The sequence below is a fragment of the Gymnoscopelus microlampas genome (genome assembly GCF_963454915.1).
Source record: "Gymnoscopelus microlampas genome assembly, chromosome: 24".
NCBI classification, from domain to species: Eukaryota; Metazoa; Chordata; class Actinopteri; order Myctophiformes; family Myctophidae; genus Gymnoscopelus; species Gymnoscopelus microlampas.
This window is the reverse complement of record NC_139961.1, coordinates 36,431,017-36,503,105: the sequence shown is the minus strand read 5'-3', so window position 1 is coordinate 36,503,105 and position 72,089 is coordinate 36,431,017. Positions and strand designations below refer to the sequence as shown.

General features: G+C 41.5%; 2 protein-coding genes across 4 annotated transcripts; one reads left to right on the top strand and one right to left on the bottom strand.

Annotated features, from left to right (window-relative positions):
* Positions 1 to 19,404: 19,404 nt before the first annotated feature.
* On the bottom strand, positions 19,405 to 54,181 carry rpgrb (retinitis pigmentosa GTPase regulator b). Of its 2 annotated transcripts, XM_084051644.1 has the most exons (17): positions 54,062 to 54,181; positions 50,647 to 50,754; positions 50,116 to 50,208; positions 46,907 to 46,969; positions 46,541 to 46,699; positions 45,488 to 45,637; positions 43,405 to 43,563; positions 40,107 to 40,262; positions 36,903 to 37,027; positions 36,086 to 36,271; positions 34,695 to 34,890; positions 32,423 to 32,505; positions 31,648 to 31,707; positions 24,153 to 24,344; positions 21,970 to 22,018; positions 21,713 to 21,831; positions 19,405 to 20,773 (listed from the first exon to the last, which is right to left on the bottom strand). In XM_084051644.1, the coding sequence occupies exons 1-17, from the start codon at positions 54,090 to 54,092 to the stop codon at positions 20,564 to 20,566; spliced, it is 2,139 nt and encodes a 712-aa protein (XP_083907770.1). In that variant the 5' UTR covers positions 54,093 to 54,181; the 3' UTR covers positions 19,405 to 20,563. The 2 variants fall into 2 exon arrangements, with proteins under 2 accessions (XP_083907770.1, XP_083907771.1); XM_084051645.1 differs by lacking the exon at positions 24,153 to 24,344.
* A 1,927-nt stretch (positions 54,182 to 56,108) lies between these two features.
* LOC311040827 (uncharacterized protein) lies at positions 56,109 to 59,969 on the top strand. Of its 2 annotated transcripts, XM_084051185.1 has the most exons (4): positions 56,357 to 56,381; positions 56,744 to 57,148; positions 58,595 to 58,909; positions 59,752 to 59,969. In XM_084051185.1, the coding sequence occupies exons 2-4, from the start codon at positions 56,793 to 56,795 to the stop codon at positions 59,828 to 59,830; spliced, it is 750 nt and encodes a 249-aa protein (XP_083907311.1). In that variant the 5' UTR covers positions 56,357 to 56,381; positions 56,744 to 56,792; the 3' UTR covers positions 59,831 to 59,969. The 2 variants fall into 2 exon arrangements, with proteins under 2 accessions (XP_083907310.1, XP_083907311.1); XM_084051184.1 differs by having other exon boundaries at positions 56,109 to 57,148.
* Positions 59,970 to 72,089: the final 12,120 nt, after the last annotated feature.

Here is a 72,089-nt window from a genome sequence, read left to right as displayed (position 1 = left end):
TCTGACAATGAAATTCTTTCTTAATCACTTTATTTTTGGTGATTGTTCACCTAGTGCAGTGTTTCTCCCAGTCCTTCCTTAAGGGGGTTCCAGGGGGTCAGTTAGGAACCAAATGGATGAATGGATGAACAGGGGTCTTCAACAGGGGGTCCGGGACCCCTAGGGGGTCCTCAGAGTTACTACAGGGGGTCCGCTAAATATCCCTTTTCTGAGGAGAACTTGACTGCGAGGCGTTGTGAGCTTGTAGATCTGCTATTTTTGGCAAAGAGGCGTAGAGGGAAAAAAGAGCAGACCAAGAGAACAAAAAAAGTTAATCTGAAACACAATTTTATACAATATAGAAGAGGGGGTCCCTGCTTAATCTCTCTCTCAGCTAGGGGGTCCTTGGCCTGAAAACGTTGACGGCCCCTGCCCTACGGAACCTCTCCCTCCGCTGTATAGCTCCGAGATGAGCTATATAGCGGAGGGAGAGGTTCCGATTGGATTTATTATACTATACACATTGATTCTTGAATAGGCCTTTGGCATTAGGCATTGTACTACATTGACTAGAGGGTGTATGAAACGAAAGACTGCCAGCCAGGTAGCCTACTTATAACAAGGCGTTAATAAAGTGACCAACATGGCAGAGGAGTATTCTCATTGGGGCCAACGAGGCCATGGCCCGGTCTGTAAAACCCCCAGGGGGAAAAAATCAACATAACAACATTAGCAGCCCCTCACCCTTTAAGTCGCCTTTGTTTTCAAATGGGGCTCATTTGCATTCGGCCGAATTGTTAATGAGTGGCCATTAGGAAACCAGTTTCGCCGTCAAACTGGTTCTCCATTGCGCAGAGACAAGCACCTCTCCATTAAGAAATGCAATAGAAGAAGAACCGTCGTCCTGAAACACCCTGCCCCGCATCTAAACCGGCGGCCTCGGTCTGCGAAAAAAAAAATGGGGCAGTGTGTTTGGGACGAGCGTTCCATTTTCCACCCGGAATGGCTCGGTAATTCTCAATAGACTTATCAGCCGTTGTTGTGCTTACCCCCCCCCCCCCCCCCCCAGATTTAAGAATCTGTCCCGGTCAACGTCAGAACCATAGGCCAGTGCAACATGGATGGAACTCTCTCTTTGTTCTCTGCTCTGCAATGCAGGGGTTAACGAGCATATCATTTGCACTATATTAGCCATACTGGTGAGTGGTGACAGGATAAAAGTGTTGTCTCTTGACAATTTGTTGATCTGTGAGCCCAGGCCACCTGCAATTTACAGAGAATACAGGATAGGTGGGCACTAGGGACATCTGGGCACCCTGATGTAAAATTGGCTATTTTGTCGAAAATTAAAAAAAAATGAAATAAAAAAATGGTCCTAAGTAATGTAGATATGTACGTTATCTCAAACGTCCTTCCTTCAAATTCTTGTTTATGTCCATAAATGATATCGGTACTGGTTTTGTAGAAATTTTATAAATATTAGAGCTCATGTATACCTTATTTTACTTACAAACGTTTTCCAATTTAATGTTTTCTGGTACATATGGTAAGTTATCACTTAGCCTACATATAGTCTTCATCCTTGGTATGAAAACAATGGTGCGTGAATGAAGTATAATTGAAAACTATTTGTTTAGTGACGTTTTTTAGCAGCGTAACAAGGCATTAGAATTGTATCTCAAGAATTACATTTTTTAACATATTCGGTTTAATAACTCACACCCTGTTAATGAATTAAAAAACTTTGTTTATGATAGCAGACATGTGTACAGTAGGTCCTTTGCTTGAAAATATTACATGTAGGTAAAAAAAATGGATGATTAAAAGAATGAAAAGAGAGAAAACTGTACAATAGATATCCAGTCTAGCTAGTTCCTCCTAGGAGGAATGTCGTTATGGATATCTGAAACGTTAGTTTTGACTAGGAAGAACTGAATTATAGATATCCAGTCTAGCTAGTTCCTCCTAGGAGGAATCGTTATGGATATCTGAAACGTTAGTTTTGACAGGAAGAACTGAATTATAGATATCCAGTCTAGCTAGTTCCTCCTAGGAGGAATCGTTATGGATATCTGAAACGTTAGTTTTGACTAGGAAGAACTGAATTATAGATATCCGGTCTAGCTATTAAATGTTAAAACGGCCCCCCCTTTAAATTACATAGTTATGGATATCTAAAATGACATAGTTTTGGATATCTAAAATGGTAGTTTGTCCTAGTAAGAACTGCATTGTAGATATCTGAAAGAGTAGATCCTCCTAGTAAGAATTCTATTGCAGATATCCAGAATGTTGCTTTTAGATATCCAGAATGCAGTTACGGATATCCGAAACTAAAAGCCCAATACACATGAATGGGAAAAGTGACGTCATTCTTCCTAGGAAGAATGACGTTTCGGATATCTCAAATGACAGTTCCTCCTAGGAGTAATTTCATTATGGATATCCGAAACGTTAGTTTTGACTAGGAAGAACTGAATTATAGATATCCAGTCTAGCTAGTTCCTCCTAGGAGGAATCATTATGGATATCTGAAACGTTAGTTTTGACTAGGAAGAACTGAATTATAGATATCCAGTCTAGCTATTAAATGTTAAAACGGCTTGCCATACAATTTCTACTAGTAAGAATGTAGTTATAGATATCTGTAATAAGGATTTTGACTAGTCAAAATGCAGTTTTGACTAGTCTAAATGTAATTACAGATATCTGCAATTACTTTATGACTAGTAAGAATACAGTTTTAACTAGGAGAAATTCTATTTGCGATATCACAAATATAATTCTAGATAGTCAATGGACACTTTTTATATTAAAATGGCGTAATATCTACCTGTCACCAGATATCTGTAATTGTATTGTTCCTAGTCATCCTACTATAATTCTAGTAACCTGACGGTGGGTGGGTGGGTGGATGGAGTCCTGGGTCTCCGATCAAACTGCGCATGCGTCATGTTGCCAGGTTTCGCGAGAGAAACAAGCAACGAGGTCTATGAAAACGAGGCCAAACCAAACGAACCCTATACCACCAACATGCAACCTGATAATAATGTCCAAAGCATGTCTGTGTATGTTTACATCCATTACTGGGATTAATGTTTATTAGCCAAACCAACTTAATATGAGCCGTTAGCGTGATGCTAAGCTAACGGACGTTTGGCGCTAGCATGCGGCTAACGCTAATGCTAACGTCGTCATCGTGACTTAATCAACAATGTAAACGTTTCATCAACAAACTTTATGAACCTTACTGTGGTTAATATTATCAGTGCTACCCAAGTAGTCCATTGAAAAGTATTATTTTGGTGTATTTTGTGTATTGTAACTTGGACACTGTAACTTAATGGTAGCTGGGGCGACGCGTTGTTGGCTCATGGTTCAGAATGCCTCATGGGTATTGTAGTCATTTTCTGCTATTTCGGTTCTACTGTGATAGACTGTGCTACATTACCTGCTGTTTGTGAATCATATATGCTATGAATATATGGTAATACAATGTTTATTTTCCTGTATTTCCAGGTTTATGACCTGTGTCATCTATGACCTGTGTGTCATCTGTGTGTCCAGTACTTTGTACTGTGTTGGTTAAAAATAAAACTACAAAAAGACAAAACACGAGTTGTGACAAAGACGTGTGATTCTCTGATTAATGTTGTTAGTGGTGTAAAATGCCATCAAAAAATATACTCAAGCCTGCTGCAGGGCAACAGAAAATAGCAAGCCTATTTTGCTATTTTATATAGCAAATTTTCATATAAATATATATATATATATATATATAGAACTATAACAACATAGTATTTATATATCCGTTTTTATATTTATATTTTGCTATATTAAAATAGCAAGCCTATATTGGTGCTATTTAATGTACTTATATACTGTTCTATGTTTGCATATAATTTGCACATATTAAAGATTTGGAATTGTGTAGGGTTAGATTTATTACTGAACCTTAACTCCATAAAAGTAAATCTCTAAAAGGATAAGGCACCTGGTTCAGTGGTTCTATAGTGTAAGGAGTCACCCCTTGAAATAATCGCTACACAGGTGATTACAATTGTAAGAATCAAAATGGTTTATTATCCTTAAACTAAGTTTACAATTATTGATGAGCCTATTAACCAACCAGAATGAATTGTCATATACAAAAATAATACTCTACCAGCCGTTACAGTTCAATTCAGAGCTCTGAAGATACACTCCTCTCGAGCTAGTCGAGAAGTTTGCATCTAAAACATATATTACAGATAGGAGCATGGTTCGATTAAATGTTAAAACGGCTTGCCATAGACGGGTGGCAGGCTTGATTTTGGTTGCAGGCATTAGTTTTTTGCTGTGTATTCAAATGTTTTACAACAATGAGGATTTTATTACACATTAGGGTTTAACATTTTCCGGGAAATATCTAATTTTAATTCCCGGGAATTTTCAGACCTTTTCCCGGGCTTCCCGGGAATTCCCGTTAAAGGGTAAAAAAAAAAAAAGTGCCCACTAAAATGCATTTATATACTTAAATAGCCAATTTTACATCGAGGTGCCCTAATGTCCCTATTGTGTCCAGTGTCCACCTATGAACTTGCACTAATAATGACTTAAGTTAATTTTTTAAATCAAATAAATATATATAAATATAATATAGTGCCCTGGCGGAGATCTGCCCTGTTGCGCAGCAGCGGGTGAAGACGATTAACTTAAACGAGGAGCTGCGCTGTGCAGCCAAAACGCACTCAAACAATGTCAAACTCTAGCTGCTGAAATAAACGTTCCATTTGTATCATTATTGACAAGAGAACAGAACATGGATGTTGTTTGCAAAATGATTATTTATTTATTGTCCATCAGAGCGCCGGTGAGGTCACAGCTTATCTCTACTTTTGTAGGATATTGATTTGATAGCCTAAACTTGTAATTTGTTTGCAGTTATTAATTTATATTAGGCTAGGCTACTTGCTGGATATTAAGACTCCATTTTGGGATGTCGGCTGTATGTTGTCAAATGTATTAATCTATATTTTGTTGTTGATCAAATGTCGGGTTTTGTAGTGTGATTTTGATGTGCACATGCATGCGCTGCCGCCCGCTGCCACTGACAATCAATGAGACAGACAGCTGTTGTGCAGTTCACTTGTTGTACTGGGTAGTTAGTAAATGGTAGTTTGAACGTTCTACAATGCAAGTGTAGGTAGGGTAGGCTACATTAATGATGATAAAACAATCGGACCACATCGGTCTAATAGCCTACTTTCGCTCTCTCTCTCTCCCTCTCTCTCTCTCTCGCACGCGCTCTCTCTTGCTCTCTCTCTCTCTTGCTCTCCCGTCTCTCCTCTCTCTCTCTCTATCAAAAGCATTGCTTGGCTTGCGCGCATTTTAAGCTGGAATATAGGCTCGAAATCAAAGGTCACCAGACATGTCAACCCAAGACAGCTCGACCCGGACCGGTCGACCCGCTTTCGACCCGCTTGGACCCGACAACTCGACCCAAATTCGACCCGGACCGCGAGAGAGAGGGGGAGAGAGAGAGAGAGAGAGAGAGAGAGAGAGAGAGACATAATAATAATAATATGTACATTGATTTACCAAACAATTATTATTTGTCTGTCAGGGTGAAACAAGCCCAAAGGCTTTCAAGCAAGCACAGCCATTGAGATAGACACCTCCTTACCTCAAGCCCTATTGTCTTCTTGATGTGATAAGGCTTTCAAGCACAGCCATTAGACACCTCCTTACCTCAGTTCTAAATCCTTACAGTGTGTCTATTATCAATTGGTTCAGCCTGGCGATCCTCAATCTGTGTTGTCTGACAATTATTCTTGCACTCACTTTATTCTCCCCTTTTCAGGTAAAGTGCAAAGTTGCCATGTTATAATAAGTTTCTATGAATGTTTTAGCTTCAAGACTGTATTGGTGTGGGACTGTGTTGGTGTTTTTGTTGCACTCGTTACAAAGCTAATGGAGGCTAATGGAAGCTAAAGGGAGCCACCCAGAGGACGTTTACAGAACATCATAAAGCGACGTTCAGTATACACATTAGCAGCAGCTCAGTCAGTGTTGTCGTATATGAGATGCAAATATTATAATTGGGATTTCATTTATATTGCATATTTCATCTTACTTACATTTTGTTTACAAGGTGAATATGTATGCTACACAGCATATGACCGTATCCTTGTTTAAGGAAGGATCTAAAGGATCTAAAGGATCTGGTATTTCTATTATTGGCATATCTTTTTAATGTTAATAATGAGAGCTATACATTTAAGGAAGGATAGGCTATCATAAATGTTTAGCTTCAGCCTATTTCCTTTTCATCACCTCAAACACTGATGGATGTAAGACTTGTATACATGCTTAATGTCCCTTTAAAGTTAAAACTGTATATAGAATGCAGATATATGCAGAGAAACACAGAGACACTGGCCATCAACAACATCAATCACATTCCTAAGGCTAGCACCCATCATCAGCACCATCATCCATCCCCATAGCTTGATGGATGTAAGACTTGTATACATGCTTAATGTCCCTTTAAAGTTAAAACTGTATATAGAATGCAGCTATATGCAGAGAAACACAGAGACACAGGCCATCAACAACATCAATCACATTCCTAAGGCTATCAGCCATCATCATCAGCACCATCATTGTACATATTTTTCACCCTTCATACCAGTAACCTGTAAACTGATTGTATGACATTCTGTATAGTAGTGTGTATATCTGTCTGTCTCTTATATGTCAACATGATTTGTGTGCATGGGGATCTCATCTTAAACAAGCTAAGTGCTTAATGAGCTATCCAGTTTAGTAGACCTTGTATTGCGAATTTGTACTTCCATGTACTGTTATGTACTGTCATGTACTGTTCTCATGTCTTACTAAATAAAGTACATCTATCAATCAATCAATCAATCATCCATCCATCCCCATAGCAGAGTAAGACCTCTCCTAGGGGTTTTGTGAATAATCACATGAAGTATAAAAGTCTGATATATAAGAAAAGTTATAGTTATAATGGTAATGCCTTTATTGATTGTATGCTGTGCTTTGAATACACTATATTATTTGTACACAGCAAAAAGTGGGGTGTTGTTAAATGTTTTACTCTTTATACCAGAGTTAAACACTAAAGGGATTAGACAAATAACACTTTAAAACACTTTTTTTCAATCATTGAAATTGTTTTGATAGTATGACTGAAATAGTGCACAAAGACTCAGCCTTTTTGTAATATACATTTTATTTCACATTTTTTTGTATATACTACTATTTTTGACCTTTTTTTCAATCATTGAAATTGTTTCACACTGCCCTGTTTTGTCAAATAAAATAACAGTTACTTTAATTCATTTCACCTCTTGTGTTGTGTTTAATGATGGCAACTAGTGTAGATCTGCTACTTTCAAATGATTTTAGAGGAGAGGAGGACAAAACAGACACAATAAGGCATACATTATTATTTCATTTAGAAAAGAAGGTTTACAAAAACACTTCTTTAAAAAAAGTATGCAACTGGGGGAGCATGCTTACAATATTTACTCTTAAATATACTATAAATATACTCAGGACCTCCCTCACCGTCACCTTGTACCTTGTACTCTACTACCCTCTAGGGGTTACACAGAGCTACTACTTCAGACAACCAGACCCGGTCGATTTGGGTCCAGCTGTCTCAAATTCGCGGCTGGTCGAGCTGTCTTGGGTTGACATGTCTGGTGACCAAATCAAACCTACCCACTGTTTATGCAGCGTTTCACTTGATGTTGAATATCAACTAGTCAACTGGTGTCTACCGTATTGACAGCAGAGGAAACGTTGAAATCAGCGTGCGCAGGGCAGACATGGGGCATCACGGCCACTTGTGTTTTAATTTGTTCATTACTGTTACATTCAGTGCGTCACATATTGGTTCACAACGGGACGATGAGACCCTGCCCTGGTCGGCAACGCGGCAATCAACTTGGCTAATTATAATAGTAATTCCTCCGCGCTGTAGATAGGCCTTTCAACTAATTAGTATTCATTTCTAACAAAAAAAAAGAAAAAACGGGATCCCGGGAACCGGAGTCAGTTCCCGGGACGGTAAATAACCTCGGGATTCCCGGGATTCCCGTATCCCGGGAATCCCGGTGTTAAACCCTATTACCCTATTACACACACACACACACACACACACACACACACACACACACACACACACACACACACACACACACACACACACACACACACACACACACACACACACACACACACACACACACACACACACACACACACACACACACACACACACACACACACACACACGATGATTAATTCAAATGTGATATCTAATCTGACATTTGGAACACTAGGGAAATGATAAGTTATTCTAAATAAAACAATATCTTTATTGTATATACTGTATGCTAATAGGTGAATACGTAATGTTATTATGCCAAGAATAAGATAGTTTGGCCACTCATCCACAACAGAGGTTTAAACACACCTGTTTCTCCCAGCTCATACAGGGTGAAGCCATCAATCTGCAGGTATCCCTGGAAGCGCTCCTTGTTCACCCAGGATGACAAGCTCCCGTCCTCATATTCTGCAACACAAAGACACAAAGTCTTACACAGGGACGTGCACAGATAGACTCTAGGTGGTGCTAGAGCACCGGCCCTTTGCCCTCTTGACCAGAAGTGCCCTTTTTTTTTTCTTTTTTTTTTTAGTTTACAGCAGGGGTCTTCAACAGGGGGTCCGGAACCCCTAGAGGATCCTCAGAGTTACTACAGGGGGTCCGCCAAATCTTTATGTGATATGATTTTTCTTTTTACCATAACCACTCGAAATCTAGCATCCCTTTTCTGAGGAGAACTTTAGCCAAAAATAGCAGATCTACAAGCCCACAACGCCTTGCGCTGCGAGACGTTGTGGGCTTGTAGATCGGCTATTCTTGGCAAAGAGGTATAGGTGTAGAGGGAAAAAAGAGCAGACCAAGTAAACAAAAAAAAAGTATAATTTACTTGAGCACCTGCCCCTCAAAATGTCTGTGCACGCCACTGGTCTTACAAAAGATACACACCAGAGCATGTGAGCGGAGCTACGCAATTTTTTTGACGTGAGCGTGGAGCTGGTTTATAAAGAGGTTGGAGCGCTACTCGGAGCGAGGACTGCCTGAAGCTCCAAGCCGCCCCGGGCGGGGGCCGTGCACCGAATGTTTGAGCATGCCCAGTCGCACGGACTCAGAGACACACAGACATACTGCAGTGCACAGCGCACGTCCTTGATCAAGATTTAATTCAAATTTCTACTTTCTTTTTCTTCTCTTTTCTTTACCGTTGAGTGGGGCCCGGTTTGAGCGGAACCTGGAGCGAGAGCTGCGCAAATCAACGCGAGCGACGGGGAGCAGAGCGCGGGGGGGGGGGGGTAACATGAGCGAATAGCGAGTGTGAAACCAGCCCCCTGGAGCGCCGCACGGCATTTCCGGAGCGAGGAGCGCCGCACGGCATTTCCACGCGCTCTGTTCCAACCGAACAGAAGGTCCAATCTGCTCTGTCTGACTTTGAGGACATTAAGCACACGTTTTCGAGTTTTTGGGCCTGAAAGTATAGTAATTGTTTGGGGCCGGGCCGAGCCTTGGGCCAGCCCAGTAGGGCCTAGTTAGGGCCGGGCCTTAATTTTCAGGCCCGTTGAGAACTCTAATAAACACACACACACACACACACACACACACACACACACACACACACACACACACACACACACACACACACACACACACACACACACACACACACACACACACACACACACACACACACACACACACACACACACACACACACCCAGCCAAGGAGGAGGAGTTTATCACAGTTCATGAGCAGGAGGACCCAGCGAAGGGCTGATGGGAGGACCACCATGTAACATCAACTTAACATGACAAGATAAGAGCTCTGGTTAAAGGCTTGTTATGTAACCCCCCCGCCCCAAGTTCACAGCATATAGTTAAGCTTCACCGCTCATCTAAATGCAGCGCCAGCTGCTTGACTTCTGGCTCTCTACATGCAAATCCATGAAACAGAGAAAAGGAGAAATAAAAAAACAGAACACGTCTTGTTACACGGTGAGTGCTGCTGAGTCAGCACAATGTAGGCAGACATTCCACAGAGCTGCTTTCACACAGTGGTTCTGGCTTTATAGACCAGTGGTTCTCAAACATGTCAAGGACCCCCTAATTGACACTTATTACCCCGCGGACCCCCATTTGAAAAGATAAGCCAGGGACCCCAATAAGAGAAGGTTTTTACGGCTCTCTAGCAGTGATTCTCAACCATTTTAATTTCAAGGACCCCCAGTTTGACATGCATTAGCCTGCGGACCCCCATTTAATGGCATTTATATCTCTGGGACCCCAATTCATATCGTAAAATCAATGTTCATTTAACTCTGAGAGTGTTCAAATGGAACCAAATGGACCCGTTAGGGTCCATTTGGTTCCATTTGGACACTCTCAGAGTTACAGACCCATAAGGGTCCATTTGGTTCCTATCCATCATTTAGCTGGGGACCCCCTGGAACCCCCTCAAGTACCCCTGGGGGTCCCCGGACCCCACTTTGAGAACCAATGTTATAGACAACAGGCTGGAGCAGGAGGAGAGAGAGAGCCATACAGGGTTCTTACTCTTTTCAAGATATTGTCATTGTTGGGTAGAAACCTCTTATCTCTCAAGCCTCTGGACTCAGTTTACCACTTAGCTGGTCCTCTCTGACTGAGAGACGCAATAATCATTGGCACCTCTTCACATTTGTAACTCAAATCTTTGCTTCTGGGGGATTCTACAAATGTCTTCTAAATCCTAACAGTTTTTTGAAAAACGTATGTTTCTATATCAGTGGTTCTCAAACTGTTTCATGTCAAGGACCCCCAAAATCATGTGTATTTGGCCGCAGACCCCCATCTCAAAATATGTTTTTCCAGGGACCCCCCATAAGCAAAGATTGGAGTTAAAATGTTGGTAATTCTTTGTTAAATAGCATATCTACAAGCTCATAGCACGGCACTCTATGCCACGCTATGAGCTTGTATATTATCTATTAGCTGTTTTTTGAATAGCCCAAAGAAATGTTAAAATGACACAGATGCTTTTCCCAGTCTTAATGGGTTGATAGACCCTGGCTATGCACAGCCTGTAGAGTTAGAGTGTAGACAATCTATTGTTATGGACAGGGGTGCACATAACTGGTGCGCAGGTGCGCATGCGCACCCAAAATAAATAATGCGGACCACATCAGACGACGTGAGGCGCTTTTGCGTACCAACAGCTGGGACAGGAATTTCCAAGCTTTTATTTTTTAGCAAAACTAAAAAATAAAAGCCTGGAGATAGAGGCTAGGAATTTAGTTCCTGAAGCCACGCCGAAGCACGCGTCCGCCCCATATACAGCCATTAGGAGCAGGGGGAGAGGACGCATGCTGCACGTGATTGTGTGAGTGTCTCGCATCGCATCGCCTCGCTGCGTGCACGCAGCCAGCAGCGGCTGTTAGAGGCACTCGTCACCGATGATGAACGCACCGTAATGGTGCAAAAATATGCCGTGAACGTCCCAATCTGGCGGATAAAAACAGCGCAGCACAGGGCACCAACCTTGGGGGGTTCACCCCGGCGTGAGAGAAAAAGAAACGGAGAAAATCGGCGGAATTTGGAAGCAGAGCGTCCTTTCTTCTCGTGCCCCCCCCCCCCCCCCCCGTTGACAAAACTGTCCGGTGGGCACCGCACCGTGCTGAATCTCCCCCCCGTTGACAAAACGGCACGGGACCATTTATTTTGTGCGCACAAAGTCACATCTCCAGGTGCTCTTCTGAGTACTAGACCTAAAAAGTGCACCCCTGGTTATGGAAAACATAGTAGTGAGAGATCTGACGCTCCTCTTAACAACTTCACCAAAATATGAAATGTGGTCTTTGATGTATATTGCTGTAGAGAGGGGGGGGGGGGTAACCTTCTGATGACAGCAGTCAAATCATGCAAAAGGCTATTTTCTCTTTCATTTTGTTGCATAATTATTATAAAGTGAAAAGTTATGTTTTTGACTGCAGGGTTAAACGTATAAAGCCATTTCAGGATGACTTTGCGTGGGTTCAGAGAACTTGATGAGCACTTTACCAAAAATAAATCATACAGATTATGGAACGAGCAAACACATTATAGCAAGTTGAAGATGAAAGTATGCCAGTATGTCTGTTCAGCAAAAGGAGGCCATTTAACCCATAAAGACCGGGAACGCATCTGTGTCATTTTAACATTTCTATGCCTATTCAAAAATAGCAGATCTACAAGCTCGTAGCGCGGCACCGAGGGCCGCGCTGCGAGCTTGTAGATCTGCTATTTTCAAAAAACTTGAAAACGTGTGCAAATCTTTGAACACGTATATTTTTGTTGAAACATTTTTAACTCAAATCTTTGCTTCTGGGGGTCCCTGGAACAACATATTTTGATGGGGATCGGCGGCCAAAAACATCATTTCGGGGGGTCCTTGGCAAGAAGAAGTTTGAGCACCACTGATAGAGCAACATAAGTTTTTCAGAAAAGTGAAGACATTGAGACATCTGACAGTTACACATGTCCGCTTAAAATCAAAAATATTCAAAGATTTGCACAATTTAATGTTCACGATTTTTCAAAAACTGAAGATCTACAAGCTCGTAGCGCGGCATGAGCTTGTAGATCTGCTATTTTTGAATAGCCAAAGTATTAAATAATGGTTTAAAGTGGTTACACAGATGCGTTCCCGGTCTTAACCCATTAAGACCTGGAACGCATCTGTGTCACTTTTTCTATTTGAGCTAAAACGCATTATTTTACACTTTGGGCTATTCAAAAATAGCAGATCTACAAGCTCATAGCACGGCACCGAGTGCCGCGCTACGAGCTTGTAGATCTGCTATTTTGGAAAACATATCAAAGAGGTAGACTTTATGGAGAGTGTAACTCATTGCATGAATGATTGAAACAAAGAAAAAATAAAATTCAGTGATATTATGTTAATCCTTGTAATATAACGCCCACCTCAACAAAAGGCTAAAGTTTATTTGTTTGTCTTTACTTTACTTGTTTCCTTTCTGTGTAAGTGACAGTGTATTTATTATATTTATTCCTTTGTTTGTTGGATAGTCAGTGGTGAGAAGCGGGCACGGTATGGGGGGGGTGAGGCAGGGATAAGGTCATAACTCTATGAATGACAGCTCAGGCAAGGCGAGAGGCAGATGGCAGTAATGGGCTGATATCGCATGGAGGGAACACCCAGTCCCTAGTGTTTCCTAAAGTGACATATTGTTGCGGCAGAAGAGCCAAGACAGATCCTAGTGTTGCTCTGTAGAAAATGTGTTAGAGGAGAAAGAATGCACTAGGACTAAAAACCATGTCAAGGTGTTTGGCTTCATGCCAGAGACGGTAAAAGACAGAAGCCGGGCAACAAAACGCTATTGAATCAATACGACAGACAACACATACATAAATGCATAAATACCATGAAATGTCACCCGCCTTTTATCTCATCTACACACTCATGAAATGTAAATCAGACCGTCACCAAAGAGCTCTCTGCAGTGTGAGAATTATGCAAACTGACCCTTGTCTAACTTTCCGATAAAACGTATGTCATCAAAGCCACCAGCTGGTTCTACAGAAAGCCTTTGTTATATTATCCAGGAAAGAAAGCAGCTTACCTAGTATAGGCAGAGAGCTGTGTTTTTGCAGCAACAGCATATTGTTCCTACCTTCCAGCCATCTTCACTGCACACGCTGCAGCAACAGCACAGAGTTCCTACCTCAACATGTCTTCTTCCGGATCGGGGTCGTCACAGCAGATCATCTGCTTCTCTGCGTCTTCCTCTGTCACTCAAGCCGCCAGCATGTCCTCAATGTGTCTTCTTCTGGTCAACTTCAGATTCTGGAATGAAAAAGACAAAACAGTTCAGTTGTGTAGGCCTTCACCCTTCAGGGTCACATTTTGGAAGCCTTCACTACCGCGCTTAATCTTCTACAAGCTCACACTTCTGGAATTGTTTGTAATACAACACAAATCTTGTAGCCTTTGGGGTCCCTGTCAGATGGGAGTTCTTGATATGGAAAAGTTTGAAAACAACTGATTGAGTTGGATTTAGTAGTTGTAGTTTAGTTGTATAGTTTAGGCTACAAACCCAATTCTTAAACAATAATGTTAAATATTCAGGCTAAAAAGATGTAATGTTCGTGTCATTCAAACAGTTTGTATTTACCTGCAGCAGAGGGGACAGGTTCCATTCTGAAGTGATCCACCCTGGCATCTCTCACCTGCCTTCTATTTATCTAATAAGCACTGCTCACATCCAGTCTGGAGTGAATGGAACCCAGTTTGATTTCAAACAACACTAATGATGATGATGATTTTGTGTGTGTGTGTGTGTGTGTGTGTGTGTGTGTGTGTGTGTGTGTGTGTGTGTGTGTGTGTGTGTGTGTGTGTGTGTGTGTGTGTGTGTGTGTGTGTGTGTGTGTGATTAGTCAGTAGAAGGGGGGTGTGTGTGTGTGTGTGTGTGTGTGTGTGTGTGTGTGTGTGTGTGTGTGTGTGTGTGTGTGTGTGTGTGTGTGTGTGTGTGTGTGTGTGTGTGTGTTCTTCATGTGATTAGTGGAAGGTTGACCAGGGTTGACTCTCTGTGCTGAGAGTCTGCTCTTTAGACCACTTCACCATCTCTCAACTGTTCATGTCTCTTTGTGATTTTGACTTGTTTTTTTGTATTTTACTTACACCTAGAACCCCTATTCAAACTTTAAAATGTTCATCTTACCGTGAACATGTTTGCCTGAAAACAAATCTTTGAAATGTTTCATAGTTTTAGAAATATACTCCTTTAAAAGTTTTCGCACCTCAAGAAACACTTTCACCTAGAAACTCCATTCACACTTTTTATAATTCCTCTTACCGTGAACACAAATGCTTGAACTTTTTACTTTGAAATGTTATGTCATTTTTGAGATATTCAACTTTTAAAACCTATATCTGAAAACTTTGGCACCTCGCTGTTCCTTCATACTTTAACCTATAAACTTGATTCACAATTTAAAAATTCCACCTTACTGTGGCCATGTACGCTTGCGCTCAATGCATTGTCAATGGCAATGGACATTTAAGTGTAGTTGATTCCTAAATGTTGTTTAAACCAGTGGTTCTCAAACATTTTAAACCAGTGGTTCTCAAACATTTTCATGTCAAGGACCCCAAAATTAATATGTAATTGGCCACGGATCCCCATATGAAAATAATTTGTGCCAGGCACTCCCCATACAAGATGTGTGTATTTAAGTCGTTTCAAATATATTCCACATATTTAACGTTCTTGTCTTTGAAAATAGCAGATCCACAAGCCCACAACGCATTGCTTCGCGCCGCGTTGTGAGCTTGTAGATCGGCTATTTTGAAATAGCTGATCAATTTGCAATGTCTGTGTGAGATCATGCAACTTAGTCGCTTCTTTTGGGCTTGTTGTTTTCGTTGACCTGGTCACTTGTTTATCTTGCAAAATCTGGCAACACTGATTTATGATAGTCAAGACCGGAAATAAATAAAAAAAACTTAAAATGACATTACATTTTTGAGGAAAAGTACTTGTTTCTATATGATGACCCATTGTGTTCATTTGTGCATCAGGATTCACAGGCTCTGCAAGGAGGAATAATGTTCTGACTGTGGTGTCAATGGTGTCTTTCTTTTTCTTTTTTTACGGGGCCAGAGCTCAGCTCTGGACCTGTTTTATTATTCGCTTTATTCTGTCACTTCTTCTTCTGCCACTTTTCACAGTTCTGGCTGAACCGTGCTGTCGCTTTTTACGAAACTCGGCCATATGGTAGATGGTCATGCAAAACGATCAAGAAATAATTCTCACAATCTTTCGTTCAAAGGTGGCGCTATAGCACTCAATTGAAAATGCCAACTTTGAACAGGTACAACTCATGCCCTGTTTGACCTAGAGCCATGAAACTTGGATACACACATGCGTCTCCTCATGCTGAACAACTTTCACCCTCTGACTTTTGACCTCTGACCTTTAGATCTCCCACCATTTTGAATTATATGAAAAACAGTCATTGGCTCCTAACTTCTGCATTTTTTCACTTAGAAAAAATCTGCTCCCATCGTTATGTCGGCAGAGGTCCAAAGTTCATGTTTAAAGAGTTTCATGCAGATTACTCCCAGGAGTCCCAGGAGGAGATAGATTTTAACTATTGCAGTTTTATGAAAATGATTCATCTATGCCTAAAACATACATGCAGACTCACATTTCTTTGAAACTTTGCAGAAATGTACAGGGTCATTCCAAATATCACTGAAACCAATCTTACTCCAATTGGCCAAAGGGGGGCGCTATAGCAATTTTTTTTAAATGCAAACTTTAAACAGGCATAAGTCATGCCTCGTTTGGCCGAAAGTCGTGAAACTTGCTTACACTTGTGCCTTGACTCATGAGGAACACATGTATCGCTTTGACCAGTAAGCTCCGCCCTAGATTGTCCGCAATTTTGAGCAGTTTGAAAAATACTTGTTTTTGGCAGTTCTGGCTTAACCGTGCATACGCTTTTTACGAAACTCGGCCATATGGTAGATGCTCATGAAAAACTACCAAGAAATAATTCTCACACTCATTCGTCAAAGGGTGGCACTATAGCACTCAATTGAAAGTGCCAACTTTGAACAGGTACAACTCATGCCCTGTTTGACCTACAACCATGAAACTTCAATACACACATGCGTCTCTTCATGCCCGACAACTTTCGTGGTCTGACTTTTGACCTCTGACCTTTAGATCGCCCACCATTTTGAATTATATGAAAAACAGCCATTGGCTCATAACTTCTGCATTTTTTCACTTATGGAAAATCCGCCGCTTTTGTTTTGTCGGCAAAGGTCCTAAGTTCATGTGTAAAATGTTTTGTGCAGATTACTCAAAAATCCCAGGAGGAAATAGATTTTAACTATTGCAGTTTTATGAAAATTATTCATCTGCCCGTAAGAGTTTATTATCTTCAACAGACAAAATGAGCCTGGACAAAGCCGTAGCACTATAGGTAGTGTTGCAGCCTCTCAGTCCGAAGGTTGAGAGTTCGATTCCTGTTACGGGCAATAGACGGATTTCATGTTTGTAAACATTGAGAGGATATGACCGCGCAGAGGAGGGGGTAAGCCAACTAAGCCTATAGAGGGCGCCATTACCCGCAGCAGCTCTGGTCAAATGTCCATTCATAAAAGAAATGATCTTCACCGGGTTTAATGAAAGTAGATTAAATTATGCAGTTTGTAATACCTTGTTTACTCAATAAAAATGATTTGTTGGAAGTTGGATCTGTTTGTATATAATAGCAGCATTATGCCTATTATGCCTATAATAGCAGAATTATGGCTAGCTAACTCCCGAATATAACAACAGAGTGAACGGTGCAACAATTCGTTTCCCCCGAGCATGCGCAGATTGCGCATTCTGCTCTGTGATGACGTTGCGCGGAAATCCGTCTATAGGATGTGATGTCCAATAAATCCATTATGTTTCCATCTCTCTCTCAAATCTAAGGGGAGGGGATAAACTGTATCACATACTATATTTGAATGTTACTATTTAGTTTTTGAATGTTACACCACTAATAGTTGCAGTCACGACATAAAAACAAATCACCACACAGTATATCAACAGTATATCAAAATACTTTACTTGTATCACAAAAATCCAAGAAAAATGGACATACAAGAGTTTGGGGATTATCATATCACGATATAAAATTCTTCGTTTACCCTGAAACATACAAATTACATCAAAAAGTGCAAATGCCCAAATGTGCTTAAGGATGTTTCATTAAGCAATAAATTAAATTATTTACATCTCACAGTTTAGAAAAGTAGAGGCTCAACTACAGCCTAGAAGGAAAAAGATGTGCCACACAGATACAAAACAAACCCATAATAAATACAAACATTTTATCCACAGCAACATGGGGATACTAATTATACTAATAATACATGTCATAGTGCAGTGTTGTTCAACCAGCTACCATGGAGGGTCTAGTGCAGGGGTCTTCAACAGAGGGTCCGGGGCCTCAAGGGAGTCCTCAGAGTTACTACAGCAGGGCCGCCAAATATTTGCGGACAGGGATTTTTTTTCACACTAGCGTCCCTATTCTGAGGGGAACATTAGCCGAAAATAGCAGATCTGAGGCGTTGTGAGCTTGTAGATCTGCTATTTTCGGCAAGGTGTAGAGGGAAGAAAGAGTAGACCGAGTACAGAGCCAACAGTCAAGTTTACAAAGTATTGAGGGTTTAAGTGGTTAAATGTCTGAAAACACACATTTAACATGAATACACATGTAGTGGGGGGTCCCTGCTTCATCTCTCTCTCAGCTGGTTACATGTCGCCTTTCCGACGTTAACTAACCCTAACCACACGCGGAAGCCACTCGTCGGAGTAGTGAGATGTCGGAATGCAGACATTACCCCCTCTCAGCTAAGGGGTCCTTGGGATGAAAAACGTTGAAGACCCCTGGTCTAGTGTATTTAGGTTGAGTAATGCTGCGAGTGAGTGTGTGAACTAGGGGTGCAACAGTTAACCGAACGAGTCAGATTGCGATCAGTTCGATCGCTAAAATAGCCGATCTGCAAGTTTGTGACTCATTGTGAGCTTGTAGATTGGCTACTTTCTCGTTATACCATTGTACGGCGAAGTATAAAATAGGGCTTAAGGGGGTTAATCTAATTGATTTAATCAATTAGACAAAAAGTCAATTAGAATTTGTTGATAGAAAAAATATAAAAATATATATAAATGAATACATATATATAAATATGTAATTGATAGAGTAATCGCTTTGAAAATAATCGATAGTTGCAGCCCTAGTTTGAACTGTATGCTGTTGATTTTGCTGGAATCTTGTCATTTAAGTACATATACTTGATTCAAAAGCTGCACAATGTGTCCAAAGAATTAGTGCACTTACAAATGCCCATGTTTACTTATTATGTGGTTTTGTTCAAGGAGGTCATTTAAAAAAAAGAGAGATTTGGAACGAAATAAAGCCTGTGAGAAATGGGAGTATATAGTATATTTTTCATGTCAAGGACCCCCAAAATGATGTATTTGGCCGTGGACCCCCATCTCAAATATTTCGTTCCAGGGACCCTCAGAAGCAAAGATTTAAGTTACAAATGTTCGCTTAAAAATACACATATATTCAAAGGTTCGCACAAATTGTCACAGGTTTTTCAAAAATAGCAGATATACAAGCTTGTAGATCTGCTCTTTTTTAATAGCCCAAGTATAAAAGGTTAAAATGACTGTGATGCTATATTAACACATTTTGCTGGGGACCCCCTGGAACCCCCCCAAGGACCCCTGGGGGTCCCCGGACCTCACTTTGAGAACCAATGGTATATCAGTCAAATCATCAACCACAGTCACATCCCCAACTACACACTGGGCATGATGTGATCGTCAGAGGATATGGGGTTTTAAGTGAGAATCGATTCCTCTCAATTCCTTGGGTTTTGTATTGTGAAAAAGAGGATATATGTTACGGCTTACACATCATTGTGGTAATCCTGAAGGGCTCATCATCGCCTCTTACCGAAACAGAGGGTAAGGTCTCAGTAGGATGATCTTTTGTTAGTGCACACTGCATGCTTGAATTGGGACCCTAAGGCAGTGGTTTTCAACCTTTTTCATGCCAAGGACCCCTAAATTGTTATTACGTTACATTACATTACAGTCATTTAACAGACGCTTTTATCCAAAGCGACTTACAATAAGTGATACATTTGGCCGCGGCCCGGGGACCGGGGACCCGGGGACCACCATTTGAAAATGTTTTGTGCCAGGGACCGCCAGAAGCAAAGATATCAGTTATTTTTTGCTTTAAAAAATATAAATATTCAAAGATATGCACACTTTTTTTTTTTTTTTTAAATAGCAGATCTACAAGCTCGTAGCGCGGCACTCGGTGCCGTGCTATGAGCTTGTATATCTGCTATTTTTGAATAGCCAAAGCTAAGCGGTTAAAATGATTGTGACGCTATGTTAACTAATTTCGCTGGGGACCCGCCGGTACTCCCTCAAGGACCACTGGTGGTCCCCGGACCACTGGTTGAAGACCCCTGCCCTAAGGTCCCAATTCAGGTTCGGGGCATGTCATATTAGGCCAACAGATGCGTCACACGCATCTGTGAAGTATACCATAGGAACATTCGCTCACAGGTGTATTGTTTGGTAGGCTCGCTCCTGCATGGCAGGCGATTGATTGGACATAACCGGAAAGATCGGAGCAGAGGTGAGGGACTCAATAAATAGGTCACTTTGTGAACAGATAGTGGTTGACCTTTGAATAAAAACAATAATAGTGGTTCATCTGAAACAAAGGCACATTGAACGGTTCGTATACGATTACTGCACACGCCAGTGAAACACAGAACTGTTACTGCATGCTCATCCCCCCGCCCCCATGGGAAGATCTTTAGTGTTTTGGAACTGCAGCGTGAGGAAAAGCAGGTTCTTCTTCCAAAAAGGAACGGAAGTGGCGTTTTGTGTGTTATCACAGCAAGGTGCAGGTTTCAGAGCGAGACCGCTGGCGCCTGGCGTTAGAAGGCGGCGTCGGTTGCTCTCCGCCTGCGTTTGCCTCTGGTTTGCTGCTGATGAACCCAGACGGGGTCTCTTCTTCTTGGACGGCCGCGTTCACACCGACGGTGCCCTTCTCGTCGGTCCGCTTGGACCTGGAGGACGACAGCCGCCTGAACGAGAACAGCTGAGGACAACAGTACATAAAAAGGTTAGATAGATATCTCCCACAATTTGGTTTCAAAGATGAAGTGTTGTCGTTGCTGTCGGGCAGAAACCAGCTAACGCCATTTTAAGTCCATAAATCTATTGAACATCCTTTACGTCTGTGTGTTAAATATTTAACCAATGAAAAGTATTTAAAAAGCGCTTCTGACAAAACCAGCTAACTCCATTGGATCCTCAAACTTTCTGCTAAACCAGTTAACTCCAGCAAAGGGGGGGGTGGAGTTCCATTCAGCCGTTCTTATCAATGATGGACAAAACCCCCTAAAACTTCCTAACCTCTAACTCTTGGAGTTAGCTGGTTTCTGCCCGACGACAGCAGAGATATATATTGTATACTTAAAGGTAGGGTAAGTGATATTTTTTGGTTAAAACAAAAAGTATTTTGTTAAAAGGTTAAAATACTATATTCTGATAGTAATCATTGCTATAGAGTGTTTGTTCAGTAACAGGAGTCTCCCCGTCTCTCCAGCTCTTTAATAAACAGAAAATACATTTTTCGGTAGGTGTCAAAATCTCAGCCAATCAGGAAAAAGTACCCATTTTTAAGCTCAATTTGTATAGTGTTCCAGTTCCAATTTTGCCTGATCATTGCTTAGTGTCATCACTTCCAATTTCACTTGTTTAATATATATCCTGATTGAGTTCTCTGTCCTGGTTGGATAAAATTGGAAATGAAACTGAAACGAAAATGCATTTTCTGTTTAATAAAGAGGTGGAGAGACAAGGAGACTCCTAATACTGAACAAACACTCTATAGTACTATCAGAAAATAGAGCTATTTAACAATTATTTTAACCAACGCAAATCACTTACCCTACCTTTAAAAACTTCATAGACACTACTTGAGGCCATAAACGTCAGGTGTGTGCCGATTGAAATTTTGTGAACATCCTCACACCTTTTTGCTTGAACCTGACTGGCTCCTCGATTTGTCATCTGCTGTCCCATTGGCTGGTTTGCTGCTGATGTCCGTGTCGTCCGTATCGATGGTACCGGACCCCTCTGTGATCTCAGACTCTGTAGACATAACCAGACGTGTATACAGTACATGTAATAAGACAGTTAATATAGTAAACTTCACAGAGTGAATCGTTTCTTCCCGACATGCAGCTTCATAAAACGATCGAGAAACGCCTTCGAAAATGCTTTGCTCACCTCTCGGCTCTCCGTCGGGTACAGATTCTTCTTTCAGCTCTTCGGTCTTCTGGAAATATAGGACATTACCCTTTAATTTAACCCATTAAGACCTGGGATGCATCTGTGTCACTTTTTGATTTGAGCTATTTGGCTATTGAAAAATAGTAGATCTACAAGCAGATCTACAAGCTCGTAGCGTGGCACCGAGTGCCGCGCTACGAGCTTGTGGATCTGCTATTTTTGAAAAATCGTGAAAATGTGTGCAAATCTTTGAATATATACAGTATATACATTTGAAGCGAACATTTGTAACTCAAATCTTTGCTTCTGGGGGTACCTGGAACAAAATATTTTGAGATGGGAGTCCGCGGCCAAATTCATATCATTTTGGGGGTCATTGACATGAAAAAGTTTGAAAACCACTGATATAGAAACATTTTCAGAAAGACATTTTGCAGAATCGGAACCTCAGGCCTCAACGGATGCATGCCAGTGACGAGACACTCTGCCGATGACTGACTCTCTGCCGGGCAGTGACTTGACAGATTGTTGAATGTGACAGGATAGCAAGTGCTTCGCAAAACCATTTTACACAACCTAATTTTGTTGGGTTGTATAGGTGAAATAGAGATTGTTTCCAGACAAACCGCCATTGTTCTCACATGGCCTGGAGGACGATTGCACGGTGCATGTGTAGGGAACACATAAATCAGTCACGCATTCACGTTTCATCCAAACCAGTCAAGTCCATCCAATCATTTATGATAGGATCAGGGAGTCTCTCTTTTTCCTGGGGGTTTCGCCCAGGTGGACAGGGTTTTGAGGTTAGGCATAATTTCTGTGAGGTTAGGGTTAAGGTTAGGGTTAAGCATAGTGTTTGTGAAGTTTGCGTTATAGTTAAGGTTAGAGTTAGGCATAGTGTTTGTGAGGTTAAATGTTAGGGTTTAGGCACAACCTGGGCGGCACACCAATGAAAGAGGGAGGGAGTCTCGAAAGGATCACAAGGTTCAAATAGTTTGCTTTCAATGGGGGGAAATAAGTAACCCGACTCCGCCATATGAGGGCGGTATTGACTGTAGCATGTGAAACAAATGTGACGCAAGCTTCTTCGGTCTGGCAGAGTCAGGTTAGAAAATAAGTACCTTAACACAGACAATGGGGTTAAAGGGCTTGTAAATGATTGACTGTGATTCCGACCTGAAAAATGTATTTTCTGTTTACTAAAGAGCTGGAGGAACAGGGAGACCCTTGTTAGTTAAAACAACACTCAACAAAGACATAAGTTGTTACAGGGCAAAATATCTTCTATTTCGTGTCCAAAACTGTTACTTTTCAAGATTGAAATTCAAAAATAGCAGATCGACAAGCTACAAAAAGTGTCATTTTGCACCGCGTTTCAAGCTTGTAGATCTGCTATTTTTGATACTTTTGTGTGACACTGTAGTATGATCAAGCAGGGCATTAATTTACGAAAAAAGAAACCACAGAAAGATAAAATATGTGAGTTAACCCTTTAAGACCCGGAAAGCAACTGTCATTTTAGATCTTAACCACTGTAACCATTGTCTTATACTTTGGCTATTCAAAAATAGCAGATATGCAAGCTTGTAGATCTGCTATTTATTTAGAAAAAATCATGAAAATGTGTGCAAATCTTTGAATATATATTTCTAAAACTAAAATCTTTGCTTCTGGGGATTCTACAAATGTCTTCTAAATCCATTTTTTTTTCAAAACAAACGTATGTTGCTATAATCAGTGGTTCTCAAACTCGTTCATGTCAAGGACCCCCCAAAATGATATGTATTTGGCCTCGGACCCCCATCTGAAAACATGTTGTTCCAGACTCATAGCCGCGCTACGTGCTTGTAGATCTGCTAAGTATAACATATATAAGTATATATGTATAAAATAATGGTTAAAGTGGCTGCACAGATGCGTTCCCAGTTTGAATGGGTTAACCCATTAAGACCGGCAACGCATCTGTGTCTCTTTTAGATTTCTTTAGGCTATTCAAAAATAGCAGATATACAAGCTCATAGCGGGAGCTTGTATATCTGCTATTTTTGAAAAATCGTGAAAAATATATTTTATATCTTTTTCAAAAAACTGTTAGGATTTAGAAAACATTTTTAGAATCGGCCTGAGGTTTCTGCCCCGACGGCGCCGATTATGTACAATGCTGTGTAAAATTTACATACGGTATTTACAGGACTGTGAGAGACCTCGTCCACGTCCCCAATCGAACCGTCCAAACTCTGCGAGGACCGTCCCTCTGTCACGGTAGACGTGTTATTCTCCTTTCCCTCCTCCTCCTCCTCCTCCTCCTCCTCATCGTCCTCCTCCTCCTCTTCTTCTTCTTCTTCATCCTTACTTTCCTCAGGTCTTAAATCCTGGGGGGGAATCAACCGAGTCAGAGGAGTGACATAATTGTGTGAATACCCTCGAAGCTAACCCTAACCCTAGACTGTCAGCTAAGTGACTAAAATCTAATTTTTAAGGGTCACACTCACAGGTAAACATCCTTTTTTTAACGTTTCCTACATTAAACCTTTTAAAAATGTTTAAAAGATTTTCAAATTTACGATTTTTCAAAAGAATTTCAGGAATAAATAATTTTTAAAAAATCCATTAAAAAAAGAAAAAAATCTAACAGAGTGCAAATATCAGATCCATAAGCCCTCAACGTGTCGCATTGTGAGCTTGAAGATCGGCTATTTTCACTCTTTTTTTTAAATAGGGCTTAAATGATTCATTCATAATGATTTTTTGTACATTTGGGTCCTGGAGAGACAGCAAATGTATTGAGTGAAAAGGTTTGGGAATCCCTGGACTAAAAGACCCATTAAAGTATGTCATGTCACAAACTTGGGTCAAAGTACCATCTTAGACAACACACAATGTAACAGGAATACGAGGACGCTACAAGCTACAATGACATCCATCCACAACACATGGTTCTTACTGCTTGAGAGGAGAATGGACTCAATTTACTTTCAATTCAACAAATTCACACGGCGGAATTCAAAGTGGAAAATGACAACCTTTCAGTTACACGTTAATCTAACAAAAAATGGACAGGTCCATTTTTACACTCTCTGAGTTAAAAGAACATTCAGGATTTTGCTGTGTAGGAAGTGGATATTTTATACAATCCAAAGTGGATAATTGTAACTTTTGATGCATTCCTGGAGAACCCAGGAAGAGTAGCTGCTGTTACATTACTGTTAGCTAATGGGGAACCAATAAATAAACAAAAAATAAAGGTCCTCTAATTAATTAAATGACTGAATCAGATCCTATCTTCAAGTAATTCCTGACTGTCAGCATGAGTTGAAAGTAGACTGAATCCAACCTTGAGTTCCATACTACAACAGAGTACGCACCATAAGGGATTGCTAAGGATTACTAGTGGGATTACACACAGAGAGAGGATTACAATGAATGGAGAATGAAAACAGGTCCCACCTCTGACTGGAACAGGCCAAATGAAACGCTTAATAAGTCTGTTGAGTGACAGTCCATGGCGTGCTGACAATTCTAATAGGTTTAAAATGACTTGGAATACCTTAAAGAAGGGCTGGGAAATGTATCGTTATTAGCATCGCAACACGTCTTGCAACGTGATGTGAGCTTGTAGATGGGCAATTTCTGATATTTTTTTTACATAAAATATTGCTTAAAATAATAATTTTATTTAAATCATGGGAATTGCGACTTATGTATGACCAGTGTTCTACTGGCATTTGGGGACATCGATCAACTATTTAAAAGCAGGGGAGTCGAAGCTATATTATCATCATCATTATTATTATTATTATTATCATTATTATTAATTTCAGCATTTTTTTGTTTGTTTTAGAATGTCTGGCATTTTGTTTTAAAATGCAATTTTTGGTCATGGGTAGTATTAATGTAGCCTACTTCACAACAGGAGAGAACACTTTTTATAAAATCTGAAACATTTATTGTAAAAACGCAGGAAAGGACATGAAGGTACATCTCTGAAAAAAAAAAAAAATCCCTCAAATCATAAAACCATTGGGATTAATCATGATGGTATGAATATTCTACCGGCACATTTTAAAGGCAAGTTGTCATCATAGATCAACCATAGAATACTGAAGGTCCGTCAGGGGGTTTCATAGATATAAAAGTAAGGGTGCAACAGAGTGGTTAGTCGATTCTAAAAACTCAATTAGAGAATGTGTTTGTGTTGATATATAAAACATTTAAGAAAGTTGTAAAAACAAAAAGCGCTTCGATTAATCAAAAAAAGTAAAGAAAATCCATAGCTGCAGCCAGGGTTGCCACATCTGCTTATTATAATTTCCCTGCAAGATTTTATTTGAAAATAGCCGATCTACAAGCTCACAACGCGTTGTGAGCTTGTAGATCGGCTATTTTCAAATAGCTGATGTATGCGTTAAAGTGCTCATGTGGCCCATAGTCGCTTCTTTTGGGCTGGTTTTCCTAGACCTGGTTGCTTGTTTCTCTCACAGAATCTGGCAACACTGGCTGCGGCCCTATATAAAAGCATTTAGATAGGACATAAGTGTGCCTTACATCCGTGTTCACAGCCACCATGATGCTTATCGTTATGGATACCATAACCAATAGAGATGTGCATTGGCACTGCCCTCATCATTCAATTCCATTACGATTCACCAGGTTAACGATTCGATTCTACGATGCATCTCAATGCATCACACTTTTCTATATAGCTGCACAACATGGCAACTTTTTCATCAGTCATTACAAGCAGTCAGATATACTGAACAACATATAAATCTGTCCGCTGCTTTGTGCAATTAGCAATATGATAAAAAAATAAATAAAAAAAAATAATAATAAATTAAAACATTTTTTTTTGACATTTGTGAATAGTCCATGTCCGCATCGCGATTAATCGATTATTTTTGACACCACTAATAATGGTGGACCCCCCATTTCAAAATATTTTGTTCCAGGGACCCCCCAGAAGCAAAGATTGGAGTTAAAAATATTCGCTTTAAAACATATATATATATATATTCAAAGATTTGCTAAGATTGTCAAGATTTTTCAAAAATAGCAGATATACAAGCTCAAGTATATCTGCTATTTTTGAATAGCCAAAGTGTAAAATAAGGCTTTTTTAGCTCAAATCTAAAAATGACACAGATGCGTTCCAGGTCTTAATGGTTAACGCACATCCAAGCGAAGCCTGACTGATGGTCAGTTCTAGTGTCTCTCAGTCTTGTATTGATCTATTCTGTGGTTTGTGATCTGGCAAAAGGCAAGCGTTATTTCAGACGTAGGTACTGAGGTAAGACATCGTCCCAAAACTCCTCCGCCTCCCCCGCGTCCTGGCCTTTGTTCCCGGACCTTGGCTTGGACCTCGTGGCAGATTTGGTACTTTGTCTCTGGACGTCGGCTGGCTTTTTTCTACTCTTCTTCACCTCCTCCTCATCATCCTCCTCGCTCTCTTCCTCTTCTTCAGATTCATCTTCCTCCTCCTCTTCTTCAGATTCATCTTCCTCCTCCTCTTCTTCAGATTCATCTTCCTCCTCTTCTTCAGATTCATCTTCCTCCTCTTCTTCAGATTCATCTTCCTCCTCTTCTTCAGATTCATCTTCCTCCTCTTCTTCAGATTCATCTTCCTCCTCTTCCTCTTCTTCAGATTCATCTTCCTCCTCTTCCTCTTCTTCAGATTCATCTTCCTCCTCTTCCTCTTCTTCCTCATCCTCACTTCCCGCTTGGCTATCGCTCTCTGCCTTCTCGCTGCTCTCGTCCTCTTCTTCCACCTCACTACCCTCCTCTTCCTCCTCCTCTCCTTCCACTGTCCCGCTCTCTGCCTCGCTCTCTTTCCCCTCCTCTGAGGACTCTAAAGACGTGCCCGACTCTCCCTCTTCCTCCTCCCCACTCTCCTCTTCCCCACCACTCTCCTCTTCCTCCCCACTTTCCTCTTCCTCCTTGCCTTCCTCCTCATTCTCAGAATCCCCTCCCTTGCTCTCCATCTCGCTACTTGACGCCATCTCACTTTCTTCCTCCTCCTCCTGGCTTACTTTGCTTCCTGTCCCGCTTGCCTCGGATTCACTCACTCCCTCGCTTCCCATTGTCCCCTCTTCCTCCTCCTCTTCCTCCTCCTCCTCTACCTGGCTTACTCTGCTTCCTGTCCCGCTTGTCTGGGATTCAGTCACTCCCTCACTTCCCGTTGTCCCCTCTTCCTCTTCCTCCTCCTCTTCTTCCTCCTCCTCCTGGCTTACTCTGCTTCCTGCCTTGCTCGTCTCGGATTCACTAACTCCCTCACTTCCCGTTGTCCCCTCTTCCTCTTCCTCTTCCTCTTCATCCACACCACTCTCAGATTTCGCCGTGGCCTCCGACCCATCCTCCTCCTCCTCCGCCTCCTGCTGCCCGTCTCCCTTCCACTGGCTTTCCTCACTCTCTCCCCTGTCGCTCTCCTCTGCCTCGCCTTCGCTAGTTTTCTCTTCTTCTTCTTCACCTTCCTCCTCCTCCTCTGCTCCTTGCGTCAGGGTGTCGGTGTCTTCTTCGCTATCCTCTGCTTCCGTTGCCGTCGCAGCGCTGGCCGCCTCCGACTCGTTGGCGGTCCCGCTCTCCGCCGCGCTCGTCGTCTGCCCTCCGTCGCTTTCTTCCGCCCCCTGTTCGTCCCGGTCATCCGTTGCCGTGTCGGCGATGCTACCCTCCATGTTCTCTTCCCCGCTTTCGCCCCTCTCCTCCTCTTCCTCCTCCTCCGAGTCACTCTGTTCGGGACTGTCTCTTGGTGGTACGATGTTGATGCTGACAGCGGTCTTCCTGCCGTCCTCAACGGCGAATGACCGGGAATCTGAGTCTGAATCCACGGCCCGCAAGCTTTCGGATTTGGACTCGGACTCCTTGCTCTGCGAGTGTTCGGATTTGGACTCGGACTCCTTGCTCTGCGAGTGTTCGGATTTGGACTCGGACTCCTCGCTCTGCGAGTGTTCGGATTTGGCCACACTGTCTCTCAAGATGTCGCGGGAGTCGCTCTCCGTGCCAGATCCGTCGGAGGGGACGGGTGACGGTGAAGCGAAACTGCCAACGGATGTTACCTCTCTGACGAATGTCGAGCCGGCTGCCAGCGAGGACGCGGCTGCCAGGGAGGACGCGGCTGCGATGAGGCCGAGCTTTGACGTCCCGCCGGGTTTTCGTTCAACCTCTGCTCGCTTGGGACTTTCAGGGTGAGCGCCCTTTATGGCTCGAGCCTCTTTTATGTTTGTCTCGTTCTTAGATTTTTTGGGATCTTTCGATAGGGCCCTTTGCCCTTTAGACTTGGAGGTCTTTTTGGACTCCCTGTGGCCTTTGGAAAGGGTTTGCGGACTCTCCGAGCTCCTTGCATGATCCAAAGAATCCCTTAGATCAAGAGCGTTGGCGTCTACGCCACCGTGTTCATAAGACAACGCGACTCCTTTGCCTTTTACCTTAATCGGCTTGGCCTCACTCTGCGCTAGCTGACCTTTCACCTCTTTGGGTTTAGACTGCGTCTTTCTGGGCCCTGGACTCTGACCTTGAGCAGAACTCTCCTCGCCTTTAGAATCTGTACTCAGTCCCCTTCCTGCCTGCTTCACGACTTCAACCTGTTGGCTTTTGACCTGGACTGCCCTGGGCTGTGGTTGGGTCTTTACATTGCTAACATTGCCTGTGCTCAAAGGTTCGTTCCTAGCGGCTCTATCCTTTGTAGTGGCAGGCTCTAACCGCTCCGCGGTCACAACATTCTCCTTACCGCCTGCTCTGCTTGGGGACGACGCCTCGCGACCCTGTGCCTTCCGGCGGCCAGGGCTCTCTGCCACAAGCGAACGGGGACTCTGGCTCCTCAGGAGTTCGGTGGTGGGCGGCGCCCGCTTCGGGCTGAGCTCCGCCCTGCGAGGGGACGAGGGCGTCGAAGAAACGAGCCTCTGCCGCGGGAGCTTTTCCTCCTCTCCTCTGCTCGGGGACGGCGTCGCCGCCCCGCGACCCCGCGCCTTACCGCGGCCGGGGCTTTCTGCCGCCGCGAGCGAGCGGGGACTCTCGCTCCGCAGGAGGTCGGCGGGGCTGAGGTCTGCCCTACGGGGAGACGCAGACGTCGAGGAGACGCGCCCCCGCCGCGGGAGCTTTTCCTCTCCTCGGCTCGGGGTATCCTGTGTCTTCTGGCGGCCGGGGCTTTGTGCTGCGAGTGAGCGGGCGCTCTGGCTCCGCGAGAGTTCAGCGGCCTCGGCGCCCCCCCTCCGGGGGGACGAGGGCGTGGAGGAAACGCGGCCCTTCTGCGAGAGCTTCTCCTCTCCTCTTTTAGGGGACGACGCCACGCGACCCTGTGCCTTCCGACCGCCGCCAGGGCTCTGTGGCGCTAGCGAGCTCTGGCTCCGCGAGAGTTCAGTGGGCGGTGCCCGCTGCGGGCTGAGCTCTGCCCTCCGGGGGGACGAGGGCGTGGAGGAAACGCGCCCCCCCTGCTGCGGGAGCTTTTCCTCTCCTCTTTTAGGGGATGACGACGCCCCGCGACCCTTTGCCTCCCGGCGGCCGGGGCTCTGTGCCGCGAGCGAGCTCTGGCTCCCTAAGAGTTCAGTGGGCAGCGGCGCCCGTCGCGGGCTGACCTCCGCCCTCCGGGGAGACGAGGACGCAGGCGAAACGCGCCCCCGCCGTGCGAGCTTTTCCTCTGCCTTTTGGTTGTCTTTTTCGCACTCCCCTTCCCTGGCCTTACCGTGCTTACCCTTCCTCTAATCCCAACGTGTGAGAAAGCATGAAGAAAAAGGATAGGAGGTGAGAGGAATGAATTAGAAAGGAAATTAAAAGTAAGCCAGCATGAGACAGTGAACCAAAAGACAAAAGGTTAAAAAAGAAAAGGATAGGAGATCCAGAAAGTATGACTTAAAAGTAAAAACTAAGGCATAGAAGATAGAGCGACAGGTATGATATGATAAATGACAAGTCTAATTTACACTTTGTCATAAGACCCTTTCGCTCACTGAACATTTGAACACATGTGTAACATTCATATTAGCAAAGACTCAGAAGTTGGTAAATCAATAGTGTATAAATGGGTCATGGAAAAAAAGAAAGTAAAATGTAAGGCATGAGCTGCGTCATTATGAATGCTGTAAATCTGATATCTCTGCCGTCGGGCAGAAGCCAGCTAACTCCAAAATTTCCATTTTTCAGGAAATCAGCAAAAAGTGGAGTTATGAGGTTTTGTTCATCATTGATAAGAACAGCTGAATGGACCTACAAGCTCACAATGAGGTTGGAGGTTAAAAAAAAGGGTGGAGCCTGGAGTCAGCAAAACCAGCTAACTCCACCCCCTTTGGTGGACTTAGCTGGTTTAGCAGACAGTTTGAGGATCCAATGGGGTTAGCTGGTTTTGTCAGATGCACTTTTCAATATTCTTTTTACCAAAACACAGATGTAAAGGGTGTTCAATAGCACTGATTTATGGAGAAAAAAAATCACACCCTGTGTGAAGAGAGTGGTGCCTTTGATGAGCCCCGTATTGATGTTGACATCAATGTTTGTTTATTGGACAGACATACATACATACATACATACATACGGACACACGGACAAAGTCAGATATAGGAGTGGTTGGCACCACTCAAAAATGGGTTAGCTGGTTTCTGCCCAACAGCAACAATATGCACAACCTGATGAGTTAACAATGTGTGACAAGTGTGTGACTGTGAGACAGATATGGTGAGATCGTTCAATTACCTTCTGAATAGGGGACAAAGTGAGGGTCTTGTCACCAGGGTCCACTTTCATCACATGTGTCTGCCATGGGGAAACAAAATCACAGCAATGACATATTTAGTTAATTTCTAACGCTGAACAAATAAACTTGCAATTGCATAGAAGAAAAGTTGTCTCTCTTTGTAGACAGATGTTTGTCCCTAAAATATGGGTTTAAAATACATTTGTGGGACCCCCAGAAGCAAAGATTTGAGTTACAAATGTTCGCTTTAAAAATATACATATTCAAAGGTTTGCAGATCTACACGCTCATAGTATGGTCCTATAAGGCAAGGGTTCCCAAACTTTTCAGGCCATGACCCCCCAAAATAATCATATTTGAACTTGGGAACCCCAGACCCTGACAAGCACCTGGAATTGTAGGAGTTGAGGCAATACATTTAGTTTGACTCAGTTCCACAGACAAATATTGCAATGTGAGCTTGTATATCATCTATTTTCACAATGTGTAGATCGGCTATTTTCATGATGCCTCTTTCTTACGTGATATTTGACAATTTGGCCAATTTGGTATTAAAAAGGTCTATGAAGTCATTAAATTGTAACTTTGGAAAGTGCAGATACCCTGTTATGTATACACTTAATACTGTAAGTTGGTTTGTTTACTGTCGAGTGAGAAAACAATGTTGCACATTAAAGCTAATCCTCCCCTAATCCCCCCCCAACCAACCCCCCAAAAATAATTTGAGGACCTCCAGCGATTCCCTTTAAGGGAAGACTAAGTGACGTGACTTACCATATTGAGGAAATCTGTGGTGTCTCCGAGGTCTTTAACACTGTCAGTATCAGTCAGGCTGTCTCTCTCAAGCTGCTCTGGCTCTGCCATGTCACAAAACAGGAAGATATTTCACATTATCACTTCGTATCCTGTAATCTAAGACGGGACTATTTGTTTGTTACTGTTCTCTTATCTGTGTTTGACCTGAGGTGAGATGTTTGAATCATCCCCCCCTTTTTTTTACTTTCTATATCACCTGCAAAAATGCATAATTTGTCTCAATTCAACATGTGCATTTTAGTTACATTTCCTGTCACAGTAACTGGTTTACTCCCAAGATGCAACGCTGTTCATCAGCTTTGCAATAGGGATGGGAAATGCGCCGAATGGGAAATTCTTGGCCGAAACCGAATGCCGAAAATAGACAACAGTTGGCCAAAAAACGAATACCGAAAGGCCGAATATGATTTATATATACATATATATGATGAATTTATTTAAATAATCCACATTTTATTCCAAGATTTTTTGAAAATAGCAGATCTACAAGCTACAAGCTTGCTCGGCTATTTTTAAAAAGCTGATGTACAGGTTTAAAAGTGCTCAGCCTATTATAGTGGCTTCTTTTGGGCTTGTTTTCATAGACCTGGTTGCTTATTTCTCTCACAAAATGTGGCAACACTGCCTACGACCAGCGCGGAGCGTGGAAAGTTGAAACCCTTTCGGCCGAAAGCCAAAAATGCATTTTTTAACCGTTATCGGCCGATATGTTTCGGTGGCCGAATATTCGGTGCATCCCTACTTTGCAACCATTAGTTTACCTGTGTTTAGTTGGTGTCTGGTGTTAACTGCCTCAATCCTGATTATTACAATTTAACAACTGTGGGATTAGGTTGCGACAGAGTGTAAGTATCACTAGACATGCCAAGTCTACATTCAACATTTCCACTTGCACACAAGGTATCTCAAAACCGAATGGGTGAATGTGTAAAAACTGAAACAGTGCAACCTCTTGGGGCCACTAGGTGAGCCTTTAGACTATTGTCTCGTTTCTATCATTTTCCTCCGGTTAATAAATTTAAAACAACGGTTTCTTAACATGTACTGTGCATAATACACCAGGTGTATTCACAATGAATCGACTTAAAACAACGGCTTCTTAACATGTACTGTGCATAATACACCAGGTGTATTCACAATGAATCGACTTAAGGGCTATTTTATACTTTGTCGCACAATGATTTATGTGACACGTTGTGAGCTTGCAGATCAGCTATTTTCACTATTATAGATTTTTTCATTTTTTACTTTTCACCTAGGGATCGATTATGAATTAATCATTCTAATTCTATTAGATTACTTCGATTAAGTGTAGCACCCCTTCTGCATTTATTCAACCATGTGAAGAATCACAAAAAAAAGGAGGCAAATCTACAGAGTACGAGGAAAAAGTACTAAAATGTTTTACTTAAGTAAAAGTACCAATACTGCAATGTAGAAATACTGTTACAAGTAAAAGTCCAGAATTCAAAATTCACTTGAGTAAAAGTACAAAAGTATTGGCATCAAAATGCACTTAACTCATTCAATGCCATGCTCATTTTTGGAATTTTGGCTTTGAGTGCCACAATTCAAAATTCATTGTAAAAAAAAAAGTGCTTAGTTAGCGAGATACAGACTTTTTAAGTTATAGGTTAAACAAGGAGTGGATGGAGCAGCAAATCTTCAAATCATCATATCTTGGGTTCTGAACATGTTTTTCCAAAAAAAAAAAAAAACTTTTATTTTGATTTTTTTTTTTTTTTTTTTTTTTTTTTTTATGACGGATTTGACGGATTGTGGCGCTCTGGGCGTCAGGCCACGTGACGGATTTGACGGATTGTGGCACTCAATGAGTTAAAGTACCAAAAGTAAAAGTACTAAAATATTTGAAAATAGCCGATCTACAAGCTCACAACGCGTCGTGAGCTTGTAGATCGGCTATTTTCAAAAAGCCTAGGTATAAAATAGGGCTAAAGTGGTTAATGTACAGTATGTTTCATAATATAATAATTTATATCTGAAAAGTAACTAAAGTTTTCAAATAATTGTAGTGCAGTAAAAAGTACAATATTTGCCTCTGAGATACATGTAGTGGAGTAGAAGTAAAAGTATTGGAAATTGGAAATACTCAAGTAAAGTACAAATACTTCAAAACTGTAGTGAAGTACAGTACTTAAGTACATGTACTTAATTACTTTCCACCACTGAGAAGGAGAAGGAAAAGGAGGAGGCGAGGTAGGGTAGCTACCATGGCGTTTTGACGCCACGTTCCTCTGCTGTTGGCGAGTGGCGTTGTGCGTCTTTCCGCGGGTCAGGCGCGGCAGGGGCAACCTGGGCGGGATGGTCTGGCAGGGCACGGGCAGAGGGGAGCCCAGGTAGTCACCGCCGGTCACGCTGGCAGGAAGGGTGCTAAACATGGCGCCGAACTGGTCCGGGGAGCGCTCCTGAAAGAACGTTATGTGTTAGGGCTGGGCAGTGGTGGAAAAAGTACTCAAAATAATTGTTAACTTAAAAGGTAGGGTAAGTGATATTTTTTGGTTAAAACAAAAAGTATTTTGTTAAAAGGTTACAGAACTATATTCTGATAGTAATCATTGCTATAGAATGTTTGTTCAGTAACAGGAGTCTCCCCGTCTCTCCAGCTCTTTAATAAACAGAACATACATTTTTCGGTAGGTGTCAAAATCTCAGCCAATCAGGAGAAAGTACCCATTTTTAAGCTTCATTTTTATAGTGTTCCAGTTCCAATTTTGCCTGCTCATTTCTTAAGTGTCAACACTTCCAATTTCACTTGTTTAATCTATATCCTGATTGAGTTCTCTATCCTGATTGGATAAAATTGGAAATGAAACTGAAACTGAAACAAAAATGCATTTTCTGTTTTATAAAGAGCTGGAGAAACATGGAGACTCCTGTTACTGAACAAACACTCTATACTATAGCAACGAGTACTATCAGAATATAGAGCTATTTAACACTTATTTTAACCAAAAATGAGTACTATCAGAATATAGAGCTATTTAACACTTATTTTAACCAAAGAAAATCACTTACCCTACCTTTAAGTAAAAGTATAGTACGTAAAGTAAGTAGTAAGTAGTAAGTAAAGTACAAAAGTAAAAGTACTCATTATGCCTATGTCCTATTTCACAAGTTCGTCATGTATAAAAAAAATCTTTTGAAAATAGCAGATCTACAAGCTCACAACGCGTCGCTTGTGATGCACAATCTATGTAAAGCGCTTTGGACAAAAGCGCCATATAAATGCACCATTTACAGCAGGGGTTCCCAAAGTAGGGGTCACGACCCCACTTGGGGTCGCGGGAGACTGACGTGGGGTCGCGAAATTATTTTGGGTCATTAAAAAAAAAAAAAAAAAAAAAACATTTTTTTTTTTTTTTTTTTAACTTTTTATTCAACAGAATGGATGAAATACCATCTAAAATGATCACAAATGGTACATTTTACCATTTTAACACATTACAAATGCGCACCGAACGTGCAAGTTTATGTGCATAAATGACCTCCAGGTTTAGGTGGGGTCGCGAGTCAATTTCCGCCTTATTTTGGGGTCGCGGGCTGAAAAGTTTGGGAACCCATGATTTACAGTGTCCCTCCGAGGCCCAAAGTTCTACCCACCCTCTCCCTCCTGCGAACCCGGGCGGAGAGGCTCCGTTCCAGGGTAGAGGTGGCGGCGGCGTCCCCCAGGAGCTCCAGTCTCTCCAGGTAGTTGGCCACGGCGTCGTCCTCCTCCAGGGTCAGCTCGCCGCTCTCCTCGCCGCGGGGCTGTGCCAGCACCACCATGTGACAACCACCACACATCACCTTATATAGGGATGAATGGGACGATAACCGTTTATTATCCTTTATCGTGATAAAAAAAAAAGAGAAATCGCTCACAATAATCATATCGCAGACGTTTAACCCATTAAGACCGGGAATGCATCAAAACGTTTTTTTTTCTTTTTTTTTGGCTATTCAAAAACAGCAGATATACAAGCTTGTAGATCTGCTATTTTCGTGAAAATCGTGAAAATGTGTGCAAATCTTTGAATATATACATTTTTTAAAGCGAACATTTTTGACTCAAATCTTTGCTTCTGGGGGGTCCCTGGAACAAAACATATTTTGAGATGGGGGTCGGCGGCCAAATACATATGATTTTGGGGGGTCCTTGACATGAAAAAGTATGAGAACCACTGATTATAGCAACATAAGTTTTTCATAAAACTTAGGATTTAGAAGACATTTGCAGAATCCCCCAGAAGCAAAGATTTGAGTTAAAAATGTTATAGATATATAAAATATATACCGTATTCAAAGATTTGCTAAAATCTTATATTTGCAAAAAATGACAGATGCTTTCCCGGTCTTAATGGGTTAATAGGACGATGGAAAAACGACAACAACAAAAAGAGAAACATGCAGCAAGCATGTCCATGCTACTACAACCCACCGACTGAACGTTGTACTTGAGGAAGCGTGGACAGACAGTCGGTTTAAACTGATTGGTGAAGTTCTCCTCTCCCAGACCCAGCTTGCCGTGCCTCCCGTCTCCAAACGTATACAGCACGCCGCCATCTGGAACACCATGGTAACAACAACACATCGTCAGTCGAGCATGGGGACGAGACACACAGAATGCATGCTCCTACTGTGGCTGCGCCCAATGCGTGTATGCGGTGTAGGAGTGTATTGTTTAAAACATTGGTTCTCAAAGTGGGGTCCGGGGACCCCCAGGGGTCCTTGAGGGAGTTCCAGGGGGTCCCCAGCTAATTGATAGATTAGGCACCAAATGGACCCTTATGGGTCTGTAACTCTGAGAGTGTACAAATGGAACCAAATGGACCCTAACGGGTCCATTTGTTTCCATTTGTACACTCTCAGAGTTACATTGACATAGATTTTACAATATAAATTGGGGTCCAAGAGATAGAAATGCTATAAAATGGGGGTCCGTAGCCCTAATGCATGTCAAACCGGGGGTCTTTGAAATTAAAATGGTTGAAAATCCCTGCTAGAGCCGTAAAAAAATCTTCTCTTATGGGGGTCCCTGGCATATCTTTTCAAATGGGGGTCCGCAGGCTAATAAGTGTCACTTTGGGGGTCCTTGACGTGAACCACTGGTTTAAAAGCCACTATAGGCAAATGCACACATTCTTTAAATTTTTAGAGTAGCCAAATATTTTTGACCCCCTTTTTCTCCCCAATTTAGTCGTTGCGCCAATTGATTCCTCCCCACACACATGTCTGTGTTATCACTGCTGTCGTATCCTACTGACTCACGTGCCAGTGAGGAGCCCCCACCAGGAGGACGTAGAGCCTTCGTCCTACTCCTCCCACCCAACACTCCACGGTGCCGCCCCCGCCCCCCCAGCTCGTAGGAGTACATGCATTGACCATTATCACCCTCCCCGCCTGGCTTCCCTTCCCCCGGCCAATTGTGTTCGCAAAAAAAGAATGTAAATTTAGAAAAAGTGCCCCTCGGAGCACAGGTCTCCGCCAGGTCAGGTACGTTATTGTGGAAATAATCGCAAGCTGCGTGCACAATTTGAGGCTTTTTGTTAAAAACGGACCAATCCTGCAAACTTTGAAAGCCAACCTTAGGCAATGAGGATGGAATATGGGAAATCGGACGGATACGTGTTGATCACATGACTGTGGAGACACTGTGTACCGATTTGCATGACGTTTGGATAAAATCTGTAGGAGTAATATAAAAAAAATGGGTTTTGCACAAATCGGCCTCCTGGTGGTGCTACAACAGGCGACAGGCCCATGTGAAAAATTTGGGGCAGAGGTTCTGAATTGGCATCAAGGGAGTGTGTGTGCACAGTTTCGGAGCGACCGGGCCAACGGTGCCGGATATTAGCTGGTAACACACGGACAGGACGGACGGACGGACACACGGACGGACAGGGGGTAAAAGATACTCTCTCGCCAGGCCGAAACAGAAATTGCTGCTCAAACTCCCAAGTAGAGGTCTTCACGGGTCAAATATAAATACCCGAACCCAAATGGACCCGTGAAATTTTTACCCGGAACCGAATGGACCCGGCCTATGGTCCAAATATGAAGGACCGATACCCGAATGGACCCGCGAAAAAAATACCCGTGACCGAATGGACCCGGGCCATTATTAGAAATTGAGAACTGGACCCGAACAGCACCGAGAGCTGTCGGAAACCGACCCGTATAGAACCGTGATATACAAGAACCGAACCCGTACATAACCCGAGCCTCCGAAAAACCCGAACGCAAAATTGTTTGCCAACGTCATTAGTACAAGTTGTCCAGCATTAAATAAGATTTGTTTCATACTTTCTTACCTAAATGTTAACGTAGCCTCCGTGGTTGTGATGTATAATCCCAGTCAATGCTCATTGGACAGCTATACAAAAATAAATCCACATTCTAGATGTTTGTAATCCTTCTTCATTGCCAACTATAATCCACGTAAATGTCTAATGTTAAACCACATTTAATGTTGTTTAACATTATAATTGGCTTTGGAGTTTCCATTGTGCTTTGCAGAGTATACCGGTAACAACATGCTATGATATTAACTCGACTATTTTACCATTTTAACCATTAACCAAAGCGTTACGTTAATCGACAATATTTGATATAACTGGTGTATATAAATGAGTGGGTAAAATATGTCCAAGGATTGGTCGGTGATGTCATATCAGATCGCCGAAGAATCCTTGCTATTTTTAAAACATGGCATAGCGTCCGTCGCTACTTCCTTGTTGCATAGTGACGTCACTGTCGAATCCTTGGTATCTTTGTCCTTGACTTTCAACGTGTGTGTTGATGATCAGCGCCGTTAATATTGCGCTGTAGTCTTTGCTCGTGGTTGTGAAACACTAAACAGGATTATTATTTCATGTCAACATTCAAGTACAACTATCAGAAGATGTAACTAAGGTAAAGTAATGCGCCACTCTGCAAGTTTAACTAAAGTTTTCCACCTGTCCAAAGTTATTTACAGACAGAGCCTTCGGTCAAGAAAGACGATCATCAAGGCTAATACAGACATATGTTTTAATCATCCTATCCTTGTTAATATATCGCCATTTAGGTCAATGATATAACATTATGTAGTGATATGATAATATAAATAGCAGCCAGTCATTGACTGCGTCACTGCCAGTCTGTCTTCTTCTGAGCGACCTCCCTCCCTCCACTCGGGTATTAATGGAACCGTCCATCTCACAGTCTGAGCCCCGAGAGCCACCGATCGCCGGGTCCACTCGGGTATTAGTGGAACCGTGCATTTCACAGTCTGAGCCCCGAGAAACCCGCTCGCCGGGTCAACTCGGGTATTAGTGGAACCGTGCATTTCACAGTCTGAGAACCGAGACCCGAGACGGACTGTACCGGCTCCGACCCGGACCCGGAGTCACTTCTTGTGAATGGACCCATGACCGAGCCGAGACCCGAGACGGACTGTACCGGCTCCGACCCGGAGTCACTTCTTGTGAATGGACCCGTGACCGAGCCGGGTACGGGTCCCGGGTATTTCGGGTTACATGCCTAACCCGACGACCTCTACTCCCAAGTCATGAAGCAACACGTTGTGAGCTTGTACATATATTTTTGCGTAATAATACAAACAAAAAATGCCGGGACTCCCTTGCTTCTTTTCACACATTACCTGTGATTACTGCGGTGTGGTTCTCTCCACAGGCCACGTGGCACACTCTGCTCTTCCTGAAATGCTCGACGGCACGGGGCGCCCGCGACTCAAAGATGAACGTGCCGTGGCCCAACTGGCCGAACTGACCCAGGCCGAACGTGTACATGTCATCGTCTGTGAAACAACACACGGAAAAGGGACAGATGCAAAGGCTTGTAATAGGTTTGAAAAAGTACTAATTATTTGTACTTATAAAAAAAGTAAAGGTATCAATACTGCAATGTAAGGGTTAGGGTAGTAAAGTATTGGCATCAAAATGTACTTAAAGGGCAAGACCACTTTGGTAGAGGTTTGGGTTGTGTAGTTACCTTGCCATGATGTAACTCCAAAGGTGGGCAAGAAATAAAAAATAATTGCTCCATTGATTAGAAATTGATAATTCAAAATATGCTCCTCATTGACTTGCATTGTACGGTAAAACTGCTCTCAAAGTCCCTCTTTTAGCACAAAAACGAACGCAAACAAAGTTGATTCAGACAATATAGAACATCACCAAACCCAGTACTGTTTTGTTTTTTTATAAAAATGTCAACTTCCTGTTGATTTTGCCATTTTTAATAAGTAGAAAACCCGGACTGGATCGGCGGATCCGGATCCAGATCTTCAAATAGTAAAATCAACAGGAAGTTGACATTTTTATTTAAAAAAAAAAACAGTACTGGGTTTGTTGATGCTCTATATTGTCTGAATCAGCTATGTTTGGGTTCATTTATGTGCTAAAAGAGTGACTTTGAGAGCTGTTTTACCGTACAATGTAAGTCAATGAGGAGCATATTTTTAATTATCAATTCCTAATCAATGGAGCAATTATTTTTGATTTCTTGCCCACCTTTGGAGTTACATTATGGCAAGGTAACTACACAACCCAAACCTCTACCAAAGTGGTCTTACCCTTTAAAGTACCAAAAGTGAAAGTACTCATTATACAGAATGTCCCATTTCACAAGTTTTCAATTGTATAAAAATCTTTTGAAAAGTGCTAGGTGTCCATTAGCTTTAGTCAATTGTGGCAATGGATATAATACTAACAAGTACTATAGTCTGGTTGCCCCTGCCCAGGGCAACACAATAATGCCATTCCTTTGCCCAAGAAGGTGTTCATGTGGTCTCTGTCGGACCATGCCTACAAATAGAGAACAAATGTTGTCAGGAGATACCACTGGTATGTACTGGTTCTATTGTAAAAGGTGACAATACATTGTCACGGGTAGCATCTTTGTCCTAGAGATGATGCACTGAATATATTGTATAACATATTATAGAACATGATTAAAATATGGTGTCTTCCCTAAATGTATTAAGGTTGTGGCAAAATTGAACCAGCTACCACATCCTCCTAGATGCATGTCTCTACACCCTGGTTTGGAGCTGGTTTGCCTCGACCCCTTTTCATGCAGTAACCTACAGAGAATAGTATGCAATGTTTTGGTATGCAATAGTATGCAACGTTTTGGGTGGTGTTTAGTACTCTAATGTAGGCCTACCCATTCCTCCTTATAGTGCTATCATCATTGTCTATTAGGCCAAATTGTTGATGTTTAATTGTATAATAATTATGTGTTTCTGTTTTCTCTAGTAAGAAATACCTAACCGGAAAGCCTCATCAACCCTTTGCTCAAATCCCAAATGCTCATGTGTGCAACGGATAAATAAAAGGCTTAAACAGAACCATCAGTTGTCATACATTCTTACAGATGTGCTATGGTGATGTTCAGTATCCTGTGATCCAAGTAGAACTTTATCTTACAATGACTATGGTATCCATTACATCTGTGACATTATAGCATCACTGCACACTTTTTACTATCATTACAATGCATTTGTATTCCTTCAACCTGACATTTCCATTTAAATGGGCTATGTATTCTTTCCATACATCCCCTTACTAGAAAATGGAAATATAAGCTACAGTATATTACAGTAGGCATATGCATATAAAACATCTAACTAGATGCTCTCATAATGTATTCAGAGCCATTTCCACCTTGATAATACACTTCTGTTTGCAGAGGCACAGATCATTTGTCTCTTTTTTATTATACAAACAATCACTTATGCTATGTATCTAATCCAACTGAACTAGCTCTAGTAGGGACCCTAACGTCGGTTGAGACTGTATGACTCGAGTTGGTCCCGCCCGCGTCAGTATGTTCTGCCGATTTAATGTCAATTCTTTACCTTCTGAACATCGTATGAAAAATCTAAAGCTACGCGCCGTAACCTACATATGTCTGTTGTTCTGACGGCGTGAAACAACGCATCGATGGGCTCAAACAACCGTTTAAAACCTTAGTTTGTTGGCAGCCTGCATTGAATTAACATGGAGGCTCGTCCCTGATCTAACTCTACGCCATGTTAAACGGCCATGCGCGTTCACGACCAGCACTGTCTCTGCACATTGAATTCAACGCAGACCGGCACAAAACCCCGGTTTAAAAGGTTGTTTCAACCCATCCATTAATTTCTTCACACCTTCGTAACAACAGACGACTGTAGGTTACCGTGACTACCGTTACATTTTCCATACGATGTTCAGAAGCGATCTTATCGACGCTGAACTAAATCCCAAAACTAAACGGTGGGGGAGGTCACAGACACAAGGCTATGTCAAACCGATTCATGCTCCTAAGTCATTTTATTGGGGCTGGCGGATGTTTTAATTTACCGGTAACGCTCCTGAGGTGCTGCTTTCTGTGTCTCCAGGATAAATCGTCGGAATAGAACCTGGCTTCAGTACTTTCCTGTTTGCAAATACCATATTGACTTGCACTAAGTTGGTGAAGCAGTCATCAACAAAATGGGAACTACACACCCGAAGCCTGGTAGAGGGGGCTGAGGGAATAATCCTGTCTTTATAAATGAAATTAATGTGTCAATGGGCAAAGTGTGAAACGACTGTTTGATAGCTGTCACACAGCAGTTAGGCACAGAACAACCTGCCATGGTCGCGCACGTGTGTTTGAGGCAGCTCCGCCCACAAAAGGTTGTAGTATAAATGACAATGATAATGAGGGGAGGTGCGGTGGGTGGGTATGACTTTGTTACGTCAGTATGTCGCTGTTTTTGGATTGGCATGTTTGACTCTCAAGGTTTCAGCCTCCAGGAAGAAACTCCAAATAGTCAGAGAAGACATAAAACACCATAAAACCTCTTAATGAAGTTCTATCAACCTCATAAGACACATGAAAAACAGAAAAAGTGCAAAAACATGGCACCAGCTCTTTAACGATGTACAACTTTGAACGGGCACACGTACCTGTGAGCGCCACGGTATGCCCGCCGCCGCACGCCACCTGTGTGACTCTCTCCGCGATGGCCCTCACCAGCTGTGGAAGTCGATGGCCCGCCAGCTGATCGTTGTCCAGGCCCAGTTTGCCGCTGTCGCGTTCCCCGAATGTGTACAGATCCCCATCGACTGCCCAAAAAACACAGGAACATTATGAGCAAAAAGTGTCGAGGAGATATGGAGAAACGTTCAAAGAAGAAGCACAGCAAGAAGTGTAGGAGTTTGAGGCATTACATTTAGTTTGACTCTGTTCCACAGAAACAAATTGGGAAAATAGCCGATCTACAAGCTCACAACGCCTCGCTTTGTGAGCTTGTAGATCCGTTTTTTAAAACACATTCAATCTGGGAATGCATACTGTGTCATTTTAGATTTCTTTGGCTATTCAAAAATAGCGGGAAACAATCGTGAAAATGTGTGCAAATCTTTGAATATAGACTTTTAACTAAAATCTTTGCTTCTGGGGGTCCCTAGCCTGGTAAACCCTCCCTCCGGAAATCTCATTTCCATTCGATTTCAGAAAGGAGTCTGGTCTGAAACGCCTTTCTCCAATAATCGCTCTGCTCGCCGAGCCGACGAGCCTATCAGCGTCGTCGCTCATTGTTCTGTGATTGACAGCGACAGTTGGCCAATCAGGTGGCGAGTTCGAGTGAGCCCGAATGAACCCGAGTGCAGCCTGAGAGCCGCCGAAAAAAGACGAACGGCAGCCATTGTTGTTTGTGCGAGTGCCTTCACTTCTTACTTTCAGTTTTATAACGCTTTCAAACTTCTTTTTTGAGGCACGGAATTTACTTATAAGATATCGTTTGGATAGAATTTAGTTGTTTAACTTCATATATGTGGTCAATTAATCATGACAGAGCCTATTTAAAAATATAAATTTAGAGAACCGGCAGGGGCGGGGAGTGACACGCATGTATCCCAATAAGGCAACCTATTTTCGGCATGGCCGTCCCAAAAGTCCCGTTGCGTCACATAGTCTGGAGCTCGTCAAAATGAACTCATTCATTGGCTGAAGGGGAAAAACGATCATTGGTTGAAGGGGTTGTCAGTCAACGGTATTACTCCCGCCCAACTCCAGCCCACAGCGATTATTGCAGAAAGGCGTTTCAGACCAGACTCCTTTCTGAAATCGAATGGAAATGAGATTTCCGGAGGGAGGGTTTACCAGGCTAGGGGGTCCCTGGAACAAAATGTTTTTAGATGGGGGCTAAACACATGTCATTTTGGGGGTCCTTGACAATTTGAGAACGACTGATATATATAGCAACATACTTTTTTAAATGTACATTTTTTTTTTTAACTGTTAGGATTTAGAAGACATTTGTAGAATCCCCAGAAGCAAAGATTTTAGTTAAAAATGTTCACTTTAGAAAATATATATATATTCATAGATTTGCCAAAACATTTACGATTAAAAAAAGAAAATAGCAGATATACAAGCTCGTAGCGCTGCACTCAGCTTGTATATCTGCTTTTTTTTAACAGCCAAAGTGTGAAATAACGGTCAAAGTGGTTACACAGATGCGTTCCCGGTTGGGTTATAAATGTTTTAACCCATTGAGACCTGAAGCCGATTCTACATGTCTCCTAAATCTCAACAGTATTCTGAAAAACGTATGTTTCTATATCAGTGGTTCTCAAACATTTTCATGTCAAGGAACCCCAAAATTATATGTATTTGGCCGCCGACCCCCATCAAAATATGTTGTTCCAGGGACCCCCAGAAGCAACGATTTGAGTTAAAAATGTTCGCTTTAAAAATATATATATTCAAAGATTTGCAGACATTTTCACGATTTTTCAAAAATAGCAGATCTACAAGCTCGTAGCGCGGCACTCGGCGCTATGAGCTTGTATATCTGCTATTTTTGAATAGCCCAAAGTGTAAAATAATGCTTTTTAGCTCAAATCTAAAAATGACACAGTTCCAGGTCTTAATGGGTTAAAAAGTCCTTAAATTGTCACTGTACTGTCATCATACCCCCCCCAACGGCCAAATCATGTGAGGACCCCCCTGGGGTTAGTCCCACTGACACACTGCTCTACTCACCCGTGACAAAGGCAGAGTGGTAGTACCCGCACGACACCCAGGCCACCGGCTGGCCCACGCCGACCTCCCGCGGGGCGATGGCGTTGGCGTCTTTACCCAGGCCGATTTGTCCCTCCGTGTTGTCGCCCCACATGAACAGCTTTCCACTCTCTATGAGACAGGAGCAGAGGGTCAAATTGATTAACCCATTAGACATTATTTTACACTTTGGCTATTCAAAATAGCCAAAGTGCTATTCAAAAATAGCAGATATACAAGCTTGTAGATCTGCTATTTTTGAAAAAATCGTGAAAATGTGTACAAATCTTTGAATACAGTATATATTGTTTAAAGCAAATATTTTTAACTCTATTCTTTGCTTCTGGGGGGTCCCTGGAACAAAATATTTTGAGATGGGGTCGGCGGCCAAATATATATAATTTTTTAGGGTCCTTGACATGAAAAATTTGAGAACTGATATAGAAACATACGTTTTTTCAGAAAAGGATTTAGAAGACATTTGTAGAATCGGCTTCAGGTCTTAAGACCTGAGATACGATTCTACAAATGTCTTCTAAATTCAAACAGTTTTCTGAAACACTTATGTCGCTATAATATCAGGCGGTGCTCAAACTTTTTCATGTCAAGGACCCCCAAAATTATATATATTTGGCCGCCGACCCCCATCTCAAAATATTTTGTTCCAGGGACCCCCCAGAAGCAAAGATTTGAGTTAAAAATGTTCGCTTTACAATAATATATATATATTCAAAAGATTTGCACACATTTTCTAAATTTTTCTAAAATAGCAGATCTACAAGCTCATATCGCGGCACTCGGTGCCGCGCTATGAGCTTGTAGATCTGCTATTTTTGAATAGTCAAAAGTGTAAAATACAGCTTTTTAGCTCAAATCAAAAAAATGACACAGATGCGTTCCAGGTCTCAATGGGTTAAGCTAATCATCTGGGGAACCCCCCCAAAATAATTTTGGGGGGGGGGGATCCCGGTCCCCATTTTGGGAACCACTGATCTAACCCATTGTCACTGGGACCTACCCAGTCCTGAGTCCTACCAGTGAGAGCAGCAGACGTGTTTGAACCGGCGGCGAGCATTTTGATTGGTCCGCGTTTGCCGAAAAAGTCGACTAACTGGAAGGACGTCCTCTCGTCGCAGTCGCCAAGGCCCAGCTGACCCTCGTTGTTCCCGCCTGTGGTGTATAGGTTTCCCTGAGCTGCACGTGCACGCACACACACACACACACACACACACACACACACACACACACACACACACACACACACAGAGATTTCAGAGAGTAGCTTCCCTTGTACATGCAAAAGAACTGATCTAAGATATACAGGATATTTAATATTTCTGTCCCGTCTCTAAGAATCATAAAAATACAGTAAGTGTATTACATCCAATTTCCAATACACACCTGTGTAGATGATTGAGTGGTTCCTTCCGCAGGCCACAAGCCGCACTTTCTCAGATTTCAAAGCTGTCGAAAAAATAAAGTTTGGAGAGCCAGTTTGTATGTTTCCTTCAATGCATTCCTCATCATGAATATCCACGTCAGCTCATCTTCTTGTCAGGGGAATGACAGCTTTAAATTAGCATTAAAAAGGGATAGTTCACCCAAAAATAATATATTTTTCTTATCGATTAGAAACCCCACTTGAATTCATGGATATCTTTTTGTTTTTGTCGCATTCCTAAGCCAATAATTTGATAACCAGCGGACTGGTAGGCAGTGGTTCCGGTAGGAGACACAAAGGAGACTCTTTTCTCCATGGGGTGACTAATCGATAGAGGAAAAAAGTAATTTTGGGGGTAAACTATCCCTATAAATAAGAAACTGTTTTTATCCCCTGCATAATTGTGCTCTATCCATACTAGCAGTAGTAGCTAATTCTTCTGTCCAAGTCTTGGGAGTTGGCTCTAGATTAAGATAGATTATGGACCGTGCAGATTGGGATTACTGTAGTAACAAATAAGGAGCTTGATCACATGCTAACCAAACGCTACACCCAGCTGACTTCAATAATGATAATAATAATGATGAATAATGAATAATAAGACGCTCAGAAACAGATTTCAAAAACAGGCCCTCAACAAATGGCAGCAAAAAACACTGGAAGCCACTTGATGCGAGAAAACCCAATGTATTTGATAATTAGGGGTGCTATCATTCAAGTGTTGATTTCGTCAACTAAAACTCTGCCGAAAAATGTTAGTCAGCTACCCTTTTTCACTGACAAAAACTTAAAAACAAAACAAAACTAAGCTATGACGACTAAAACTAAATATGTTGACAATTTCGTCAACAAATAAAAACTAGACTAAAATGTTAGCGAGGGACTAGTGGAGAAGAGGTCCAGTAGAACTAAAAGACGCTTGGGTGTTGTGCTCTGAAAATAGCCGATCAACAAGCTCACAACGCGTCGCAGCAATATGGTTGCATATTTTCAGCAGGTAAAATCAGCCTTTAAGACGCCATCAAGGCACCGCCAAAATACATTTTAGTTGACTAAATCAACTGTAGATTTAGTCCACTATAATCTTATGATATTTAGTCGACTAAAACTAGACTTACAGTACAACCTTTCAGATGACTAAAATATGACTGAAACTAAATGGAATTTTATTCAAAACCCTGTGACCAAAACTAAATCAAAATTTGCTGTCAAAATCAACACTGCTGTCATTAAAGCACTCAAAGTGCCATAATTTGAACACACAAATGTCTAATTGTTATTAATCCATTAAAGGACAACTTTAGTTTTTACAACCAAGGTTTATGTTTTAGATTGTAATTAAAGTAAATAAAATATGAGTGTTAACATTTTTAAATTTACTGCTTTCTATAGTTTTAGCAATTTTCGCGATCTTTTTTTACAGTGGGCGGGGGCATTCTGTCCGGTGGCTAAATATGTATTTTTTTTACACAATAACCCGGTGTTTTATTATTTACAGTAGCTCTTCTAGCCCCCAATAACTCACATCTGGCCATCAAAGACCACAAGACGTTTTTTATTGTGTAAAAAAGGCATATTTAGCCACCGGACAGAATGCCCCCGCCCACTGTAAAAAATATCGCAAAAATTGCCAAAACTGTAGAAAGCAGTAAATGAAAAAAAGAATAACACTCATCTTTTATTTACTTTAATTACAAGCTAAAATATAAACCTTGGTTGTAAAAAACTAAAGTTGTCCTTTAAGAACGAGAACACGTGTCATTTTAAGATTTCTTTGGCTATTTTCTCTTTTTTAATCGTGGAAACTTTGTGCAAATCTTTGAATATATGTTTTAGAACGAATATTTTTAACTCCTAGAACAACATATTTTGAGATGGGGGTCCACGGCCAAATACACATATTTCGGGTGGTCCTTGACATGGAAAGGTTTGAGAACCACTCATATAGCGACATACATTTTTTAGAAAACTGTTTAGAAGACATTTGTAGAATTCCCAGAAGCAAATATTTGAGTTACAAATGTTTGCTTAAAAAAAAAAAAAAAAAAAAAGTTTGCTTAAAAAAAAAAAAAAAAAAAAAAAAAAAATATATATATATATATATATATATATATATATATATATATATATATATATATATATATATATATATATATATATATATATATATATATATATATATATATATATATATATATATATATTCAAAGATTTGCACACATTTTAACGTTTAAAAAAAAAAAGCAGATCTACAAGCTCTTATGAGCTTGTATATCTGCTATTTTTTAATAGCCAAAGATATCTAAAAAAAATGACACAGATTCTTTCCCGGTCTAAATGGGTTAAATCCAGTAGACTCTTTGTCTCTCATGGAACATGATCTGGACTCCCCTTTTAACAACCGGGAACACATCATTTTTAGATTTCTTTGACTATTCAAAAATAGCAGATATACAAGCTCATAGCGCGGCACCGAGTGCCGCGCTATGGGCTTGTAGATCTACTATTTTTGAAAAAATCGTGAAAAAGGTGTGCAAATCTTTGAATATATATGTTTTTAACTCAAATCTTTGGCATGGCATTCCTATTTTGGGCATGTCATTATAGGCAAAATGTTCAAAATATTAATAATTTGCTGATCTGATGCGACGCGTTGTGAGCTTACAGTTTGTCTATTGTCGCCGTGCGACACCATATGACGAAGTATAAAATAGGCAGGGCTTTGGTAGTCCCCCCCTCCACCTTCATTAAGAAATGTCCAAGACAGTGGGGAGACAGTAGGTGTTAACAACGATAATATCGACTAAAAAAAAGACATGCCACCTTGGGGACGAGCTAAAGGTGTCCTAACTGATTCAGCAGAATACCCTCTAACAAAATTCATGACTGCATGACAAGCATGTCTTTTCGGAAAGAAAGAAAAGAGAATCATTCTTATTTTGTGCCTGACAACCGTGTATTTGTGAAACCTGACAGCAGGTCAAGAGCACAGAAGATGTTGTACTGTCCTAATGTACATGAAGGACCGTGTTCTCTAGGAAATTCCTCTTAACTAGCCTCTCAACCCGCCGGAAAGCATCTGTTGGTGGCAATGCTTGATGGAAAACAGGACTGCCCTTTTCTTTCGTTTACTTCAAAAGTGGAAAATAGTAGCTATTTCAGGACCAACCTTTCACACAAGTGGGCTTATTAACACTGGATTTAGATCCCAAACCGAGCTGGCCCCAGTTGTTACTGCCAAACATGAAGAGCTTCCCATTTTCTGTCAAAAAGAACAAGAGACACAGTTTACTTTGTTGTCCTTTTTTTTGGAGGCAATTGTCAATGCAGAACCTACTGTAAACATGATCTATACAAGCAAAGATAAACACACACAGTCCAGGTGTGCCTGGCAAATGAAAAAGAAAGAAAGAGAGAAATGTTATGCATTGATAGGGCTTCACGATCATGACATTTTAACCCATTAACCGTGTCATTTTAGAGTTTAGCTATTATAGCACATTGGTTGGCTATTCAAAAATAACAGATATACACGCTCATAGCGCTGTATGAGCGCTTGTAGATCTGCTATTTTATGAATAGCCCAAAAAATCTAAAATGACGTTCCTGGTCTTAAGACCAATTAAGAACAATTATCTCAAAGTAAGAATGTGAGTAATAAACTCTATTAAATGGTTAATGTGTAACATAAACTTCTTACCTGTTATTAAGGCTGTATGCTCATCCCCGCATGCAATTTTGAGGGGTACATCATTTTTAATGTTGTCGGCAAATTTGCTCTTTCCAAATGTGAAGACAGCTCCCGATTCTGAAAACAAACACACACACACACACACACACACACACACACACACACACACACACACACACACACACACACACACACACACACACACACACACACACACACACACACACACACACACACACACACACACACACACACACACACACCTCATGGCTGTTTTTACGGTGCAGAAAGAAGAAAAGGAATGACGCTTAAGACAAAGTGGACACTCCTACGGAATCATACTAACTACTACACAGTGACGTAAAGTAGCTTAAGTACATTTACTCAAGTACTGTAATTAAGTACAATTTTGAGGTACTACACACTGGAGTATTTCCGATTTTCTATACTTTTACTTCTACTCCACTACATCTCAGAAGCAAATATTGCACTTTTTACTCCACTACAATTATTTGAAAACTTTAGTTACTAGTTACCGTGTAGATTTTGATTATTATCACAAAACATACATTAACCAATTCAGCCCTATTTAAACTTTTCCTACTTGAAAATAGTCGATCGCAAAGTGACGCGTTGTGAGCTTGTAGATCTGTTATTTTCAAAAGATTTGAACACATTTTGCATAAAGAGCACTTTTACTTTTGGTACTTTCAGAATATTTTGATGCCAATACTTTTGTACCGTTACTCAAGTTCATTTTGATTACCGAACTTATACTTGTCAGAGTGTTTCTACATTGCAGTATTGATACTTTTACTTTTTTACTAAATAATTGTCGTTCTTCCATCACTGCTACTAGACCTAGACCATAGCAAGCGTATGCTTGGTCTAGTGTCTAGGTGGTCTAAACATGAGCAAATTCTCCTTCTACAGCACGGCCACCAAGCTATGGAATAGTCTAACCCCATCCCTCAAAAAATGCAATTCGCTGGGCTCATTCAAAACAGCCCTAAAAACTCATCTTTCTGGAGGCCATAAGAGGAGGTAGTACCAGTTTCCCGGTAGACAGACGACCCCCCTCCCCTTTTTTGTATATATATTTTTTTTCATGCTTTTTTTTATACATAGTGGTATTTGTTCCCTGTATTTTTATTTTGATATTTCAACTATTTGGTTGCTACTATATATGTCTATGAAATTAATACCAAGGACCCCAACGGAACAAGTCTGCAAGGACTTTTTTGGTCGGACCTTTTAGACAAAAAGTATTATAAATGTAAGTGTGTTGTTTTACATTCTTTTTGCCTAATAACATTTTCAATCAATCAATCAATCAATGCTCATATTTCATTACACCCCTGCATAAGTCAATGCCCCAATTCGGCCACCCCAGTCAAAAAAGGTCTGAGCACGCCACACAGCAAATACATGAATATTGATATATTGAGAGAAAATGTGGAGATTGACTATTGGTGTTTTTCAAAAAATATTGATTTTTTAAAAATGTTATTTATTACATAATTGTCATTAATGGCTAAATGGGTAAATACAAATAGAACGGATATAACAGTCAGGAAAGTTCAGAAACTCTACTGTAGTTGGAGCATAAAATGAGGCTTATGGGCTCATGATGGGGCTAATGCGTTCTTTAACCCATTAAGACCGGGAACGCATCTGTGAACGCATCTGTGAACGCATCTGTGATTTATTTGGCTATTCAAAAATAGTAGATATACAAGCTCATAGCGCGGCACCGAGTGCCGCGCTATGAGTTTGCAGATCTGCTATTTTTTGAAAAATCGTGGAAATTTGTGCAAATCGTTGAATATATATATATTTCTAAGGCGAGCATTTGTAACCCAAATCTTTGCTTCTGGGGGGTCCCTGGAACAAAATATTTTGAGATTGGGGGGTCCGTGGCCAAATATATATCATTTTGGGGGGTCCTTGACATGAAAAAGTTTGAGAACCACTGATATTACAGCAACATACGTTTTTTCAGAAAACTGTTAGGATCTAGAAGACATTTTGTAGAATCGGAACCTCAGGCCTTAATGGGTTAAAAACCAACCAACGACAAAAGACAACACTTAAATCACAATGTTAGGCTATTCAAAATCCCAGATAATATCTATAGTCTGATATCAATATAACGTACATGTTGACCAGCCCTGGGTTTTTAGGTGTGATGATCACGAAACTATTAGGGCTGGTGAATTAATATTCAAATATCGAATATTCCTCGAATATGGGGAAAATATGTATATTCGAATATGAAAATGAATATTTGAATATTATTATTATTATTTTTTTAATGTTTATTTGACAGGGACAATACAAAAAACAATGTATCAAGTTATAAAAACAAACAAAAGATATGTTTCATTGGATCCGAGCACTCGATACACTGTTTTTTGTATTGTTTCTGTCAAAAAAATGATAATAATAGTATTCGAATATATTCAAATATCTGCCAATTTTTAAGACCAATATTCAAATATCATTTCTGAGGAAAGTTGACAGCCCTAGAACCTATATGAACCTCAAAGAGTTGACCTCTTTGAACAGAACATGAAAGACTTTTGTATTGCAATGACAATGAGAATTAGCCATGTGTCACAGCAAAGCAAGTCGTGTCACTCAGCCACAGTAATACATGGGATTAGGCAGTGGTAGAAAAAAGTACTCAGAATGTTTTACTCAAGTAAAAGTATCGATACACAATGCAGAAATACACTGTTACAAGTAAAAGTGCGGAATTCAACATTTACTTGAGTAAAAGCACAAAAGTATTGGTATCAAAATGAACTTAAAAGTACCAACAGTGGAAAGTACTCATTATGCAGAATGTCCTGTTTCACAAGTTTTCAAATGCATAAAATCTATAAAAAAATCTTTTTGAAAATAGCAGATCTACAGTGAGCTTGTAGATCTGCTATTTTCAAATGGCCAAACATGTATATAGGACTGAAGTGGTTAATGTGTTTTGTAATATTAATCAAAAATCTACAAAGTACCTAGTAACTAAAGTTTTCAAATAGTTGTAGTGGGGTAAAAGTACAATATTTGTCTCTGAGATGTAGTGGAGTAGAAGTAAAAGTACAAATGTTAAAATACTGTCTCCAGTAAAGTGAAACATTCCTAAAACAGTCCTTAAGTACAGTACTTGAGTAAATATACTTAGTTACTTTCCACCATTGGGATTAGGGTGGTGATCACTGATCAGGTCCAATGCCCCACATGCACGTCCATAAGGTGGTCTTTTTTAAAACCTAAATTTGACTGAGCTGTTGCTAGTAGCAACCCAGCTAAAGGCGAGGCTATGCCATCATAAGCAGCCCTGATCGTTGTTTAAAGTACAATAATTACACTTGTTATTCCTTCAGATCAAACACAATAAAAAACACTATTAAACACTGTTTACCAGGTATGTCCTCGTCAGTCTCCCCTGCCATCGTGTCCCTCTCTCTCTCTGGGCGTGTGTGTGTGTGTGTGTGTTATAATCCTCTTTACACACTACCTCACAAACACACGCACACACTCAGATGCTGCCCGCGGGGGCGTGGCCTCGCTTGTTTTCGTCGGAAACAACCCGGAAGTAAACAAAAAATTTCTCCTAGGCGACCCGCCCGTCACGTGACAATTTAAAGGCACAGTGCGCGCATTACAGAGTTGCGTGCTCTACGCTGTTATTGTGGCTGCTCAGTGTTGCCAGGTCTGCTTATTATAAGCGATTTACTTTGGGCTTGTTTTACTGTAAAGTTGCTTGTGAATATTATAGCCCAAATAAACAACTACAATAAAGTGTAGTTGTTTATTTGGGCTTGTTTCTAAAGTGGTGTTGTTTATTGGGCTTGTTTCTAAAGTGGTGTTGTTTATTTGGGCTTGTTTCTAAAGTGTTGTTGTTTATTTGGGCTTGTTTCTAAAGTGTAGTTGTTTATTTGGGCTTGTTTCTAAAGTGTAGTTGTTTATTTGGGCTTGTTTCTAAAGTGATGTTGTTTATTTGGGCTTGTTTCTAAAGTGTAGTTGTTTATTTGGGCAAATTATTATTTAAACCAGTTGTAATGGCAATTTCCACCTTTCAATGCACATTACTGCACAGTGTGATGTATGTATGTAGTGATCTAGCCCTGGTTCAGAGCGTGATCCTACGCAGTAGACAAAGTCAGAAACGAACAAGATGGATGTCCAGTCCAAAAATCCTGTTTTAGGTATATTTATTGTAATTGCAGATTGTTATGAACATACCAGATATACTGCGGTCTCATTTCTGTGGTGAATCTCTGGTTTGAGGTTCTGTCTGTCTCTTTCTACTTGCTGGCTGCTAAAGAGACGGTATGGCTCCTCAGTCTGTGTCCTCCTCTCTGTCCTGCCTCTAAATCAGTGATGTCAAACTTGTGATCCGCGGGCCATTTGCGGCCTGCGAAGGGGTCCAATGCGGCCCGCGACATGATTTTTTTTTTTAAAAGCTAATTACCTCTAAAGACGTGCGTCACCAGCAGCTTCTTCAAACATTCACCCCTCCCCCACTTGCCTAGCTGATGACTTGACCCGGCCGTAGAGAAGATGTCTCTCCCCAGCTGTGGAATGTTGGCGCTAATTGGCATAGTTAACAGTCTGTTCAACAATGTTGAGTTGTGTGTTGGCCATACTCTTCTCTCTGTGTGTGTGTGTGTGTGTGTGTGTGTGTGTGTGTGTGTGTGTGTGTGTGTGTGTGTGTGTGTGTGTGTGTGTGTGTGTGTGTGTGTGTGTGTGTGTGTGTGTGTGTGTGTGTGTGTGCGTGCGCCTCTCTCTCTCTCTCTCTCTCTCTCTCTCTCTCTCTCTCTCTCTCTCTCTCTCTCTCTCTCTCCCCCTCTACTAAACTAATAAGTGACACATAATAGGCATTAAGTTATATTATGACATTGACAAGTTGGTTAAAGCAAAGAGATGTCAGGTGTCTGGAGGCAGCAAGTGATTTAGATGAAATGTCATATTTTTTAAAACATAATGACTTTGAGGGAGTCCTTGAGGGAGTTCCAGGGGGTCCCCAGCTAAATGATGGTTAGTTCTTATGGGTCTGTAACTCTGGGAGTGTACAAATGGAACCATTTGTACACTCTCAGAGTTAAATTGATTAAATTGATTGATTGAATTGAAAAACATTGATTTTACAATATGAATTGGGGTCCCAGAGATAGAAATGCCATACAATAGGGGTCCGTAGCCATGCATGCCAAACTGGGGGTCCTTCAATTAAAATGGTTGAGAATTGACTGCTAGAGCTGTAAAAAAAAAAATCATCTCTTATGGGGCGGGGGGTCCGTGGCATATCTTTTCAAATGGGGGTCCGCGGGCTAATAAGTGTCAATTTGATGTCCTTGACATGAAAAAAAGTTTGAGAACCCCTGCTTTACACCACTGCTTAATTAATGCTTATTTCTCTCACGGAATCTGGCAACGCCGTTGCCGCTGCCCGTCAGAGAAGAAGTTGCCCCAAAGTAGGAGCCATGTGTCGTGTCGCTCGCCAAAAACAACAGATGCATTAGTAGGTCGTGTTGTGCACGACCGTACACGCCTTTTAATGAAGAAAGGGCGCTAGCCTAGAGTGGCCCATTTCAACATTTTTGTGTATATTGTAACGGCCGAGAAATGCCGAGCCGGAGTCGAACCTTCAACCTTCGGCTCACTAGTCCAGCCAACAACCCCCTGCGCCAAAAGAAACTAGTTCACTCTTTGGAGGAAGTTGTGACTTGTTGGGGACGGTACAGTATTTTGCCTTATATTGCAATACTTTTGCACAAGTAAAGTATAGATCATCAGGGGTCTTCAATAGGGGGTCCGAGACCCCTAGGGGGTCCTCAGAGTTACTACAGGGGGTCCGCCAAATATTTGTCTGATATGATGTTTTTTTTTTACCTTAACCACTTGAACCCTACCATCCCTTTTCTGAGGAGAACTTTAGCCAAAAATAGCAGATCTACGAGCTCACAACGCCTCGCGCTCGCTATTTTTCGCAAAGAGGTATAGGTGTAGAGGGAAAAAAAGACTAAATAAACAAAAAAGTTGAATCTAAAACACAATTTTATACAATATAGAAGGGGTCCCTGCTTCATCTCTCTCTCAGCTAGGGGGTCCTTGGCCTGAAAACGTTGAAGACCCCTGGTATAGATAACATGGCCACGTCGCTGTGGCCCAGAGCCATGGCCAAGAGGAGAAGAGTCCTCCTGGTTTTGGCTGCATTGGAGGCACAAGAAGAGGAGGAGGAGAAGGAGGAGGAGAGGATCCGGGGCGGACGAGGAGGACGATGGGGGAACTACGGGTCGTACCACGACCTGGTGCAGGAGCTGCGTCTGGACGAGGCTCGCTTCAAAGCCTACTTCAGGCTGAACAAGGGCCAGTTCGAGGAGCTGCTGAGGCGGCTCGGCCCGGAGGTGATGCTGAGGAGGAGGAGGGAGCAGGGGACACGGTGTAGAGGGGAGGAGGAGGAGGAGGGGGTCAGCGGGCACGAGAGGCTCTGCATCTGTCTGTGGTGAGCGAGAGAGACACGCACGCACGCACGCACGCTCAAACGCATGCACGCACACATACATACATACACACACTCACTCACTCACTCACTCACTTACTCTCACACACACACACACACGCACACACGCGCACACACGCACACACACACACACACACACACACACACACACACACACACACACACACACACATTGCAGTATTGATACTTTTACTTTTAAAACATGTGGGTTCTTCTTCCATCACTGACACACACATCATTAAACTGGAGCTTTCTTTTTGGATGATTTTAAAAGTGTGCTAAATTTTTATTTATTTCTTTTATTTAACCTTTATTTAACCAGTAAAAATACGTTGAAAAAAACACTCTTTTTCAAGTGGGAACTGGCCAAGATGCAGCGTTAAAATTACACAGTCTAAGCTTAACATACAAATACAAAAACAAACAACAAAATAGTCATCCAAGATACATCACAAATACATAAGATAACTCCAAGTGATACACTTTATACAATAGAAAAAAGCCAATAATCAAACAAGAAATAGTAATACACACAGTGTACAACCAATACAAATAACCAAAAACCTACCGCTAGGCTAGTAAACCTCCGGACAGGTGCAGTTGTTTGTGAATAAAACTAAGGTGATTCTTTTGAAGGTTCTCAAGGGAATTAGAGCAGCCAAATTAAGTTTAGTCTGGAGATCATTCCACGACCAAGGGCCAAAGAAAGAAAGACATTTTTTACCCCCCTCAGATGAAAATGAAGGTACTTCACAGAGTAACCAAGCATTTGATCTGAGATTTAAGCCATTTCTAACCAATTTGAATTTGGAGGTAATGTAGTAGGGGAGCTCACCAAGAATAGCTTTATAAATGAAATTATACCAATGTTGCAACCTGCGCATAGTCAAAGAGGACCAATCAACTGCAGCATACAACGTGCAATTGTGAGTTCTAAAAGGAGAATTTGTTATGAATCTCAGTGCAGCATGATACAGGGGATCCAGCTTGGCCAATGTGGAGGCACAAGCAAACCTGTAAATATTGTCACCATAATCCAGCTGGGACAAAAACAGACCAGTGACCAATTTTTTACGAGCGGTGCAGGCAAAACAAGCCTTCAGTCTGTAGAAAAAACTTCGAGTAAATTTCAGCTTCTTACTCAAGGCATCAATATGGAATTTAAAATTTAGATGTTTGTCCAACCAGAAAAAGACACTAAAAACTGAGGTGTGCAGCTGTTTTACTTGAGTTTGTATTGATGTACTTAATAATGTATTTTATGTTGATTGTTTTCTTGGCCTTACTTCTACTTCTATCTCAATGGAACAAATGAAGATTAAATAAATTTAAAAAAATCTGAATTCACATTGTTTTATCCGTGCGCTTACATAGTGAAGGAAGGAATGTGCTATTTATTATTTATTGATGTATTTTCGTTTTTTTAAGGTATCTGGCAACCGGGGACTCCTTCCGCTCCATAGCCTTCATATTCCGCGTGGGACACGGCACCGTGGCGCGCATCGTGCGGAGCGTCTGCAAGGCCATCTGGGACTGCCTCCTGCCAGAGTTCATGCCCATCCCGGGCAAAGTCGAGTGGGCGAAGATCGCCCAGGATTTCCAGATCGCCCTGGATTTCCCGAATTGCGTCGGTGCCATCGACAAAAAGCACATCGTCATCGAGGCCCCGCCGCCCAGTGGCCCCTTGTATTTCAGCAACAGGGGCACGTTCTCCATCTTCCTCCTCGCCGTCGTGGACGCCAGGTACCTAGGGCTGCCACGATTACAAATTTAAAGGATGACTTCACCCATTTTCAACCTGTCTTCATATAATTGGTCCTCACTAATTCTCATTATAATATGGCGCCATTTTTGTCTACTCACTCTGTGTGTCTCAGAGGAGGGCTGTGGACAGCCCAGAAACCCCTCTACCAGTGACATCATCAATGAAGGAATCCAAGCTAATAGAAACTACAGGCTTTCTATTCCTGGAAAGTTTGCGTTCTAGAATGGTAGCCATTGTTCTCGCCTTAATAAAAATCTAAATAAGACGATCCTAACGATGATGTCACTGGTAGACGGGTATCTGAAGTGTCCACTCCTCCTATGAGACACAGACTGAGTAGAAAAAAAGTACACCATTTTATCAGGAGCATTAGTGAGGATCTATTATACGAAGATAGGTTGAAAATGGTTGAAGTCGTCCTTTAAGTTGACGACTAATTGTCACTCAAATAATTGCAATTAACGATTTAATTGTGTGTTTGGCCATTGAACATTGGAACATTAGAATAAAATACAAAATTATGTTTGCCTTTTAGGCCTTGTGATAAAAAAAAGGGCACAGGGCAGATATGACAAATAACTTAAATATACAAAGAAAGTATTAACATAATATGTTAATAATTTCTAAATATTATTTAATATGTATTTAAATTTTACACATGTAAAAATACTAGAAATTGCTCTGCTATTTCTGCTTTTTTGAATATTTAAAAATGTGTGATCTTTTTTCCAACACGGAAACGATTATGACAATTATGCACAAATAGTTGCGATCATCTCGAATAATTGACGATTAGACGACTACGTAATAATGGTGACAGGCCTACAGGTACCGTTTCAGGGTGGTCGAGGTGGGCGCCTACGAGAGAAAGAGCGACGGCGGCGGCACCGGCACGCTGACCTCCTCCCCCTTTGGAAATGCCTTGCACCACGAGACGCTGGACCTGCCCGGAGACGCGCCGTTCCCCGGGGCCGAGCACCTGGGCACCCTGCCCCACGTGTTCATCGCGGACGAGGCCTTCCCCCTGAAGAAGAACCTCCTCCGCCCTTACCCGGGCAACAACGTCGGCGAGAGGAAGGTGTTCAACAACCGTCTCTCTCACGCCAGGTTATAAAAGTTTTGGATTTTTTTTTTTTTTTTTTTTTGGTTTAGTTTTAGTTCGTTTGGATTTTTTTTTTCGAATTCAGTTTTTTTTAACACATTTTAAGACCTGCGGTTCCAACGAAAATCTAAAAATAGCAGATCTACAAGCTCTTAGCGCGGCACTCAGTGCCGCGCTATGAGCTTGTATATCTGCTATTTTTGAATAGCCATAGAAATCTAAAATGACACAGATGCGTTCCCGGATTGAATGGGTTAATTCGTTTACGAGAGCGGATTTGCTAGTTTTTATTTTTGATAATGTTAATAGTTTTAGTTTGTTTTTATTAGTTTTAGTGTTAGTTTTTGTTTTTTCAATCCTGCACCAAATAAACAAATAAGTCAGGTGCAGGATTGAAAATGGTCAGAGTAAGTAGTGTGAAATAAAAACTCAAGAAAAGATAGCATTTAAAAAAAATAAAAAATCTGTTACATATTGCAGCTTCAATAAATTCAATAAATTGACAAAAACAAAGGGCATTTTTTGTCTAACATTTCAGTTAGTTTTAGTTAGTTTTGTAAAACACACAATACAGTTTCAGTTAGTTATCGTTTTTTGTATTTTGTATATATATTTTTTTTTATCCCACGATTTTGTAACCCTTTTTCACCCGGTGCCAATTATCTAAGTGATCCTGGGCGCTACACTCCCCCCGCCAGCGTAGGGAGCCCAGAGCCGAGCTTATGCCTCCTCCAATGCATGTGAGCCAACTGACCTTCCTGTCACCTGACAGGCGGGAGTTTCCCCGGTAGGACGTAGCGCGTGGAAGGAACACGTTAATATTATTCCAACCAGTTCCTTTCCCCTCCATCAGGCGCCCCGGCTGTCATGGGGAGACGGTATAGCGACCAGGATTAGGCTACTACATGTTTTTACCTACCCTAGGAGACACGGGGAGAACATGCAAACTCCACACAGAGTAGGCCCTTTCGCAACCCCACTTTTTTGCTTCTAGGTTTTATTTATTTTAGTTCATTTTAGTTAAAGAAAATGTTTTTTTCAATTTTAGTTATCGTTATTTCGTTTTTGTTAACCATGATAACCTTTTGCTCTCGCGCCAGGAGGATGGTGGAGTACGCCTTTGGCATGCTGGCGTCGCAGTGGCAGCTGTACAGGAGGGTGCACGGGATATCGCCGCCGGTGGCGGAGACCGTGGTGAAAGCCACCTGCATGCTCCACAACTTCCTCCACTGGGACAATGTCGACGCCACGCCGGACATTCCGCCGGAGACGTCGCTGGGGATGCAAAACAGCCACCGGCTAGGCAGCAACAACGCCAGCAGAGAAGCCATGGCCGTGAGGGAACGGTTCACGCAGTATTTCGTGTCCCCCGCTGGTCAGGTGCCCTGGCAGGACCAACTTTAACCCATCATGACGGGGAAAACGCATCTGTCATTTTAGATTTTGACCACTTTAACCATTATTTTATACTTTGGCTATTCAAAAATAGCAGACATACAAGCTCACGAGCTTGTAGATCTGCAATTTTTTGAAAAATCATGAAAATGTGTGCAAATCTTTGAATATATATATTTTTTTAAAGCAATTTTTAAACTCAAATCTTTGCTTCTGGGGATTCTATAAATGTCTTCTAAATGCAGAAGACAGTTTTTTGAAAAAAAACGTATGTTGCTATATCAGTGGTTCTCAAACGTTTTCATGTCAAGGACCACCCAAAATGATATGTATTAGGCCGCGGACCCCCATCAAACAAAAAAAAAATTCCAGGGACCCCCCAGAAGCAAAGATTGGAGTTAAAAATGTTCGCTTAAAAACATGTATATTCAAAGATTTGCTCAGATTGTCACGATATTTTAAAAAAAAATAGCAGCTCTACAAGCTCATAGCGGCTTGCTAGCTCTCATACATTGAAGGAGGCATGAGCTCGGATCTAGGCTCTCCCTAGGCTGGCAGAGGGAGTGTAGCGCCCAGGATTACTTAGATAATTGGCACTGGGTGAAAAAAAATGGGTTACAAAAATCGTGGGATCAAATTTTAGTTTGTCATACATTTGGCAAAAGAAATATCCAATTAACAAGTTCACAACGTTGTGAGCTTGTAGAGTTGCTATGTTCGGCGAATAAATTTGGTGTAAAGGGAAATGAGATGGGGGGCCCCCGATCAGCGACGTGTGTGTGTGTATATATAGGGTTTAGTGGTTAATAGTCACCCAAAAACTCAATAAAGAGTACATTCTGTATATAACAAATAATAAATTATCAAGAATCATTATTAAAGAATATTATTGCTTTTCAGTAATTGTTGTGTTGTAATCATTTATGAGATGTCTCATACTCTGAAAAAGGACACATTACTTAAAGGTGCTGTACATTTATAGCTCTATATTCTGATGATAGTAATCATTGCTACAGAGTGTTAGTTCATCAACACATTTAACCTGTTAAACCTATACTACGTTTTTATACCTTTCAATCCAGTACAACATTCATAAAAGTTGGTTTAGGATTTAGAAGGTGTTTTTAGAATTGGCCTCAGGTTAAATAGGTTAATAGGTGTCTGAAAATATTCATCCGATCAAGAGGGAGAGCCCATTTACTAGCTTACATTTTATAGTGTTGCAGTTCCAATTTTGTCTAACTGAAGGCTAGCATACAAAAGAGCGCTTCAACAGTACGAAGAGACATAAATTGGAGTGGCTGAGAGATGGTGTAGTGCCCTAAGGATCAGACTATCAGCATGGAGATGCCATGTTCAAATCCCAGTCCTTCTATTGCTTTTCAAATTAACTAACTGACTGAAGGCTGACATATAAAAGAACACTTCAAGATTACTAAGAGACATCTGTCTATAGCCAGTCAGAGATGGTGTAGTGGTATAGAGATCAGACTCAGCACAGAGGTTTCATGTTCAAATCCCAGTCGTCCCATATTTCAATGTTGTAGTACTTTGAAATTGTCAAGGCCAAAATACAAAAAAGCAAGTCAAAAGCACTAGAAGACACCTGCTCAGGGCCTAAAGGTGCGATGGCGCAGTGGTGTGGTATGCTTGATCGGTTTGAGAATCGGTTTGAGGTTTTGAGAACCATATTCATCCGATCAAGAAGGAGAGTTCATTTACCAGCTTACATTTTATAGTGTTGCAGTTCCAATTTTGTATGCTCATTTTTTGTTTTGTTTCGTCTGACTTCCAATTTCACTTGTTGATCCTGTATGAATTTTCTCTCCTGATCCTGTTTGGATCTAATTGGTAGCAGATATACAAGGTCAGGGGATCTTAGTATAATCTCACATTTAATTCCAATTCACTTTTTAAACAATTATTTTACTGATTTTCCTTTTAGACCCCAAATTAGATATTGCTCCATTTTTCAAATATTCACTTCCAATTTGAAGCTCAGATTATACTAAAATCCCATAGGCCTGTGGAGGTGTCTTAGTATAATCTGAGATTCAATTTGAATTCACTTCTCAAGTCTATTTTACTGATTTTCGTTTCAGAACCTAAATAAAACATTGCTTCATTTTTCCAATTTTCTAGCCCACCAAAAAATCAGGAAAATGGTCAATTTTTCTGATATTCTGCTTAGTATTTTGGCTTTTTTTGATTTGGGACTGGCACTGAGAAAAGCTCAAAATAGGGTTTTTTCAAATGTTTCATCCCAGAATAAAAATCAAAGAATGTCTTCATTTTTCCAATTTTCTAGCCCACCAAAAAAATCAGGAAAGTGCTCCATTTTTCTGTTATTCTGATTAGTATTTTGGCATCTTTTGATTTGGGACTGACACTGAAAAACGCTCTTAAAAACGGGTTTTTGCCATTTTTTCATCCCAGAACAAAAATCAAAGAATGGCTTCAATTTTCCAAATTTCAAGCCTACCCACAAATCAGGAAAATGTTCAATTTTTCTGATATTCTGATTAGTATTTTGGCATCTTTTGATTTGGGACTTACACTGAAAAAAAGCTCTTAAAAACGACTTTTGCCATTTTTTTTTATCCCAGAACAAAAATCAAAGAATGGCTTCATTTTTCCAAATTTCTCGCCTACCCAAAAATCAGGGAAATGCTCAATTTTTCTGATATTCTGATTAGTATTTTGGCGTATTTTGATTTGGGACTGACAAAGAAAAACTTTTTTTTTTGTCTTTGTTTTTCAAAATTTCAGTCAACTTTAAATCTACCTTTTTCATCAAAACAAAGAAGTCACGTGACTATGTGTTAAATCACATGGTCTTTGTCCTTCAAAGTAAAAGTTGTAGTCTAACATGTAAGCAATAGGATCTACAGACAGTCATTAACACCACATGTGATGACTGTACGATGTTGTTTTTAATGCCTTTTCTGTCTATTTTTTTTAGATCAAAGCTACGGCTCACAAAAGTATGTTGCAAGACTATCAAACCTTTGTGGGACATAAAACCGTAAACCCCTTAGAATTATATACTTGTGGTGTGGAAGCTCCACCAGCAGGGGTCATTCACTTTCCCCTTGTGCCTCCCAACTTCACAGCACCTTCATAGTTTTACTGAGGTGCTGTCAACCTAACAATCTTTTTGTTCTTCTATACAAATATTTTCTTTCACATCAGGATTGACGAGTTCACCCATTTTCAACCTGTCTTCATTTTACTACTATATAATTGACAAAAGCTCCGAAAGTTCGTGCGGGGTAAGCAAGCACAGGATCACTCCATTTGCCCCGAGATTTGCCACAGACTGTTGATCAGAGCTATGGCTATGTTTTAGGCATCTTACCCCACCTCGATCTATGATTGGACTCTCGGTTTGATTGATTCTCTGATTTGCCTATCAGACCCTCAGCCTGATCTGGCAGGTTGCCATAGCAACCAGATACAGGAAGTCTGACCTCTTTATCACATGACCGAGGTTGGGAGGTTGGGAGGATAGAGACACACGGGCGGAAACGGAAGGCCTACAAATTCACGCCCACTTTTGAGACAGTGCCGCTACTCGGGGTCCGTTAGAACAATGAACTGCAGCTCTCAATGCAATCTCTATGAGAGGCATTGTAAAAGACCGTCATTTCACTGGTTAACTACTGAAGCTGTAGCGATTTTTTTTGTGTTCTAATAAACTGTCCCATTTGTTTAATTTGTCCTTTTTAATGTCCCATATCTGTCATCTCGATATACTACCCACAATATACTATAATATACTCCATCAGTGTGTCAAAACCGCTAGCATCGGAGATCTTGATTTTTTTCTGTCGCATTATATATACGTCACGCATTCATCCCAATATATTCCGAAAGATGCGACATTCGCAGCGACGGGTTGAGCAAGCCTTGAGCGACTACGACGAGCGTCGAGCATCCTGTGTAATAACAGTGTATCGTGTGAACTGAGTAACACAGACTGGCATTATGCCGAAATCGTGCTGTGTGCCACTATGTGGGAACAACAAGGAAAAAAACCCAGATTTGATGTTTTATCAGTTGCCGGCCAATGATGACAGGCGATTGAAATGGCTGCAGGCAATCCGCAGGGAGGATGAGAAAGGGGGACTGTGGCGTCCGAGCTCACCATACTTTTACGTATGTCAGAAGCACTTCATCACTGGTAAGAACGTTAGGCGATCTAAATAAGTAAATACAATTTACTGCATTAAATCTGATAATCATGTTCATTAGTAGCCTTAGATCAAGACTATCGTATGTATTTATCGATGTTGACATTTTATATCTACGACAGTCTTAGTGCCCCCCCCCCCCCAGATTGCCCTGGACTTTCACCAGTAAAGCCCTAATACTTCTCCGTACATGTAGAATATAAATATATACGGTGCTGACCCGGTTGCTCCAAATGTTAGATAGCGGTCCGGAGTCTTTGTGCAATATATTAAACCATATGTTTCAATAAGAAGTGTTTTAATCCCGTCTGTGGCCGATTCTGTCCAAAGTTCCTAATGGGTGGTGCTAACGGGGCGCATCCGGTGAAAGGCGTAATTACACAATTATACATCTAACATAGTCTTGATCTAAGGCTAGTTCATCGGCAGCATTGCAGACGTGCTTAACCAGTTTGTTACTCAGCTGAATTAACTTGAGTAACTTTTTTAATACATTATCTACTTTTTACTTTTACTCAAGTATATTTCTGAAGACAAAAACATGTTTATTCCTTCACACTGGGGCCAAATGTAAAGGGGTAATATTTTTCAAATTATTTGCCTACATCCCGTTTTTTTTTGTTTTGTTTGTACCTTTCTCCTCTTTTTTTTACCCATTGTTATTAAATGCAAGTTAGATCTGTTGATCTTTTTCCATTTACTTTTGTAGAACAAATAAATCTAAACCCTGCCCACCCCGACTATATTCCCTCCATATTCCCTTCGCGTCCTCCTACAACCTCACCAGCTCTAAAGATGAGGCGTTTCAGCAATTCCCTGAAAAGGCAGCACACCACCACCACCACCACCACCACCACCACAACCAACAAGAAGGATATTGAAAAAGCAAAAGAGGAGACAAGAGGAAGAGGGGGGACAGGAGGAGGAGATGAGATGAGGAGAGGAGAGGACACAGGACAAGAATATGAGACAGGAGAGTTGCAGGCCAGTGAGGAGGAGGAGGGTCTACTGTCTGGAGCGGAAAGTGGCAGTGGTAGTGAAGAAGACGAGTCTGGCGAAGAAATGGACAAGTGTGACCAGGCCTGTGGTATAAATGATGAGGGCCTAGACTCTGGAGAGGAAACGATGGACCAGGCCAGTGAAATTGAAGCATTGAGGAGGCAGGTCAATGCACTGAAACTAGAGAAAAAGGCAGGGTGGTTGGGTAATTTAAAGGCAAAGAGTGTGGAGGGAGACGATATGCGCTGCAGAGAACTGACAGGACTGAGCTGGAGCGGTTTTCAGTCGCTGTGTTCTTTCCTGATGCCATTTGTTGAGGCCAGCAAGTCTAAACTTACCCAAGAGGACCAGCTCTTCATTGTCCTTCTGAAATTGAGACAAAATCCATCCACATCACTGCTCAGCCATGTACTGAACATGGGGAAGACAACTATGCGAGACATTTTTTCTAAATGGATCAACCTGCTATATTGCAAAATCAGGTTTCTGATACACTGGCCAGACAGGGAGTGTATTCACACCACAACACCCCCAGCTATGAAAGCTCTGTTTCCCAAGCTCACCTGCATTGTGGACTGCTTTGAGATCCGCATTGAATCATCCAGAAATCTTAAAGCTAGGTAGGTAGTTGTACTACTTAGGGTGTGTGGAACATAATTGAAGCTAGTGTTAGTGTCCCAACTGAGTGGGATTCATTCACTCAATATTTATCTGTAGGATATTAAATATGATTTTGGTAACACTTTACATAAAGGTCAGGTCTATGCATCATAATGCATATATAAGACATATTTATTATAGCATTCTAATGCTTTATAATTGAATTATGATGCATTATAGACCCAACCTTTATGTAAAGTGTTAGCATGATTTCATTACTTGTTCTACAAACTAATTGAGGTAATCCAACAATTTTACTTTAACAGAGCCCAATTCTACTCCTATAAAAAGAGTGCAACGGTAAAGTATTTCATTGCGTGCAGTCCAGCTGGGAACATCATCTTCCTGAGCACAGGATGGGGAGGGAGAGCTTCAGATGTCAACATTGTGAGAGAGTGTGGCTTTCTTTCCCCCAACTACCATCACCATGGAGATCAGGTAGAGTCATGTCATCTGTGCTCTGTAATGCTATATTGTCTCTGTGCATAACTGTAATATATGTGTCAATATATATTACTGGAATCCTGGCAATTTGAACTGGAAACACATGAAGGTTCCATATGTGTTTCAAGTTCAAATCTGCTATCGAGCCAATCAAATAACTATGTGGAAAATGACCCCGAACAGAAAACTGGTATGCCACCTTCAAGAGCCGTGGGGCTACAGATATGCACAAAGCCTATGAACCATTGCTTGTCTCCCCCCCAGATCTTGGCTGACAGAGGCTTCCTGCTGCTTGACGACTTTGCTGTGCTGGGAGCACATCTGCTAACCCCTTCCTTCACCCAGGGCCGAAAGCAGCTACCTGGCAAAGAAGTGGAAGAGTCAAGAGTCAAGTCCAATGTCAGGATCCACATTGGTAGTGACTTTGCTCTGCTTCTGGTTTCTGTAATAATGTGTGTTTTCCGGGAGCGGGTTATCAGCCCACAGCCCAACCCTCAACCTGGAGGGCCAGTGGGATCACTCTTTGTCTGGTCTCTACCCTTCGACCTGTTCGGCGTGGGTGACCCTGCCAGGAGTACAATACTCCTGCCGACATAGCTCTAGGGGTCATGGAGACGCACAAACCACCCCACCACGATAAGGTGGTGATCCCATCGGGGGGAAAAAACAGTCTTTTGCTGTACTTAAATTATAATTCCTGTGGGCATCTCCTCCGATCCCGTCGGGGGGAAAAAACAGTCTTTTGCTGTACTTAAATTATAATTCCTGTGGGCATCTCCTCCGATCCCGTCGGGGGGGAAAAAACAGTCTTTTGCTGTACTTAAATTATAATTCATGTGGGCATCTTCTCTGTCATCTCAACAGAGCGGGTGATTGGCGTCCTGAAAGGCCGGTTCAGGATCCTTGATGGCCCCCTTTCACTTCGGCTTGTGAAGACCCTGAAAGAGGAGAAGGAGGGTCAAGTCACCATGCTCGACAAAATTGTCCATGTCTGTGGGGCTCTAGTGAACATGAGTGAGAGTGTTGTGTACTCATATTAAGGAAAGACATAAATACCTGTTTCAGCTTCACTGCCTGAGTGCTTTCTCCTACGAAGAAAATATGTGGTAGATTATTTATTTATTTTCTCTTACACACACACACTTCAAAATTAGATTATACGTTAAATTAATTCTAGTTGGTGATACCTTTTTCCTTCACTTGTGTCTCCCGGGATCTTGTCCTAAGTTCAGGGTAGATGTGTGTTTCCCAAAATGCTTGCAATCTGCTCAACTCCGTTGTGAGGAACACATCATCTTTCTTAACACGGAATATCACAGCCATATATGGAGTCCAGGTGACAAAATCACAATACTGTGCTTGACACACAAGCATCTGCATCTGGGTCTTTGTGTGAAAAGAAAATAATTCAAATGCATTATTAGTTGTCCTTCTGATGACAGTGCTTACATAAACACATACTGTAGGCTACATTTACTATTTGTATGATTCATTTGTAAAACCAATAAATCACCACTGACCATGGACACTACAGGTAAGCAGCTTTTACCTGTGTATAAAAGGAATGCTTGGCCTTCAATGACAATGGACTAAACAGATGTCCCTTTGGATCTTGTACCCAGTCATCAAGTGTCAGCTTCGTATCCTGTCCCCAGTTGTACGGGCATTTCACCTCCAGCACACCTTTCCCGCAACACTCACAGTGGACATAGGCATCACAGGACACACCTAGGTAGGGTAGTTATTGACAAATGTGAAAACCTGCTTTCTCCACTCTGAGATTGGAATGACCTTTAACATCCTCAGAAACATACACACCTAGGTAGGGTTGTTTTTGACAAATGTGAAAGCCTGCTTTCTCCACTCTTAGATTGGAATGGCCTTGGCATTCTTGAGAAACATACACCTTTCCTGAGGTTTTCTCTGTGTGGCTACAAAGTCCTTGGGCGTGGGTGTAAGTCTGGATGGCATGCTGCTCATTATTTCTTCCCCATTGAAGGTATATATTGCGGAGCTGTGTAGATGTAGGCTTACAAATTTTGAGGATGACAGATTGTGCTGGTTTGAAAATGTTTGTGTGTAACACCGAATGTGCAGTTGAGCCAGTGATGCGGCCTGCCCTCTGCATATGCCAGGTATCGGAAGAAGCCTGCTCCAGAGTTTCTTCCTCCACTAAAGCGATCTGTTCTTCTGTGATTGCTGGAACATGTGGTACAGGATTTTCAGAGCCAAAGAGCGAGCGGAGTGTAGGCGGGAGACTGATTGGGGGGGAGTTCACAGGGGGCACATCAGGCTGAGTAAAAGCATGCGAGTATTTGGCAAAACTGCTCAAACCTACTGGTTTTTCACCACTTGATGCGAGTAGTCCCAGGAGTACATTTTGTTCTGCCAGGGTGGATTCTGGGGCCATGATTTTGTTAGTTGATTTAAGTTTGTTTTTTGCCTCACTGCTGTATATCATAATGTCCTTTATTTGGCCAGCCTCAACTTTTTTTACAGACACATTGTTCCATTCGCATGCAATGCTTGTGGATGCAACAGCATTCATCCCCAGACGCACTGATGCCTCAATCTTAAATAGCACTGCACCAACATGTGAGCAGCTCTCACCAAGACTGAAAATCAAAGAAAAATTGCTTTAACAACCAACCACAGTTGCTACCCTACTATTATGTTAAGAATTTAGGTACATCAGTGAAACTTAAATACATGACTAACTCTGTATATGTAAGGTGTAGCCTATCAAAAAAGCTATATATATTCTCTCAATGACAACCTAGTCCAATTCAATGAAAAATAAAATGTTACCTTTGTTTAATGAACACCTACCCTGCCGTGCAGTCGCAATGAGCAACAATTATGCTCCCATCCATGCTGACAGCAACCCAGGCATTATGATATGCCTCGGTTACCTTCCAGGAAGGCTTAACCTTGGCCTTAAGAATGATGTGATTCAATCCCTCTGGTTCCAAATGAAGTATTGGCTGCACCCATCCACTTGTGAAGAAGATATGAGCATCCAGGGATCGATGGTTCTTCATTGTGTGGGTTGTATAGACCCCTGAAACCATTCAGAAGAGGTTTGTGAACTCCACAAGTGGAAAAAGTATTCAAATGTTAAAGGAAACACTACAACTGGATTTATGGCAGTTTAGATTTACAATATCAAGAAGTCAGACACAATCACCTGAGGAGCACAGGATTACATAGGATTACACTGCAATCAGTCATTTATTATATTATTCCTATTGATGCAGCTCCCTAAATTGAAATAAATACATTGTATGAAAACTGCAATAAAATAGATGAATTCCTAGGCATGATATGTGAATATACACGCACAGTGCCTAGTATGTATCTTTTTTCTAAAATACATTCATCACATGACAGTCTTGATCGCAATGTCGTTATAGTCACTGAAAATCCTCCTCTAAAGCCTGTACTTATCCGCACATGGACAAATGCAAAGTATGAAGTTCCAACCTTGTAGCCACGGATGTTCACTCACCATTCGGAACCTGTGTGCACTGCATTAATCAGTATTTCTCAATAAATATGTGTTTTAATCCCGTCTGTGTCGGAAGTTCCCTGTATTCCGTAATGAGTGTACTGGCGGAGCGCATCAGGTGAAAGCTGGTATTACACTCAATGCATAAGAGGAAATTGAACGGGGTTCAGGCACAGACTGGATTAAAACACTTATTCGTTGAGAAATACGGACCAATACAGTGCACACATGTTCCGAATGGTGAGTGAACATCCGTGGCAAGGTGAGCGCTTTATATTTTATCTATGGCAGTCTTCCAATAGGCTATTACTACAAACCTGGAGAATCCACTAGATAATTGACGATGTCGGGATATGTCACGTCTGGCCATTTAGTTGGGTCATTTCCCCAGCTACTTTTAGGCAAGTCGTAAGGACAACACGCTAAACCTACTAGTTGTAATTTCTCTTTGTACCGTCGGAGCTCCGCGGCAGGTAGAGAATTCATATAAGCCATGTTCACACCATTCACCACATACACGGAGAATCGTCTATTCAAAACCGGCGCCGCTTGTAATGATTAACGACAGACACGTCACGGAAGAGCGACAGGTTGTCTGTCTGTCAGCTCCTCTCCACTCTGTTAACATTATGGGTAACCCACCCGACTGGCAAATTAAATGTGAAACACACCATCTATTGAGAAAACAAGAAGATATGTTGACAAAGACACTCCATACATTTGGAAACATATTTTTATTTAAATCAATATCGTCTCCAGTTAATGTAGGAATATTTGAAAAGTAGGCTAACTCTCATATCCTCTCATAGGGAATGCATTGAGAGCTGCAGTTCATCCTTCTAACGGACCCCGAGTAG

Excerpts from the sequence above, each read along its gene's own strand:
- LOC311040827 (XM_084051184.1), top strand. The coding sequence starts at position 56,793 with ATGGCCACGTCGCTGTGGCCCAGAGCCATGGCCAAGAGGAGAAGAGTC. Across the intron at positions 57,149-58,594 it reads AGGCTCTGCATCTGTCTGTG|GTATCTGGCAACCGGGGACT; the intron begins GTGAGCGAGAGA and ends CGTTTTTTTAAG. Across the intron at positions 58,910-59,751 it reads CTCGCCGTCGTGGACGCCAG|GCCTACAGGTACCGTTTCAG; the intron begins GTACCTAGGGCT and ends TAATGGTGACAG.
- rpgrb (XM_084051644.1), bottom strand. The coding sequence starts at position 54,092 with ATGGCAGGGGAGACTGACGAGGACATACCTG. Across the intron at positions 34,891-36,085 it reads GGGTTCGCAGGAGGGAGAGG|GAGCGCTCCCCGGACCAGTT; the intron begins GTGGGTAGAACT and ends ACGTTCTTTCAG. Across the intron at positions 31,708-32,422 it reads CCACAGATTTCCTCAATATG|ACACATGTGATGAAAGTGGA; the intron begins GTAAGTCACGTC and ends TCCCCATGGCAG.